This window comes from Arachis ipaensis, chromosome B8 (genome assembly GCF_059453495.1).
Source record: "Arachis ipaensis isolate K30076 ecotype BB chromosome B8, ASM5945349v1, whole genome shotgun sequence".
NCBI lineage: Eukaryota > Viridiplantae > Streptophyta > Magnoliopsida > Fabales > Fabaceae > Arachis > Arachis ipaensis.
This window is the reverse complement of record NC_142443.1, coordinates 80,273,801-80,345,889: the sequence shown is the minus strand read 5'-3', so window position 1 is coordinate 80,345,889 and position 72,089 is coordinate 80,273,801. Positions and strand designations below refer to the sequence as shown.

At 33.1% G+C, this 72,089-nt stretch overlaps 3 protein-coding genes and 1 pseudogene across 3 annotated transcripts; 3 read left to right on the top strand and 1 right to left on the bottom strand.

The window, feature by feature from the left end:
- Nucleotides 1-13,271: 13,271 nt before the first annotated feature.
- On the top strand, nt 13,272-21,556 carry LOC148548577 (uncharacterized). Its single transcript, XM_088496164.1, has 8 exons — nt 13,272-13,305; nt 13,394-13,478; nt 13,582-13,714; nt 13,825-13,982; nt 14,177-14,300; nt 14,404-14,586; nt 21,219-21,293; nt 21,407-21,556. The coding sequence occupies exons 1-8, from the start codon at nt 13,281-13,283 to the stop codon at nt 21,554-21,556; spliced, it is 933 nt and encodes a 310-aa protein (XP_088352290.1). The 5' UTR covers nt 13,272-13,280.
- A 6,272-nt stretch (nt 21,557-27,828) lies between these two features.
- Nucleotides 27,829-28,898, top strand: LOC107611096 (replication protein A 70 kDa DNA-binding subunit D-like). Its single transcript, XM_088496415.1, has 4 exons — nt 27,829-27,890; nt 27,980-28,094; nt 28,173-28,327; nt 28,718-28,898. Exons 1-4 carry the CDS (start codon nt 27,829-27,831, stop codon nt 28,896-28,898), a joined length of 513 nt encoding a protein of 170 aa, XP_088352541.1.
- A 5,444-nt stretch (nt 28,899-34,342) lies between these two features.
- On the bottom strand, nt 34,343-35,551 carry LOC107614201 (glucose-6-phosphate 1-dehydrogenase 2, chloroplastic-like; annotated as a pseudogene).
- A 7,139-nt stretch (nt 35,552-42,690) lies between these two features.
- LOC107611099 (ATP-dependent DNA helicase pfh1-like) lies at nt 42,691-56,159 on the top strand. Its single transcript, XM_016313061.1, has 3 exons — nt 42,691-42,964; nt 43,055-44,184; nt 55,962-56,159. The coding sequence occupies exons 1-3, from the start codon at nt 42,691-42,693 to the stop codon at nt 56,157-56,159; spliced, it is 1,602 nt and encodes a 533-aa protein (XP_016168547.1).
- Nucleotides 56,160-72,089: the final 15,930 nt, after the last annotated feature.

Here is a 72,089-nt window from a genome sequence, read left to right as displayed (position 1 = left end):
CTGAAACTTCGTGGTGAGACCGTGTGGTTTGATAGGAGTAGGATTATCGTCGGTAAAGAATTTCACAAAATATTCACGTTGTAAGTATAGTTCTAAACCAACAATGAATCCTACCAATCAAATTTAGAATTATGGTTGTCACAAAGTCAACCACAATATAAAGTAACCGAGAGTATTGGTCTCGGGTCATCCTCAAGAGAATGGGCAAACATATGCATAATTATTGGTTAGAATTTCAGGGTTGGGAGTCATGAACAAGAATTTAAACTACTAAGCTTAACGTGCAAGGAATCTTAAAGTGCAAGAAACTAAGTCAAGTAACTAAGGCAAGTATGAGCAATTTCAACCTAGCAAGGGAACATGTAAGCTACTTCTATTCTAAGACTAAGTAAACAGCTAAACTAGCTACAATAAGAACTAAACAATTGGGATTTTTAGGATTCAAGTATGAATGATAAAAAGCACTCTTGGCTAGGCAGAGGAATTGGCATCACCATCCTTGTCTAATAGCCATCTTTTGACAATTATGAGGAACCAAGCTCATTGAGTCTACCTCTATGCTTGAAGTATATATAATGTCTATTCCCAAGCTTGAAGTACATTAAATAGCTTGGTTAATTTCAACTCATAAATCCCAATCCAACTACTAATTGACTTAGTAGTAGATTGGTGTCAATGGGTATCAAGTTGACCACAAATAATTCTCAAATCACCAAATCAATTAGACCTAATGACTCAAATTTACCCAATTCCCTTAGCCTAGGCCAAGAGTAAAGAAAACTACTCCATAATCAAGGGAAACATTTCATCAAACACATGGTATGCATTAATAAAAGACATATTCAAATTGCAAATTAATTGAAAACTACAAGTACCTACTAACAATTATCAATAGAAAACAACTCAACAATACTACTAATCATAGAAAACATCAATGCACCAATAGAAGTTCTAGATCTACAAAGTTCATAGAATGAGAGGGAAATGGGAAAATAACAAGAAAATTCAAATTCAAACACAAGATCTAACAAAATGAAAACTAGAGAATTCAATTTCAATAATTGAAACTAAGATTAATAAAATCCAATTCAGAAAATCAACAATGGAAGATCAAATCAAACTAGATCTAGATAGGAGCAAGAGTTTCTCTCCCTAGAACATGAGAACCCAAAAACTAGTCAAAAAATGTGTCAAGTGTCAAATGAATCATCCCCTTTTTCTCCCTAGAGTTCCTCGGTCTTTTCCATGAATAATCCACTTGAATTTGGGCCTGGAGCTCTTTAGAAATTGCCAGCCACAATTTCATTAATGGGGTCACGTACTGGGCGTCACGCGTGCGCGTCGGCCACGCGTGTGCGTCGTCTGAATTTTGCGAGACACGCGTACACGTCATGCATGCGCACGCGTCGTTGGGAGTTTTGCCAATCCACGCGATTGCGTCAACTCTCACGCGCCATTCCTAACCTCGCACTCACGCGTGTGCGTCGCAGCCAGTTCTCCAAAGCTCAATTCTTCATGTTCCTTCCACTTGTGCATGCTTCCCTTCCATCTTCTAAGCCATCCTTGCCCTATAGATCCTGAATTCACTCAACAAACACATCACGGCATCGAATGGTAATAGAAGATGATTAAAATATAGTATTTTTAAGGTAAAAGAAGCATGTTTTCAACCATGAAGCGAAATGAGGAAGGAAACACAAAACCATGCAATTTATATGAATAAGTGTGGAAAATATTGACAAAACCCCCCAAATTCTACACAATATAAATCACAGAATTGGGGTTTATCATAGTTAGGTTCTCACCCCCTACAGCTTTACCTTTTCAGGAATCGAATGAAGGAGCATTATGAAGAGTTATACTGCGTTTTGGTTTATATGATATTGTATTAATTAGACAATTATTCTTCCCTCGTCTTTGTTATTACAATTTTTATAAGAGGGATAGGAATTGTATGTTTATATGTGTATTACATTATAAGCTATTGTGTAAGAAGTCTTGTATATGAATCTATGCTTGTTTGTTTTTTAAGGTAAAGTATTTATTTCCGGTTTTCAAAAAAAATCAGCGATACGGTGTCGAGTCATAGGCTCCTATTTTAATATTAAGTATATAAAGTAGTCGTAATACTTCTTGCTATCAGAGTGGCGCAGCCGAAAGCGTGACATTTTGGTAGTGAGGGTGTTACACCTCACGCATACGCGCAACTGAGCAAGTACGCGCGACACCAACTTTTCATCCCTAATTTGTGAAGCGTTACCAATGCCAGGAAATAGAAGCACCTTGTCAAAGTAATGCCCAAGCCACCCCTGGAGCTTCAATTTGGTCCAATTTTCTCACTCGAAGTACACTAAAAATTTATGCAAGCAAGCCCATAATTGCCAACCAATCAAGGCTACAAGAATCCTCTAGAAGTAGTTAATTTTCATTTGATTGTAATTTAAATTTCATTTAAATTTGTAATTTAGGTAGCTTATAAAGAGGCCTTTGTTTCATTAGTTACAGACACCATATTAGAGGGAGTCTTCAGACTCTCTCTTTACACACATAACACTATTCTAGGGGAGAGTCTTCGGACTCTCTCTTAGCTTTCACTCTCACTCTCTCTTCCTCTTTTCCACCTTCTTTCTTATACATTTTGTAATTTTCTTTTTAGTTATGAGCTTCTAATTCTATACATTGGGAAAGAGAACTCTGTTGCAATTAAATGGATTAATTTGTTTTCATTCTTCATCTTCAATTCTTCTTTTGTTGTTTCTTTAGAAAGATCTTCGATCTTCATGTTAATAATTCAAATTCTATCAGAAAAGGAATTTAATCTATTTGAATTCTATGTGAGCCTTTGAAAGGAATCATAGATCTCTGCTTGAAGTTCTTTCTCACAGTGGTTATGAAATTGGGTTTGAGATTGATACGTGAATATAATCATCCCAGAACTTGATTCATGAAATTGTGTGGCTCTAAATCAGAGACCACTCTTCATCTCTTCTCATGAACAATTAGATTAAGGAATTGGCAACTGCTCAAGTCAAGAGAGATTGAATTGCCAAGGAATTAGAATCCAATCACTTATGATTTGCCAAGAGACCAATAACTGCATGATTGAAGAGGAGATGAAAGCTATTGATCTTGAGAATACAACATCTATTGATCTCAATGATCTTTATTTACTTCCTGCACTTTATTTTCTTGCACTTTACTTTCTGGTACTTTACTTTTCTTACAATTTAAATTCCCAGTACTTTACATTCTTGTCATTTACTTTTTAGTTCTTTATTGCTTTCATTTAATTTCATGTCATTTACATGTCTTGCTCATCATCCAATTATGACCGTCTAACAAGAATAATCAATTAACTATTGTTTCCTTAATTCGTGAATCCTCGTGGGATCGACCTCACTCACCGTGAGTTTATTACTTGATAAGACCCAGTATACTTCTCGGTAGTTCTATGAAAAATTAATTTGTAAATTCCGTATCAGATGGACAGCCATGCAACTCCACGACGACATGGGCGTGCACGGTGGAGGGAAGAACAATGGACGTGCCCTTCCACTATCCTTTTGTGCGTAGGAGCTACACGGCAGAGGGAGTAGATCAATGACAGGGAGGACGTAGCAGCTGGAACTGATGGAGGGAAGCTACACGACGGCAAGGATTCTCAGAGCTCGTGATTCATGCCTTTGCTCTCCTAGGGTTTGCGCGAAAATGAGAAGAATGGGCTAGATTGTTTTTTATAAATATTTTAATAAACTGACCAAAATTCTATTTGCGGCGATTTAGACACCAAACTGCTGCTATTCTCATAAGTTTTTAACGAAGTATGAAAACATTACCAAAATCACTGTTATTCTGTCAATTTGCGGCAATTCCAGAAACCACCAACAATTTTCTACAGCGATTTATTGTTTATCTTGTTGTGCGGGACAAGTGCCCACTTCCTATCAAAGTAGGTTTCTTCCTAATTTGGTGGTAGATATATTACTTTCAACTAAATTTCATATAATAATAATAATAATAATAATAATAATAATAATAATAATAATAATAATAATAATAATATTTAAATCTAATTGTCATGTATCGTTAATATAAAAATATATGAATAATTCAATTATGTATAAGCATAAGAATTAAAAATATCTTTATTTATTTTATTAATTTATTTAATTTTTTCACAGGGAAAGGGGGTTGTTCTTTAAAATAATTAATAGTACTGAAACACAACCGACTGGTAAAAATTTGTGAATTATATTAGGATGAATTTTTGTGGACTATTATATAAGATTAAATTATTTTTATAAAATTTATTTATATAGTAAATTTTATATTTAGCAGTAAAAAAGTAATTTTCATTTAATAAAAAAGATGATTGCAGTTTTAAATAAAAAAAGAAGACATATTATATTATATAGTCTTATTAATATGTGTTTAAAGATATATTTTAAAAGTATTATAAAAAGTTATTTTATTAAATTATATTAAAAAAATAATTTTTTACATTATTATATATTAAATAAAAAAATCTAAAGGATTTTATTATTAAATTATTAAAATATAAATTTAAAATTCAAAATAACTCATTTTTATATTATATTCATTTATAAAACAAGAAAAAAATAATGGGTGTAAGAGTAATTAATAATAATATACATTCATTAATATTTGTTGACAATAATAGAAATAAATAATTTCGTAAATTGTGCTTAAATTTGTTATTAACACCGGTTGATTTTGGTTAATTAAGGTAGGGAATCGACATTTTATATTTGCACCAATAATCTCATACTACATAAAGATGGGTAGCGCGCATACCCCAAAAATAGTGTTGGGTAGCATAGAATCTACCTTTTATATTAGAATAAGGATTTTTATACATTTAATTTGATGTTCATCAGAGGTACTTTTATTTTAGAGATAAAGAAAGTAGACGAAAAAAAAAAAAAAAAAAACAACAACAACAACAATTTAAATAGTAGGTACCCGTATACTTTTTAAGTAGATATATGAATAAATTGTTATTTTTTATTACAAAAAAATTTAAATACTGACAATTTAACTATGCAAATATGTAATTATTAGCAATTAAAACCTATCATGATTGAAAATCATAATTTATTCTTGTGTGCAAAATAACATTCATTATAATATTTGAATAAATACTCAAATTATTTTTTAATGACCTTTAAATTAGATACTTTAGTTCAACAAATTTTTACTATTCTGGAAGTTTCTAAAAATTACTTCCGACAAATGGTCTCTTCATTGTTTTCAATAAATTTTTTAATGTACGTGATAATAAATAAATTCTTAATAAATTTTGTTATAAAATAATTACATTTTTAAAAAATTTCATTATAAGATAAATTAGTTTCTTTAAAATGATGAAAAAACCAATTTATTTGATGGAATAATTTAAGAATCAAAATATTTTAATCTATGAACCAATTTAGATTTAGGCGTTCAGTCATAAAAATTCTAGTTAAGCAACATATATATACTAACAAATTAAAGTATAGTAAGCTCCTCTAAAGATGCTCAATGATTAATATTACTCATCATGTCCGTTCAAGCCAATAAGGGAGGGATATATACATAGTGATAAGTGAGTGCCTCATGTTCCGAACAAATCATGAATTTGGTAAACGTTTTTCAAATTCATGTCTCCTTTGTGAATCTTAGAGAGAATTAAAGACACAAAATAAAATCAAAATCAAAATTATCAAGAAAGATATGTCGGTTATAGGTGGAGGAATGTCTTATCATCAAGCCATTGATTATGAATAAGAAATTCAGCGAAAACAATAGAAAAAGAGTGCCACACATTCTACTAAGATGCCTCCGTTGGATTATTTTAATTTATTAGAAATACACACTTTTTAATTGGTTGACTAATATTCTTTGAGTCTTATTTTTCAACAATTGTTGTAACCAAAATTAATATGAGGACAACATTCTTATTGCAAGCAATTTGGAAAGGTTTTTGGGTGACCCTATGTGTCTACACATTGGCACTGTACTTTATGGTTTCATAGTTATATTGTTCGATAGATCAGGTACCGGACGGTTCGGGTTGGTACTTCGATTGATGAGAGGGGGATTGCCTAGTTTTGGGTTGCCGGGTTTAAGGGAGTGCAGCCGACGTCACGAGCTCTTCGTATGAAGAAGGGGGGTGTTACCTGCAAAGACACTCTGATGCTCTAGTAAGCAAAGTGTGCAGGCGAAAAAGAGTGAGCGGTATGTGACGTATCTTGGGGGAAGGACAGGACCTTTCCCATATATACTATGTCAGAGGTGGGCCCATTAAGAACAGACCCACCTTCCTTGATGCTTCCTTTCCACAGCTGTAGCGTAGCTGTCAGAGACGCGTGTCCGGGTCGGCGACTGAGCGTCTTGCTCCTGACCGTCCGGATCGGATGGTGCTCGGATTGAGCCAGCTCGCTAGTGATTTGGGCCAGGCCGTAACATATATTATGGGGATCATGTAAGTAGGATATGGTGGCATATCAATGTTGCAATCATAGCAATTTTTTATTTTGTCAACAATTGTAGCAATTTATATGGGATCAAAAGTCTAGCACTAACTATTAGTCCAAGTAAGAAAGGATAATGCAACCCCAGTGGACATGGAAAGATTCTTCTATGTTTCCCTGATCGGAAAATTAAACAATTACCAAATTTTTGTCTTATTACCCAATGTTATTTCTTCCGTTGTTACTATATCGTCATTATTATTGTTATATATATATAAAAGATGTTAAAATTGTTTCAAGAGAATTTTTAATGTAGAAAATGGATAAATCTCAATTTTTTTTCTTTTAATTTTTGTACCTCCTAAAAAATGGATCAATTTCAAATTTTTTCTTTCAATTGTTTTAAAGTGTGATTTTTATTCACTGATATATTTTTTTTATCTCACTTAAACATTATATAATAAAAGATCATACTTTACAAAAAAAAAAAAATCCATTTCTGTACATTCGAAATTGACACTAATAAAAGGTACTAAAGAAAACAAAATGCATTCAAATTGGTTTATACATTAGATAGGAAAACAGTCGTTGGATTTCGATTATTTTTATATTCAAAACTGACATAAGCTTTTTGTGTTCATATTTAGATTATTGGTTGTTTAACTTCTTTTACTTTTCTAGAATATATTAAATAATAAAATTATAAACACGAGAAGGTTATATTCATATTCAACATGGAATGATTTTTTTTTCCCACTTATTGATAATGAAAGGCTTTCAAATGAAACGACGTGGACCAAATCTATTCTATTATATAAAAATCGGAAATCGGATGTCTGCACTTAATGATGGAGCCGACGTGGCATGCTTCGGAGAGTATTTTCCGATTTAATTGATTTGATTTGATTTGATTATATATTTAAATATTAATATAATTAATATAATTTATTATAATTAATATAATTCATATAATTTATTATAATTTATATTACTTAATTAATTATACTGCATTAATTATAATTTGTCATATTAGTGAATTAGTCGTTTTATTTATAAAGTCTAAAATAAAATAAATAAATTATTATTTATTCTAATTAAATTTGTTTATATATTACATATGAATTAACATTAATTTATAATACATTAACTTATAATCCAACTAATTGGATCAGACCGGTATCCAGCCCGTTTGCCTAAAGTGACGTCATTTCGAAGAGTGAAAGGAATAACGTGTTGCTGCTTCTTGGTCTCCCTCTTCTCTTTTGTTACTTTCATTCATTTCTTCATTCAAAGAAAAACAAAAAGGGAAAACCCTAGCTAGCCTCCACCGCCGCCGAACGGAGTAACTGGTTGCCGCCGTCCGTGGCTGTCCAAGGAGTCTCTCTTTGTACTGTCGGTGTTTTCCAAGTCAAATCTCCTGTTCGATGTCTTCTTCCTCACTCGACGCCCATCCTCGTCGGATTCTTCCTACTCGCGGTCGTCTTGTCGCCATCGTCTCGGCGTCATTGTCTTAAAGGTCAGTGGTTTTGGTGTGCACCTGTTCTTCGATTTTCATTTTATTCTCTGAATCTCTGTTCTTTAATCAACAAATTATTGAATGATTTTGGGTTCTGGATCTGTTGTACTGCTGCTGCTTTGTGTTTTTGTAAAATTTGTAGATGATTATTTGATTATTCAGGGTTGTGTATTTTGTGTTTTGTGTTTTAGATTACACAGAAAAAAATCAATTACTTGGAACACTTGCACACAAACATGCCCAGTCCTAACAGCAGCTTGCCAATGGATTCTTTATTGGGTCCTTCCCCTTTTCTTAGAACCTTGGTTGTAATCATGGTGATTCTTTAAACTAATTCATTAATATATGTAATTTAAAACCCTAATCCCAAATTGCTTGCGACCTATGTATAATTAATTTTATCATACAATTGATCCTATTTTTAATACCTCTTTTCAAGTAATTTTTTGAATTTTGTCTAAATCTTATATTTTTTTGTAATTTGTCTTATGTTGCAATATTTTTTTCTAGGAGTCAATGAAAATCAATGCCTCATATTTTAATTTATAGAAAATATGATACTATGCTCTCAACACAATCTTTGGTCATACTGAAGGTACTGTTAACAAACTTTTTGAAAATTATATCAGATTAAGAAACAAAAAATTGGTGCTATATATCAAATTTAATTCTCATACCTCCTTTATTCTCTACCTCTTGAAATGTCAATATCTATGATATAAAATTATTTGACAACATACAAAAATAAAATAATTTCATGCCTTTTTGAAACTTCTTCTAATTTACTGTACCTAATTAGTGTATGTAAATATGGTGATTTCCTCTTCAGCATATATTGCTTCTTATTTTGATTTTTCAGAATTAAACTCAATGAAACACAATAAATGTTGGCCGTTAATTTCTATCCTAATTTTGATAATTATTTTATTGATATTATTCAGATTCTTTAATCCTGAATAGTTCAAAAAATTTTTCTTTTTTTTAATTGGATTTTAATAGAAACGTAAAGATTCTTGCAATCCTTACCACTACTGGGGCTGAACAGTGCTGTGACTCTCTATAAGTATAGCATAGGTGATCACCACACTTACTCTTTCTTTATACAGAAATTCATAATATTTGAGTAATTTTGTAGTGACAGGTAGCAATGGCAGCTAGGTGAGTTCATGTGCCATGTGGATTGTTTCACAATAATTTTTTTTATCTTTCACTAAATATGAGGTCCTTAATTTTTAGGTATGATCTCATCAAGTGTATTAATGCTGGTCCAGCGCATAAGGTGTGGAAGCTCAAAGTACGTGTCATTAGGCTTTGGACCGTTTCTCAATTTGCAAAATCTGGGATGAAGGCACCTATTGAGATGGTTATCCTTGATGAAGAGGTAAAATTTTCTCTTTGCATTTCAGATTTATTTTGGTAATGACTGAGCAATAAACCTCATTTATCTATGACTCTATAAAATTAATGCATTCAGGGGGATGCAATTCAATAAGCTGTGAAAGACATATTTGTTCCTATCTTCGAGGGCTTACTCGCTGAAGGCAACGTGTATGTAGTCACTAATTTTGGAGTTGCTTTGAATACCATCAAGTTCAAGCCTACTAGACACGAATTTAGAATCCACTTCAAGAGGGACACGATTGTGCGTCCGGTACAAGATTCTTCGTTTCCATTGAACGGATTCAATTTTCTTCCGTTCAAAACAATTCAATTAGAGTCTAGAAAAGATGGTTATTTAGTTGATAAGTACTTTGTTAAATTAATCTATAATGCATGTGTTGTTTAATTTTTTTGGGTCTAATTTTTTATTTCTATATATTGTTTTGCACCATTTGCTGTCTTTTTTATTATGAGCATATAGTGGCCAGATATGGATTCTAAAGATGGTTGTTGCTATTCCTCTCAAGTCTCACGTATTATAGATTCATATAATTTTCGTGAAATTTATTTAAGTAAAATTTGCTTCTCTTTTTATCTTCTAACCAAATATACACCCCAAGAACTTATAGGGTCTAACCCATAAGAAATTAGTTATTACCCATGGAAAATAGTTAAGCTTTATTTTGGACTTTTGCCGTGAATGTTAGCTTTGTATCCTTTGAATTGATTGAAAATTTTTACATAATATAATATAATATATTATGACAGAGCATGTCTTATTTTTAAAATTTGTTTCATTAAGAAATTATATTAAGGAAGAATTTTTTTATTATTCCCTTCCTATAACAATTATTCCCTTGCTGTAATTTTATATTAAGAAATAATATAATTTCTAACTCAGTTAAATATTGTTTCATTTAAATTTTGTTTAATAAAAAAATTTATATAATTTTCTGTATTATCCTTATAATGTCCTATAACAATTAAATACTATTTTAAAAATTAATGTGTCTTATTTTTATTTAAATTCTGTATTCAAAAATTTCATTAAGAAAATATAATTTTTTTAAGGCAAAATAATTTATCAATCTGATTTTATTACATAATATGTCTATATTTTAATGTATGTTATTTGAATTGGCTGATGCGTCATTTTTTGTTATGGGTATAGGTATAGGACTAAAAAAAATTGTATTATTTATTGACTTTGTATTTATTGATCTGATTGTTTATATTTATCAATCTGATTATTTATATTTATTACATAATTGATATTGGCTTTGTTTTCTATTATTATGCGTTTTATTTTAACACATCTAAATACAGATTTCATATATATAGCAACTAAATAATTAGTACCTTTAAAGGTATCGTTGGTAAGGAGTACTAACCTATTTGTTAGATTAATCTATAATGCATGTGTTGTTTAATTTTTTGAGGTCTAATTTTTTAATCCTATATATTGTTTTGCACCATTTGCTGTCTTTTTTATTATGAGCATATAGTGGTCAGATATGGATTCAATTGATGGTTGTTGCTATTCCTCTTAAGTCTCAAGTATTATAGATTCATATAATTTTCGTGAAATTTATTTAAGTAAAATTTGCTTCTCTTTTTATCTTCTAACCAAATATACACTCCAAGAGCTTATAGGGTCTAACCCATGAGAAATTAGTTATTACCCATGAAAAAGAGTTAGACTTTATTTTGGACTTTTGCCGTGAATGTTAGCTTTGTATCCTTTGAATTGATTAAAAATTTTTACATAATATAATATAATATATTATGACGGAGCATGTCTTATTTTTAAAATTTGTTTCATTAAGAAATTATATTAAGGAAGAATTTTTTTATTATTCCCTTCCTGTAACAATTATTCCCTTGCTATAATTTTATATTAAGAAATAATATAATTTCTAACTCAATTAAATATTGTTTTATTTAAATTTTGTTTAATAAAAAAATTTATTTAATTTTCTGTATTATTCTTATAATGTCCTATAACAATTAAATAGTACTTTAAAAATTAATGTGTCTTATTTTTATTTAAATTCTGTATTAAAAAATTTCATTGAGAAAATATAATTTTTTTTTTAGGCAAAATAATTTATCAATATGATTTTATTACATAATATGTCTATATTCAATGTATGTCATTTGAATTGGTTGATGCATTATTTTTGTTATAGGTATAGGACTAAAAAAATTGTATTATTTATTGGCTTTGTATTTATTAGTCAGATTGTTTATATTTATCAATCTGATTGTTTATATTTATTACATAATTGTTATTGGCTTTGATTTCTATTATTATGCGTTTTATTTTAACACATCAAAATACAGATTTCATATACATAGCAACTAAAGAATTAGTACCCTTAATGGTATCGTTGGTAAGGAGTACTAACCTATTTGTTAGATTAATCTATAATGCATGTGTTGTTTAATTTTTTGAGGTCTAATTTTTTAATCCGATATATTATTTTGCACCATTTGCTGTCTTTTTTATTATGAGCATATAGTGGCCAGATATGGATTCAATTGATGGTTGTTGCTATTCCTCTCAAGTCTCAAGTATTATAGATTCATATAATTTTCGTGAAATTTATTTAAGTAAAATTTGCTTCTCTTTTTATCTTTTAACCAAATATACACTCCAAGAGCTTATAGGGTCTAACCCATGAGAAATTAGTTATTACCATGAAAAAGAGTTATACTTTATTTTGGGCTTTTGCCATGAATGTTAGCTTTATATCCTTTGAATTGATTGAAAATTTTTACATAATATAATATAATATATTATGACAGAACATGTCTTATTTTTAAAATTTGTTTCATTAAGGAAGAATTTTTTTATTATTCCCTTCCTGTAACAATTATTCCCTTGCTATAATTTTATATTAAGAAATAATATAATTTCTAACTCAATTAAATATTGTTTCATTTAAATTTTGTTTAATAAAAAATTTTATTTAATTTTCTGTATTGTCTTTATAATGTCCTATAACAATTAAACAGTACTTTAAAAATTAATGTGTCTTATTTTTATTTAAATTCTGTATTAAAAAATTTCATTGAGAAAATATAATTTTTTTAGGCAAAATAATTTATCAATTTGATTTTATTACATAATATATCTATATTCAATGTATGTCATTTGAATTGGCTGATGCGTTATTTTTGTTATAGGTATAGGACCAAAAAAATTGTATTATTTATTAACTTTGTGTTTATTAATCTGATTGTTTATATTTATCAATCTGATTGTTTATATTTATTACATAATTGTTATTGGCTTTGATTTCTATTATTATGCGTTTTATTTTAACACATCAAAATACAGATTTCATATATATAGCAACTAAAGAATTAGTACCCTTAATGGTATCGTTGGTAAGGAGTACTAACCTATTTATTTTTTGTTTTTTCATGAACTTCGATTTCTAGGCCCTAACTATTTATTAACAGTCTTTTATATTTTTATTTTTAAGAAAATTAAAAAAATCTGATTTCAACATGGATGAAACTTTGGAAAAAAATGTGTCATTTTTGGAGAAATATCTGAGCAGATAGAGTTTTGTTAATGGAAAGATTGGTGCCTTTATTTTGTAGATGTGATAGGTCAGCTTGCCTCAAAAGGTAACTTGGTCGAATTCACCCGGGACGGGAAGCCGTCAAGTTATATCACCATAGAACTTGATGATCTTGAGTAATGCTTAATATCTTTTTGATAGTGGCTTTTATTTTAAAATCATATTTTGAAATTTTGTGCCTGTCTTTACTCTACAATAATTGCTATTTCTTATAGGGGTGGACAGAAATTTAGGGTAACGTTGTGGTAGTCTTTTGCTTTTGATTTGCTCAAATATCTGGAGGAACACCCGTGTCTTACCTATGTGGTTATTCTCCAAATGGGCAAAATGAAATTTTATAGTGGTTTGTTTATTTTACTGCTATTTGAATGCATGTTTTGTGTCATCATATGCATCTAGTATTTTCTTTAATTTGTTATGTCTTTTTGTAGGGGTCATGGGTGTTTCCAACACAAACTACAATTCGAAACTGTTTATCAATGTTGAGTTTCCAGCTGTCAGGGATTTCTTTGCAAGGTACAGTGTATAGATCAGTAGTGTGGCCAGCAGAATATTTATACAAGGCTTTTGATTATTTAACTATTAGCAAATTTCATAAATTATTATTTAAAAATTCAAGGGTGAACAAATTGGATCCTGTTGACGGACAAGGCATAATGCCGCTAGTCTGTGATCAACCTGTTTCAGTTGAGGAAGATTTTTTGCGTCTGTCAGTCTACAAAACAATTGCCGAGATAAAGGAGCATAATCAGGTAAAATCCTTTCTTTATTACTCTTCCTTTTTTTTCATTATATTAGTTCTAATGTTTGTTGGATCATAATCTCAATTGTTGTGTTGTACCCTTGCATCCATCGATTTTAGGATGCTGTATTTGTTACAGCCGGGACGATTAAAGAAGTTGAGACCGAGTTTGGTTGGTGGTACAAAGGATGTAAGAAGTGTCATCGTGGCTTAAGGGAACTTGAGCAAAGATGTTTCTGTCCCAATTGCATTAGAGACTACGGGTTCTATGAGCCAAGGTATGACTCACGATACTTCTTTAACATAAGGATTATTTTAAACTATTCTACCGTGTGGGATGGAGACTCTTGGATAAGCCATTAAAAAACTATTTGCATCCAATTCAATAATAACATAGTATAGACACTCTGACTATTGGTATAATTTATGTAGTATATTGTTCTTGGATTGTATATTTTCTGGTGAATAATAGGTACAGCATCCACATAAGGGTGATAGACCACACCGATGCTGCCTCTTTTATTTTGTTCGATGGAAAAGCTGCAAAGTTTCTTGGAGTTTTTGCTAATGACCTTAGACAGTCTTGTGTGACTAAGGTTTGATGTCATATTCATTTTTTTGTGTTAATTGTTTTGCACTATACCTTAATTTTTATTATTTATGAGAGCATGAATGAACTTTTTTCCGCTAAATTTGAAGGGTGTTGAGAAAAATTCCTGTCCCGAAGAGATTAATAAGCTTAGGGATATTAAGTTCATCTTCAAAGTGCAACTCAAGATGAGGAATCTGAACTCTTATGAACCATATGTGATTCATGTGCTGAGAATGACTAATGAGAATTCTCTGGTCTCTGCTTTCCTGGATAAATACAATTCTGACCCTGTAACCCCCTTTGGCTAATAACTTTCTCTTTTGTTTCCGTATTGCAAAAACAGATCAACAAGATTTTGATGATGTCTTTTTATTGAATCAATTGTTTTGTAGGGCCTTTCACAACTAGAAAATAGATTAATACAGACAGATTTACAGATGGATTTAGTCTTTATTACAGACAAATTTTTGGTTACCGACGGATTTTGTCCCTCTGTAAAAGCCCCGTCGGAAATTATTTACTGACGGATTTTTTTCCGTCGGAAAATTACAGACGAATTTTTACCAGTTACCGACGAATTTTTTTCTGTAAATTTTGTATCCATTTCCCAAAGGCGACGAACTTTCTGACGGATTTTCCGTCTGTAATTACATATGGATTTTCTGACGGATTTTCAGAGAAATTTTCCGTCTGTAATTTGAACCTTAGAAAATTATCTCACACTATGATTACAGACAGAAAATCCGTCTGTAAATCCGTTGGTAAAGTAAAATAGAAAATTTTTAAAATTTTTTCATTGCAAAATGAATACTTTAGGTTTATTTTTTAAATTTCCTCCATCAAATACACTGTAAATTGAAAAAAGAAAGAGGCCAAAAATCATATAGATGAACATAATATTCATTACATGATACCTATAAAATTGGATGTTATTTTTCAATATCATTGGCCAATATCTCACTATCTCAATAAAAAGATACCCAAAAAAATAAACCATTGACAGAACTATAACTATTTACATTACTCATTGACACTACTAGTTCCTTCATTTTTAACAATTTAAACAAACAAGATTTTATATTGATCCTATTCCTTTTAGATTGCATGATGGTGACTTGCTCAGAGCCATTGACAAATACACCTCCTGGATCTCCTTGTGGTTGTGTGTGGCCACTTCAAGTTAAACTCCACATCAGCATTGCAAGTTAAACTCCATTTCAAATACACCTCCTGGACCTCTTTCAATTGAAGGGCGCAATATAGATTTACCTCAACAAGGACCTTTGCCTTCTTTGATTTAAGATCGACAGAATCCTTTTAAGATGGTATATGAACATCAATAACAAATATTGTTAGGCTATAAGAAAGAAATATTTATGTATAAACAACAGCAATTATAAACCATGACCATTTATTTCTACAGTTCCCTTTTGCAATTGATAACCTACACCTGAATCCACTTAAGACTATGTAACTTTATTGATAACCTCAAAACACCTATATATGAACACCTTTACACTTTTTTGCCATTGAGGAAGATGAAGACCATCATAATATGTTCCTTATTATCACAATGTGCATATATAATATACAAGTAACTTCCCTAGTATTAACGTGTAGGAAATAATGGTTAAATTCAAACATGACCATTGATGGCATATTTGTAGTTAATCAAGCATTAAATCACTACAATGACAATACCTATTGAGTTGCTCTTTCTTGCAGATATCAAAATCATGTTAAGGGCTGACTATGATGCTCAACACTCACCTGAAAATTGGAAACTAAAAGCCCTTTATCACAGGTTGAAGCTTATCAAATCCATTTATGTTTTCCTTCACAAAATTTCAAAAAAACGAACCAACAAAAAGTAGAACAAAAATTTGAACCTCTATCTGAGCACCTAGGTTAGTGTCAAAAATCTAGTATCGCTTTTTAACAAGCTGAGTAAGGGAACCATCCTTTGGTCCAGTATAATATAATGGAAATTAAAAAGAAAAAAATTAGTATGATGTTGCTGGCTTTTATACCTCTTTGAATTATCCTAGTTTTTTAATTTTCATGCAGGTAAACCAATCCAATAAGATGTTGCTGGCTTTTATACCACATATAATTATCTTGCTTTGATTCAAAGCTTAAGCGAGTTTCCACCAATTTAAATCAATCAGTCTCAGCATAACTAACTAAGTTCACATGTTGGACAAGAGAGGCATTACCTGTAGGTAGTTACAAAGTAATGAAGAGGCATTACCTTTGATTGGATGGAAGCAAAGGTGGCCGTCCTGCCATTCTGAGATAAATTGCTGCATCAATTGTTGTTATCTGCATTGAGAAAGGGAAAATGATAGATAAATTCCAAATAATAAGTATAGAATTACATGAATGCTACACAAGAATTTCGGAGGAAAAAATATACATATTCCAAATTCAGTTCTAAATTCAGGATCAATAAATTGCAGGTGATTCATTAGTAAGACATATGGAATAGAAGAATTGCAGCTAATAGAGCTCTAAGCAGATCACTAAGTTCAACCTTTGTAAAGCATAATCCATAATCATATTCTCTTAGAAGGATCACTATCACACTGCAGCAAGAAGCAGCAGCAAAAGAAAAAAGATAGTGCAGCGAAAAGAAACACCAAAAATTGAAAAACCTAATTACTAAAATCAAACTAATTACTAAAATCAGAAAAAAACAAATCTAACTAAACCTAATCTAATCAAAACCTAAAAATCCACTCATCAGAAAACAAAGCTAACGAAACTAATTACTAAATCAAACTAACTAAACAAAATTAATTGAACTCAACAAAAATTAAAAGAATTTTGAAACCAAAACCAAAACGGCTTGGACAAAATAGCTTGGAACCTTCCTTGAAAAGCTTCATTTACTTTAGCTTGGACAAAATAGCTTCATCTACTAAGAAATTACCTTCTCAATCATATCTGCTCCAATGAATTCTGTGATTCCAACAGTAGCAGCCATGTTTGATGTTTCTTCTCTGCTTTGCTTGCTTGGTTTCTTCAATTTCATCTTTCTTAGAAGTTAGAACCCTGGTTTCATTCAAAACAGTAGAATTCATCTAATGTTCACATGGCATTTGTTAATGAGACTATGTGATATTATAACTCAGAAGAAGAATGAGGGAACTAGCCCAGAAAACACTTGCTTCTTAGAGTAAAAAACTATATACTCACCAAATGCTTATGCCATGTCATTCCTAAGAGGCCATCTCTGTCAGTGAATACACGTTCAGCCATCATAAGTCTATCATTCACATCTCTCACTTTCATTTGGTACTCTTTCCATGTTCTCCAACCTTTACTTGCTTCTATTTCCTAAATAAAAAGAAAAACAAAAGAAAAGAAACATTTTGATATCATTAGAGTTAACTGAGATGGAGTTTAACGTGACATAAACTGAAAAAGGAAATTGAATGCCACCAACCTGCAACATGCCTATGAAACATAGGATCTCCAAATTTCTGCATCCAGATGAAATCATCATACAGTGAGTGGTATACTGGATAATCTGCAGAGAGAGTATTATTAACGCATCCGAATCTTAGTGATTAAATTAGTGTTATGTACCTCCTCCAAAGGCTATATCAATTGATGGAATTCCCACATGGTGCACAAAAGGTTTATAATCTGATCCTCCACCACCTAATCTTCCAATCTTTCCATGTAAAGAAATAGTTCATGATTATATATAGATGTTCAAGTTATGCTACTATTTTAAAGTTCAATCAATCACATACTGATCACTGGCCAATTTGTTGAAACTAAAAGAATAGTAAATTGCATGCTTCTACTTTAGTAATTAGGTATATAACTTTAGGAATAATTCATGTTTAGTAGCAGGTAGCAATAACTTTAGGAAATTCATGAAAAATCCAATTCTAATGGAATGCCTTTCAAATTTAGTAGACATGTACCTGACATACCTAAGTTTTAATTGTAACAAGTTTAAGATTAATATCATTTCACATGAGAAAGATACATAATTAGGAATATGGTTCTGTTTTTAAGGTTAGCTTTTCTAAAATTTAGCAAGTTTTACGGACACAAATTAAAGTAGCCTTATATTACTTTGGGCTGATCTAGCACAAACCTAAGTTGATCTTGTAATTTTAAACACTAATTATATATGTAACTATGATTATTAGCACTTGGGAATTTTCCTAAACTAATTTCATGATGTGAGGCTAAACAGGACGAGGACAGCACTATTCTCTTTCTTCAATGAATTAACTGTACCTGTAAACAAGAACTAAATTCATTCAAATCTCGAAATTCTTTAAAATTGATCACGATAGGATGGAAAAATTAAAAGAAACATTAAGTCTGTTTGGTAGAAAAAATGTAAACTCACTTTATCTTAATTTTTGCTTCAACATTTATGATTAAAAATAACTTCACATCATTTAATAGTAATATTATGGCAAAAAGATCAAGAAAGCGAATATATACAGTAAGAAAAGATAAAGAGGATAGTTTTATATGATTAATATAATTTATTTAAAATAAAGACCTTTCTTAATATGAAAATATGGCAGTTAAATATTATTAGTTATTAATTTCCGTTATTAGTTATTAGGTCGAACATGAACAATTGTTTGAAGAGAACGGATAATAGTGAACTAGAAAAAGCTGATATATGTTTGAATGAAAATGAATTCCAAATAGAAAGTAAAAGTTACCATGATTATGCATTTGACATTCTCCTTTGTTAGTGTGATGCAGTTCTGCAAATCATCATCAGATTTGTTATTTAACTTATTTCATTAAAAATTACCGTACATATTTTTCCCAAAATTTCATACAAGTTGGCGCCAATCTGCTGAATTTTCTGCAGCAAGCAATTTAACAACTTTATATGCCAAATTTTGCATCAAAGCTTTTAACATTCCTAAAACCACAAGAGCTCAAATTTAAACATTCACACAATTAATGAAATTTCAGGACCTCAACAAAATAAGAATTTTCAGCATCTTATCACTAGCAATCATATATCAATTTCATCAATATAACAATCAAATCACCAAACACAGCCAAAATCTCTTTGTTGATCAAATACACAAGACTTTTCCTATTTCTCCTTTCTCTAATTTTAAATCCTTATTTTATTGAGGGAACCAATGGTTGCAATAATACATTAGCCAAACAAGAGAGAAAACAAAGTCAGAGATTCATATAACTCATCTAAAAGAAAACGTGGCAATAAGCAAGAGCAGCAAGCAAAGACAAATTAGAGTAATATAATATTAAGCAGCAGCCAAGAAAAGAAGCACATGCTCCTAACTTGATCCACTCATTTTCAGATCCAATCATACACAATAATATTTTATTTCAATATAAACAAAGAATAAAATTAAAGAAAGAAATGAAAGGACACACATACATTTTTGAATCATGCATGTATATACACTGAAAAATCAAAACACATAACATAATTAAGGATAGAGAATTAAGGCCACAAACTAAAAAGAAAAGAAAAGCAGTAGTGTAGTAAAGTGATCTAAAAAATAATAAGGTAAATAGTGAAAGTAGTTAGAAGTAGATGGATAATAAATTAACAACAACAACAATAATAATATAATATAGTACTGTAACCGTGTAAGCTTATAACCATAGAGTATGCTATATAGAAGAAGAAGAAGAAGAAGAAGAAGAAGAAGAAGAAGAAGAAGAAGAAGAAGAAGAAGAAGAAGAAGAAGAAGAAGGGCTTTAATTAAGTAAGTAATTGTACTTGTACTTGTTCCTAACTTGGAGAAGAGCAAAGAGACAGTTGTTGAATCTGCCGAATCTGCTGCAAATGTTGCCAAAGAAGCTGTTCACAACACTGGAGAAAAAGACTTTGATGTAGAACTTTGAACAAATATGAACAAGTATTATCATTGTTTATGAACAAATATGAACAAAGAAGCTGTTCACAACACTGGAGAAAAAGAAGCTGTTCACAACACTGGAGAAAAAGAGCATTTAATATTATCATTGTTTATGAACAAATATGAACAAAATTATGAACAGCAAATAGACATTTTATGAACAAAATTCACAAAGTACATAGCATTCAATATTATCAGTGCTTATGAACAAGTATGAATAAAAAAATGAGCAAAATTATGAACAGCAAAGTGACTGTTTAACAAACTATGAGCAAAATTATGAGCAAAATAAGCATTCAATGTTCTCAATTTATCACAGTACTCACCGGCTGCGAGGAGGAAGGGCAGTGGCAGAAACACAACGGCGACACAGAGAGAGAAGGAGAGCGCTCGAACAGAGGAGATGGCCAACGAGCTTCCAAACGACGGCGAGGGAGCTTCCAATCAAGGCGACACAGCTTCCTACAATGGCGATGGATCTTTTACGGTGGCGGTGGAGGCTTTGTCTGTGTAGGGGCTACGGTGGCTGCGCCGCTGCGGGGATGCGAGGCTATGGGGGTTGCGGGGAGCTGCGAGGGCTAATGCAAGGGTTGCGTGGCTGCAGTGGCGGCAGAGACTGCGGTGGCTGCGGGTGGCGGGCTGCAGGGCGAAGAGTTCGAGGGATGAGGGCGAAGAGTTTGACAACACCTTCTCTTAGAGTTTGTTTCAAATGGAGTGTGAATGGGTGGTGATAAAATTAGGGTTTTCAATATTTCCGACGGATTTAATTTAAATTACAGACGGATTTTTTGTCTGTAATAATTTAATAAAATGCAGCATTTTGTTTATTTAATTATAGACGGATTTTCCGTCTGTAACCATTTTTCACGGAAAAAAATTAATTTTTCCGACAGAATTATCGACGGATTCTCTTTTCCATCTGTAATTTATGCTAATCTATTTTTTTGTTTTCTGACAAAAAATCCCTCTGAAATTCCCTCTGTATTTCCATGGGATAAAATTCGTTGAAAATATCCGTCTGTAATAACTAGTTTTCTAATAGTGTTTTGTCCCATGAAAATTCTGAACTATTGAGTTTGTCTACTGGTCCATACGACACTTCTAAGGTTTGTGTCAAATGATTTCCAATTTAAATTGTTACAATGATGTTCTTAGTTTTTACATTGTAAATAAAATATTATTATTCTTATATTTTTTGGTACATGATGGCGTATCCCAGGCTTGTGAGAGTGAGCTAACTCCATCACCTGCAGTTGATGAGAAACATAATTCTAAGATTCTCAGAGCTAAGAAACATATTGAAGAGGTTGGAGAGGAGTCAGTTTCATCCAAATCCAAGAAAGGGAAGTGGGTTGTGATGGAGGACTAAATCATCACGCCTTTACACAGTTTGATTTATAATATATGAGAATAATTTATTTAAACTATTACTTGAATGAAGTATGGTTGTTTGAGAGTGTAGGATCTACCATATATGAGTAGTTTATTTTTCAAAATTTGTGTTGACATTAATTTATCTCTTAGAACTTGATACAAAAGTTGTTTCATATATTTGTTTATTTAATCCAAGATTTAAGTGTGTTTTCTTTTAATAAATACTTATTATTATTATTAGTATTTGAGTACTTATATAAAAAAATGAAAGCCCGTTGAAGAAATAAATGTAATATTAGTGTTGGTGATAATATGTTGGCAATTGCAATGAGAGTTGAGTGAGATTCAACTATGCACAGCATACTCAGTCTCGGAATGTATTGAACCTTTCATTGGAAATCCCTCTCTCACTTGGATATGATTACCACTTTGAGAACTTGGGAATAAATCATGCATTATTGAAATCTTTTGCTCATTCAGCATCATTGTTATTATTATTATCGTATAATTCTTCAGTTTTAAGATAAGTACGGCTTTTATTCCCTTCATTTAAAATGAATATTTTAATTTTTTTAATAAATCTACAAGTTAAAATTAAAGCAACAATTATTTTAGAATAGAAGGAATATATTCAATGATCAGAAATAAGAAATTTTTTTAATCAATCTCTTCGTTTACCAAAATACATGTAGAAAATTTAATCAATCATCAAGTAGTCTCTTTATAAATTAGAATAAATAAAAAAAAACAAAGTAGAGCAAAGAGGGAGTAACACGTTACTGCTGGTCTCCCTCCTCTCTAATGTTACTTTTATAAATTAGAATAAATAAAGAAAACAAAAGAAAACAAAAAGAGTTAGACACGTTACTCCCTCCTCTCTTTTCTTACTTTTATAAATTAGAATAAATAAAGAAAACAAAAGAAAACAAAAAGAGTTAGACACGTTACTGCTTGATGGTCTCCCTCCTCTCTTTTGTTACTTTCATTCATTCCTTCATTCAAAGAAAAATAAAAAGGGAAACCCTAGCTAGCCTCAACCGCCGCTGAATGGAGTGACCGGTTGCCGCCGTCCGTGGCTATCCAAGGAGTCTCTCTTTGTACTGTCGGTGTTTTCCAAGTCAAATCCCCTGTTCGATGTCTTCTTCTTCACTCGACGCCCATCCTCAGTCGGATTCTTCCTGCTCGCGGTGGTCTTGTCACCGTCGTCTCGGCGTCATTGTCTCGAAGGTCAGTGGCTTTAGTGTGCACCTGTTCTTCGATTGTTGAAATCGTTGAACGATTATTTGATTTTTGGGTTCTGGCTATGTTGTCCTGCTGCTGCTTTGTGTTTTTGTAAAATTTGTAGATGATTATTTGATTATTCATCTCAAGTTGTGTGTTTTGTGTTTTGTGTTTTAGATTACACAGAAAAAAACCAATTACTTGAAACACTTGCACACAAACATGCCCAGTCCTAACAACAGCTTCCCAATGGATCCTTCATTGGGTCCTTCCCCTGTTCTCAGAACCTTGGTTGTAATCATGGTAAGTCTCTAAACTAATTCATTAATATATGTAATTTAAAACCCTAATCCCAAATTGCATGCGACCCATATATAATTAATTTTATCATACAGTTGATCCTATTTTTAATACGTCTTTTCACATAATTTTTTATTTTGTCTAAATCTTATATATATATATTTTTATTTGTCTTATGTTGCAATATTTTTTTGGAGTCAATAAAAATCAATGCCTCAAATTTTAAATTATAGAAAATATGATACTATGTTATAAAATTAATTTTTCTAATAATTTAAGCTCATAAAAAAGGCATATATTGGGATAAAACTCTCTTAAATTTGCTACGTATGATGCCTGGTTTAGAAAACAACAATAAAATTATGGATTTTTCTGATACATATATTAAGGGTATTATTATACACGTATATATATATTTTTTTAATCACAGGAAGACATGGATTCAGCTCTTATTTTCATATCTTTTTTTATTCGGTATATTTTGAATTGACAGTATTTATGATATAGAATAAGAGCTGTATTTTCAATTCAAATCTTTTTTCATTTTTAAATTATTAAGATAGATTTTTTCTTCTTTTGGATTATGGAAAAAATGTGATTTTGGATGCAGTCTAATTTTAAAATGATTTATCTAAAAAATATACCTCTTCTTAGTTGCTATAAAAGCCTAGGAAGTATGGTCTTATACTGTTACCATACATACTTGCTACAATTTACGTTTGCTCTTATTTTTTTCTCTAGAGAAAAACTGGATAGACAATATGATTTGTTAGAGATGATTGCACTGCCAAAAGAGAGCTGGAAGATTCATGTCAGAGTAATCAGACTCTGGTCTTTACCAAAATTTAAAGACTCCAAATCCAATAGCTCCATTGAAATGGTGTTGATGGATGAGCAGGTACTTCTAATTTATTCATCCACACAATTATTTCTCTGTTTACATACACATAGTCCCATATTTGTATGATCTTCACTCTCATAATTATTACAATTTCAATCTCAACAGTTTTATGCTTTTCTTGGGACCATCGGTTAATCTTTTTTGGAAATAGAAAAAGATTGTATGTAATTCAATGTAATGATAAATTGTTATATTTTTTTCTGATATGAGTTTTATTTTTTTAACTTTAAATAACAAATTAGACCATCAAATTTGAGTAATAATAAAATTTGTAGACAAATCTAATTAAAAATTACATTTCATAATGCACAAATCGAAAGGTTCAATTTGTGTTAAAATAACTTTTTTTATCTTAAAACAAATTAGATGATTCAAACTGCACATGTAAAATTTTTTTAATACCAAAATATAAATCTAAGAGTAAGATTTGTATTAAAAAAAATTTGACCCTGAAATTTGTATGTTTAAAAAAAAATTGAAAGTCATAAATTCGACCCTCAAATTAAATTTGTGGTCTCACGTACAAAGAAACACACCAAATTTTAACATTGTTGTTAAACATCACTGAAAGGGTAACACCAAAATTAAAATGTGTACTTTAGTCCTCTAAAAATTTCAAACACCAAATCAATTTACAAACTTTTATTTTACTATACAAGTCAACGTGAAGATTGTAATTATATAAAGAGATGAATATGAAAATTTTAAATTTTTTAAAAGCTGTTATGTTTTTTATTAAATAATGATAGACAGAGATTAAGTTGTCTAACTATTATCAAAATTTGACATTAAAATTGATATGTTTAATAACATAAAAATTTAAAACTAATTTAATAATTAAAATTTATTAAAAATTAAATTCTTGGATTAAAAATATTTTAGAGACATATTTAGGAATTAATCTATATTTATCACCCTCTTTTGAGTTTGACCATTCGAGATTTTAAAAGGTTTAAGAATACGTTGATGGAGAGGGGAAAAATATGTATATATACAATAATAACAAAAACAATATAAAAGTTAAGGCGAAAAAAAGATTATACACAAAAAAAAATTGGAAAAGAATATTAGTATAAGGTTTTTTCAATTTTTATTTTCTATGGAGTTAACTGTTTAATTAGTATGCAGTTATCATGTAAAACATTTTTAGTTTGTACGTTCAAATAGTTTGTACTATTATTTAGGTTAAATTATAAAATGTTTTAGTATTTTTTATTAGCTATTTTTTTAAATATTTTAACATAAACTTTACACTATAAGTCAAATATATATTAATATTCACACACATCATCTAAAAAAGAAAATATTTTAATTTATATGCAAATATATAATTAGTTCTAAGAATTTTTAATGTTCAATTATCTAATTTATCTTTATTCGTATTTTTCTTTTTATTGTCTTATAAAATCTAAAAGATTATATGTTACTCCCTAATTCTAAATAAGTAAATATTTTACAGTTTTATTTGACTGAGAATAAGTATTTACTTAAAAAATTTGGATAGTTTTAATTAACTTTTTATTAGAAATCCAACTAAATGAAAAAAAATTTGAAAGGGTAGTTATAAGTATAAAATAAATTAATAACAAATTAGCCAAAACACTTTTTAATAATCTTTTTTGATAAAAAAGAAATAGAGAAAAGTTTGCAGAAATGTTTAAAGAATTTAGTGGGTAGAATTTTAGCGGATCGATCATTTAGTATTAGTACTATTGAATAGGTTAGGAGATCAATCTAAAATCAGCCAAAAGATTTCAAAGTCTAAGAATTGGGGGAAAATTTTTTTCTTTTTTTTTAAAGGAAATAAATATGTTAAAAAATGAGAAAGAAGGGTCATGATTATTTACGAATTACATAATTAATTTACGGAAATGGATAAAGAATTAGTGGGTGAGTATGCCAAATTTGTGCTGGCACGCATATGTATAGAAAAGAACAAAATATATGTGAAAAATATAAAACTAACTCTTCCTTTAAAAAAAAATGTACACTAGAAAAACAAATTAAAACGTTTGACTGTCGGACATGGGGAATTATAAGGGAAAAGAGAAACAAGGGCTTCAAGGAGTGAGGGGTATTTGGCCAGTAAAGAGGGGGATTTGGGGGGATTTTTAACCAAATTCTCATAAATAGTTATATAAAATTATAAATTTTGTTATTCATGATTAAGAGAAAAATATATAAAGGCATTACTAACGCATATGCATGATTGTCATTAATCTTAACCCTCTTCTACATAACACTTAATGTTCATGCATGATTGTCATTGCGCATTTTTCCTTTCTAATATCTGTGGTTAAAAAAAAACAATAAAAAACAATTAAAGTATTGAATATTTGAATCCATTATATGTATATTCTTCCTTTTGGGTGAATATAAATCCATTATTAATGCTTGATACTTAATATTTTAGATTTAAATCATATTTTTAATTTATTCGGTTATAACTATTGAACGAAATATTTTATATAAATTTTATTTGTTTATTTAGTTGGACCTTATTCGTAGGTGTGTAGAAAGTGAATAATTAAATTTTTTGCTTTGTGAAAAAATAGGGAACAACTATGCATGCTTCTGTAGGTGAGGATCTGATATATGTGTTCCAATCATTGATATTAGATGGAACTGTGTATGTTTTTACATACTTTGGAGTTAGCAACGACTGTCGGTTGTATCGCACAACATCGCATCAATTTCGGTTGTTTTTTCAAGATAGAACTATTGTCTTACCCTCTTTCTGTGATGCAATACCGTTATATGGTATTAAGTTGGTCCCTTTTAGGAAAATTATGGGATACTCTTCTGATCATCTTTTTTTGGTTGGTAAGTGTATAATTTATGGCATGTACACAAGTTGATTTTTGTTTTGTAATTATGATAAAATATCACTAAAACGTGTGATTTGTGCACATTTTTCTATTTGATATTTATTTAAGACGTTGCTGGAGTTATGACCGGTGTAGAAGTTGAGGGGAAATATGTGAACGATGGCAAACTTATTAACATGATGGTCATTCATATTGAGAATGCCGGATGCGTTTTTTCCAACAACCCTTACTCACCACTTAATATGTTTATATAATTAATTTTTTTATTTTCTAAATAATTTGCATTTTCTCTACAGTTTAAAGCTTAATATTGTTGTTCTTGGAGAGATGGTAGACCAGATCAAGGGTTTTCTGGCATCGGGCGATCAACAACTGTCAATAGTTGTTTTTCAATTTGCAAGAGTAAAAAATGCTGGAGGTATGTGAGAATTTGATTACTATCAAATGATTATATCTTATTGTAACTATTTCTACTAATTATTGAGATGTGAAAGGAGTTAACACTCTCTTTCTGTGATAAGAAATTAATAGTTTGTGTGTAAATTGCTGAAATGAGATAAAAGACTAATAGTGATAAGAATTTTATGTTAACACTCTCTTTCAAGTAATAAGATTTTTTTAAATATCGTTGGAAATTCTCTTTTTTGTTTTTAATTTCTAAAATTTAATTGGTTGAAGTGATACAAACTATTAGTATATAAAATTGAATAAACGAGGTATCACCAGTTTTTTATTTCTTTTTTGATTGTAAATCAACATATAATTTTACACTATATTTTAGTTATTATATAATGCTTTTTCTTATTTTATAGTTGCATTAAATATTTTTTTATATGTCATTGCTGAAATAAAAACTTTTAATAATTAATTAGGTTCGCAGTAGATTATAGTTGTTTTTTTAAATCTAAAGGATACTTTTGGTTACTTTCCATTCGATAATTCTTCTGACATGTATAATTGTACAACTCATTTAAGCAATGATTGTTATATATAGGTACCAATATTGTGCAGAACATTATGTATGGTACTAGACTCTTGATAAATCCGGATATTCTCGAGGCTTTGATGCTTCAAAAAAGGTATTGTACCAATATTGTGAATTATTTATGATTCTGCATATTGATTGTATATTTGTGGCGTTGTGATTGATAAGTAGCGTGTACTATAGAGAGATCTCGCAGTACCTATCTGTGATTTCTGGCAAACCGACATATCTTGATGAAGATGAGGTTTTATATTCCACTGGGAGGAAGACAATAAAGGAGTTACGTGCGGTTGCGGATGTGAGTGCTTTATAGAAAACTACTTTTTTTTCGTTTGGTTCATTATTTTTTTTTAACTTTCACACTGTTCCTATGTAGGTTGGATTCTATGTTGTTCGGGCCACTGTTCTTGATGTTGAACCCGTTCCAAGTTGGTGGTATAAATCATGTCTTTGTAGCGTGAAGGCAGAAGCTAATGCGGATGAATACTTCTGCGACGGCTGTAATAGGGACGTGAATAATGTGGTTGACAGGTATGACTCTAATTAAACTTATTTGTGCAATCTTTTCATAAAAAAGCAATATAGTTAACTAATTGATTATGTTGATTTTTAATTGATTTAGTAATATCTGGCTTAATACCAATAATTATTAAAAACAAAAGCTGCTTTGGCTGATGGAAATATGGTCTAGCCACAAAAAAAATGGCAAACAAAGATTAATATGCACAGAAAAAATTCATATACCTACAACAATTTTATACCAAAGTCTCCTTTGCTAGGTTAAAATCTAGAAAACTGATAAATCTAAAAATAATTGTGTTTGAGCATCTAAATTATGTTGAATATAATTTTTATGATTTTGTTGTAACTAAAGGGTGATAGGCCATGTGTTAATTGATGTTTTTGAATAAAAAAAAACAGGTACAAGTTGAATTTGTTGGTTTTTGATGGTATTGCTACAACGAATTTTGTTGTGTTCGATAAGGAGGTCGCAGCTCTATTCGGACGAACCTGTACTGAGATGGTGAAAGAGTTGAATGTATGTGAAACCAAATTCGTTGATCACGTTATGATTGTCAATAAGAGATGTTTGTTTATTTAACACGATAAAAATGTAAAATTTTTGGTGTAGGAAAAAGGGGAAGCAAGCAAAGATCCTATTGGTTTTAATGAGTTTTTCCTTGATAAGGAGTTTATATTCAAGGTCGAAGTAGAAACTACTGGATGGTGCGATTCTTATGATGTATCGATGATACGTTCTGATCCTACGAGTTTACTGAGGTGGAGGGACAATCAAGGCCCGGTAAAATCTGATGTACCCCCTGCTGGTCCTGTTAACCCTGTTCAGGTATGATTTTTTTCTTTATGTTTTGTTGATTTTAGACTATGTATATTAAGGCTTACTTTGCCAAATATGAGGTGTTATTTATTTATTTTTTCATTGGTTTTCTATATAGCCTCGAGGTGAAGATGGATGTTCTGTTTGTGATGAGTCACCTGATCCAATCGTGAAAAATCTGTCTGTTACTAAAAAACCTGTTGTCAGGGTATTCATTTGGTCTTCACTTATATGGCCTCTTTCGTATTTCAGATTTTATTTTTTGGTTAAAATCTTAATTATACTTTTTGTTTTGTTTTGTTTGAAGCACCTGTTGGATGAGTTTAACATGTCTGGTGCTCCTTCCATTAAAAAATAGCTGCTGTGAAACATGAAGTTTTTCATGTAATGGAGATAAAGGAGCATGTTTTGAAGGTTTGGTGGAGTCTTAGCTATAGCTATTGTTTATTGAGAGAATAGATACTATTCAATTTTTAAAGTATTTTGAATTTTAAATTGAACAATTGTTGTTTTGTTTTATTTAATTATCTATGTTTTTTTGGACATGCTAATGACACTAGAAGTACTTTCTTCTTATTAGCGTATTAAACATATATATAAATATATTATTTTATACGTTATTTATTGTTTATTAAAATTGATGGAAGGCTTTAGAATAGAGCTTTTTTTACTAATGCAATATGAATGAGAGTAATTACTATTATTTTTTATTATTAAATGAAAGTAATTACTGAATGAGAGTGATGGTTAGGGTGTTGGTGTTGTATGGTGCTGTGACTCACTAAAGTAGGTTATATTATATTTATGACTCCGTAAATAGAAACTTTTAATTTCGTTCAAAAAAGAAAACTATTGATTTAAAATAAAATAATATCTTTGATTCTTTCCAACAAATTAAAACATATACATATTAAAATTTTAGTCCAGTCCAAAATACAATAGCTCTATATAAGAACTCTACAATTACACATAATCTATCATATTCAATATTTGATTATTAGATATTTTTTAAAGGTGTTACTGTTGCACATTGCATCACATCTTTATGTAAGTTTTATCTATTTTTTTTCATTTCAAATAAATTTTTTAAGTGTTGATTAGTCTTCTATTGACACTACAAAAAACTTGGTAATTACGGCGGTTTTTTAAGGTTATTACGGTGGTTTGAACCGCCATTATTACCTTAAATGGTGCTCAAGAAAAACCGCCATAATTTGTAGCGCCATTTGGTTATTACAGCGATTTTTAAAAAACCGCCATAATTACCTGGTTAAAACGGCGGTTCAAACCGCCGTTATTTTCAAATAAAATAGTTTTTTTGTTGGTTAAAACGGCGGTTCAAACCACCATTATTTCCAGGATAAAATGGCATTTTTGGTTTGTTAAAACGGCGGTTCAAACCGCCGTTATTTCCAGGATAAAATGGCGTTTTTGGTTGGTTAAAACGGCGTTTATGAACCGCCATTTTTACCTTGGCAGAATGGCATTTTCGGTTGGTTAAAATGGCATTTGAAACCGCCGTTTTTACCGGATTAAAACGGCATTTTTTGTTGGTTAAAACGGCATTTTGAACCGCCATTTTTACCCTGATAGTGGCATTTTTATTGGTTAAAACGGCGTTTAAAACCGCCATTTTTACCATGTTAAAATGGATTTTCATGTTGTTTAAAATTACAATTACAAACCGCCGTTTTTACCGGATAAAAGTGACATTTTTTATTGTTTAAAAAGGTAATTTTAACCATCGTTTTTACCGTATTAAACAAATAATTTTTTGTTTAAAATTTCACAATAACAAGAAATCATAGCCTATAAACAAAATATTACGTAATTCATAAATAAAGTATTAAATATAATATAGAATTTTTTAGTATTGAAAATCAAAAGTAATAATTTCAATACAAATAAAATATAAAATATAACATATAACATATAACATGATTTTTTTAATTCTAAATGTCTTGACTTAGATTGGCTCCAATTTCTAACAGTGTCACATACATCTCATACATAAAACAAGGTAACTAGCTTGGCTAATACCTTGAAAGTAAGAAAAATAACATAATATTATGATCTTGCTGGCTGCCCAATTTCAAAATATCTTCCGCCAAAATATCTTTAAACATCTACTTTTATATGCTCTTTTCCAGAAATAGAGCTTGATACATGTAACTCTTGAAGCAACTTTTTGAGTCTTGTCACAGCTTCTTCAACACTTTTCAATGCCTGAGAAATGGCAGAGATAAGGCATAAATTAATTTGGAAGCAGGGAAACATACCTCATCAAATGAATCTGAATCTTTTGCAATTGACTTAACTGCAGATCTCTGTCTATCAACTGTTTTCTTGATCTCTTTTTCTAATGCCTTCTTCTCCCTGCATTTTACATTTTCACAAAGATAAAAATGAAACAATTTTCGGATTAAGAAAATCTAGGTAAAAAATCAGCTTCACAACCCCTGCAACTATACAGTCTCTTTCAGTTGTTCTTACAAAGCTTTCAGCTAAAAATGATTCCAATATCCATAGTTTAGCCCAAACATTTAATTGAAATTTAAATGGCTGAATTTTTTTCCAATGAATATGCATATGCATCTACTGGAACACGATTGGAAAAGCAGACAGACAAACACAGGAAAAAAAACTGAAATATGTAGAATTTTCCTTGCAGCTTACGTTTTCTTAGAACTGATGATACAATGTTCGTAAATACTAACCAAAAATACCTATTAATAATAATTATCTTGGTCAAGTACTACAACAAAACTACTAGTAAGCTCAGCACAAAGCTACTAATAATAAGATTCTTAGAACTGTAAGAAACCTGACATTCTAAAGGAATAACATCAGTAGAAGTTAAACCTGATGAAATCTTCTAGTGGATCATCAAGGGTATCAAAACCATTTGCCAAAAGGAAGGACCGTGTACTTCTTCCTAAAGCAATAAAGAATCCAAATATAGCCAAATCCTTCTCCAAAACCTGCACCATGAAAAAGTTTTATTGAACCTCTCTGTTACGACAAAGTAAATACATGACAGGAAGATGATTTGGCTACTTTTCTATTTCAAAATCTAACCAAAATAAAAATTTCAAGAACAATGTCATGAATTGTGGATCTCAACATAATTAAACTAAGGTCAGAAACATTGGACCATAACAAATATATTAATGCCCACCATTCTGCTTTTCCTCACAGCAATATTTTGCCATGCCTATCACTAATAACTTCAAAACTTGGCTGCCAAATTGTCATTATCTTCCATGTTTCTAGGGTACTTGGCTGTGAGACACTACTTTGGATCCTTGTAGGCCTGTGAAGGCAATATTCATAGCACAAGTGAGGGTTTCAACAGAGCTAAGAAATTTGCAAACCTTGTTTCTATTACAAAGATTTGAACACATTAAAACTCCTTTGGAGTTTCTACAACCAATGATGATTTTATATGTAAAAAACAACTGAGTTTCTGGTTGTGAAATAAGAATCATTATTATATTGTGATTTTGTACAAAAATTCTATTTTATATCTAAAGATAACATATAAGTTTTTTGCTGATGAGTATACAGTGAAGTAGTTGTTCAATTTTAGTCTTCATTTTATATAATATGTATTATTAGAGCACTCTGTCTAGTTTGAAAGAAAATAATTTCCTAATATCTTTTGGAGCTTAAATAAATGCAACTTTTCTTCTTGTTTGGAACCAGCAAACCAGATAAATTGGAGCACTCAAACTGCATATATGATAAATAATGATAAACAAATAACTCCCATTATTCAAAAAGGATAGAATATATGATAAGCCAATTATTGAGCTAGTTGGGAGGACATTAATTGATTAGTACTGGTTTTGTTATCTATGATAGATAGACTAGCAAGTGGAACATCACCCTCGCTCTTATCCTATTCTTCGTGCATGATGATAAAAAACATATATATATATATATATATCATGGAAATTGATATAAATCTGTAAATGCATGCGCATATATAAGATATCATTTTAGAAATGCAACTTGTGAAAGAAGTATATGCTACAGGTATGCTCTTTGTGGCATGTTTCAAAGTTTGAAGAATGATTTTTCATAGATCTTATGACATCCTTTAGAATGGATGGAAAGAAAAAAGACATAAACATAATAATTAGATAACTAAATTAAAGAAATTATTAAGTGCTTTCAATGACATAATCTAATATACAAATTATAGCCCTCATAAACGACAAGTTACATATATATAAGTTGAAGAGTACAGGAAGGAGTCCATGAGGATAAAATAATATGTTTGGATTATCAGGGTCACACCTGAAATGGGATTAAATGAAGAAAGGGGTCTCCAGACTTGCCTCTAGAAGCACACCATTCCCTAGCTTTCTTCTCAGTCACCTGCAACAAGTTGAATGAGATTTCAACTTCAAAACTATGCATATTAATCTCAAAGGCCCAAACTCTTTTTAATACCTTTCTACTGTTTCCACCATCTACATCAACCTTGTTCCCAAGTAACACAAAGGGAAATGCTTCATGATCATTCAAATCTGCCTGAGGCCAAACACCAAAACATATAAGATATAATCTTCATGTATTGCTCATTTAGAAAGGTGCTAAATAGTACACACCTGTTTAATGAACTCATCATGCCAATTGTTTAGTGTGTCAAATGTGTTGTGTGCATTTACATCATACACCAAAACACAACAATCTGCACCTCCATAAAATGCAGCACCTAAACTATTGAACCTTTCTTGTCCTACTGTATCCCAAATATGCCAAAAGAGTCTCATTTATTGTTTTGACCAAAATAAGAATGTGTTAGTTAAAAGTAAAGTTATCAGATAACTTAAAATTACTGACCTGTAAAGTGACGAGTCATCTACTTGTAGCTCCTTTGTGACGAAATCAGCACCAATTGTGGCTTTATAATGCTGGCTGAATTTTCTATAAACGTACCTAAATTCAAGTGAACAATACTAAAAATTAATAATAATAATAATAATACCTAAACTTCCGCTCTTTAAAAAAATTAATAATAATAATGATTATGAACAATACTGAAAATTCAAGTGCCAAATGGATACTGGTTCATCAAAGAAGTCTTCCTAACCCCTGAAATAAGATAGATGAAGAAAAATGAATTATCTGGAAGAGGCAAGGCAGAAAATTCAAGGAATGCATTTATTTCATCGATTGTAGAACTTATTCAGAATAGGTTATAACAATGAGACCTTTTCATTTCTAATATCCTCTGCATCCAAACTAACAGGGGTTTCCATTGCAAAGAGGGCTAGTATTTGAAGTAAGTGATTCTGCATAATATCTCTTATTATACCATAATTGTCGAAGTACCTGCACAAATAAGTAAACAAATGAGAATCCCTTCTATATATTAGAAAGTGTGAATGAAGCTAAGGAAGAAACGTTACCCTCCACGCCCTTCAGTGCCAAAATCTTCTGAGAATATCAACTGTACATTTCTTATGTACTGCCTTCACCATAATGGTTCAAAAATGAGATTTGAAAATCTGAGAACAGAGAGATTTTCCACAAGCTCTTTCCCCAGATAGTGGTCAATCATGTATATGATTCTCCATGATTTTAAGTAGTGAAACTTACAGTCTGTAAAGTAGTAGATTACATAATCGGTTTAGGTAGAAAACCTGAAAATTTGATCCTCACGAAGATACTGCTTGAGCGATTTTGTTAAAGCAGCCGAAGATTCTGAATCTCGACCAAAAGGCTTCTCAACAATGACTCTTGTCCAACCATTACCAGAAGATGCTGATAAACTGGCACATTTTACAGCATCTATGAATATGTTTGGAGGAATTGATAGATAGAACAGGCGATTAGAAGCTTTCCCATTCTACAAGCAAAAACCAGATGGCTAAATTAAGATAAAAAAGAAAAGCTTAGAAGAGCATACATAGAATGAAAAGCAAAGGATAAGTTCATGCATCCTTCATATGTTGATCTTGAGTTCTTGACACAAATTAAAATGATGCGCCATAATTAAAATTACCTCATGTTCCTTAAGCTTCTTGTCCAGTGCTGCAAAGTTTTCCTGAGAGTCATACTGACCAGAATGGTAGAAGCATCTCTTAAGAAATTCATCTATCTTTTCACCGCAGTTCTCTCTGAAAATCAATAGAATAAGTTTTCATACATTAAACATGTTTCTTAAGCATGAAAAATAAGGAAATCCCAATGGAAAATTTATTCTCCATTATGAACTAGTTGACAACTGAAGATGATCATAATCACACTGCAACGGAAAAAACATTAGTTGATAACATAAAGTAAACTTTTAAATAACCAAAACAACCTCTTAAGAAGATCATAGTTATCACCTGGATAACCGGAGAATCAGGTTCCAGTTCTGTCATAAAAGCATTGATAAGGGCAGAATTTAGTTGAAGCATTTCATCGAGCAGGTTGTGTGCTAGTAAAATAAAAATGAATTTTAAAGCAAACAAAATTTAAAGCTTTCAACAAAACAATCCACCACATAGTAAGATATAAAGCATGAGCTTTCATATTAAGAATCAATGAAAAATTGAAAATTACAAGCAACATTAGAAGTACCAAATTATATCATATCAAATGAAATAAAAGAAAAAGAACATAATCATTATCAGAAGTCAACGGTTGAATAGCAAAATTGAACATTTATAATGTAAGAATGGAAACAAATCAATAATCATGGATTCACTTTTTCTTTTCTTTTTTTGGAAGAATTAAAGCAAATTTGATATGGATAGACAAGAATACTCACAGTTAGTGTTGCCATAAATGAACCAAAGAATAACAAATTAAGAAGAAAATTGATGCTTCACTCACCAGGGCTTTCTCCCATAAATTTTCTGCCAACTTCATGAACAAATAAAACAAATTATCAAGAATTTAAAGAATGTACTTTGCAATTTACATCTGAAAAGAATTCGATTGTTAACCACCAATTTAGAAGCACAATAGAAGCTGATATACAAAAGTACCAATTTAGATACATTAACCATCACACACACATAAAAACAAACACATGGTGCTCAAAACACAATAAGCTACAATTCCTGTCTCTCAAAACCCTAACAATCATACAATTAAGATGTCATGCTTAACCTTAATTATTAATGAAATTGAACCAGCAACACAAGAACAAATAGTAATTAATTATATTGTTATACTGCAAAAATAAACTAAAAAATTAAGGAAGGTACAAGAGAAAGGATGAGAGAGATCTATAGTACTTACAGAAGAACAGAGGAAGCAGGGGAGAGTTGTGCTTATTCTGTTTGTGATGGCTTAGATTTACAGATCTTCAATAGAGAGATGTCATCGAAAAAGACGCTGAGGGAGGCGCTGAGGATTTTGGCAAAGAAGGCGCAGAGCTAGGATGGAAAGGAGAGGAAGCTGGAGGTGACATCACCGGAGGAGATTACCATGGGAAGAGATGTGGCCAAAGGAGGTCGTCGCCGGAGGATATGTCACCGGAGAAGATTCGAGATCTGAAAGGAGATCCGCTATCGTCATACAATGGGGAAACAAGGTGGTGGCTTGGAACCTTTGATTCTGTTGAAGAGGAAGCGATGGTGGAGGGTGAAAGTGGCGGTAGCGATGGATTGAGCACGAGGACGAGGGAGAGATAGAAGGGAGATTGAGCGAGCCATCGTGTGTATATGCACAGTGTTTCAGTTAAGGATTGCACTTTTTCCTTTTATATATGTGGGATAATGGCGGTTCAAAACCGCCATAATCACCAGAACTGCCATTAAATACACAGTTAATTATGGCAACAACCAAAAACGCCATAACGTCTGGATATTACGGCGGTTCTTTAAAACCGCCGTAATATAAGTGCCATTTTAAACCTTTTTTTTGTAGTGTGATTAGTGTTTTCATTTTATTTTATTGAACTTCTTTACAGTTTTATTTTTTTTACTGTTCACATGTTATAAACTTATTAGCTTAGTAATTGAAGATAAATAATATTTGTATAATTGTTAAAGATTTGAGAAAAATAAGACTATTATACACTCTCTAAAAGTGCTGTTACTATACAATACACTATGTTTTATGTAAGTTTCATATGTTTTACGTAAGTTTCATTTTTTTATCAAATATGTTAAAGTTTGTTAATTTGGATACTAATTTTTATTATTCACTTAATGTAATTATCCAAAAAAATTACTTTATTATTTATAAAATAAATTTAAAAATTACATGTCACAGAGAACATGAAGTACTACCTTTTAAAATTATTATTATTATTATTATTATTATTATTATTATTATTATTATTATTATTATTGAAACATACCACGAAGTTGTATCTAATTTTTAATATTTAAATTTTAAATGACTAAAACTATTTTGTGTTGAATATTTTGTCTTTAACTAATTTTTTTTGTTATACGTTGATTAAAAAAATGTGATTTATTAATCACTTCTAAATTCAAATTAAAAAATTGTCGTGCAGAGTGTATATTTTCAATTAATTATTTAATAGTATATAATATAAAAATTAGTCTGCTTAAGATAGCTATATTTAAATTCGTTTGGCTTATATATATATACCCCTTTTAATTAGATTATTAATTTATGAATTAAAAGTCACTGTTGATATATTTTTACATATTTAAAAATTAAGTTTTTTACTTTTTATGTAAAAATTGATACCTCATAAATTAATCAATAGATAATCAGTATTGTAAGTTAATGGATATTTAAAATTTAACTTTAAGATAAGTATTAAAATTTGAAAATTTGTATTCGTAGCTTATTGTTGCGGGAGAATTACATTGTAGATAAGTGAGTTAACAACGATAATGTATCCCACTCCAATCACATAATCCAAGGTTGCAAGGTTAAGATGAAATATAATTTTGGCAAGAAAACGAAAAACACTTGATGATAATGAGTCTGCTTTCTTTTGTGCTTCTGGTAAGTGTTCTTCTAAAACTTTTTTAATTTCTATTTTTTATGGGAAATATAGTTTAAACTATCATCATGGAAGAGAATATTAGCGAATTAGTTTGTACTATACATAATTTTTTAAATCTTTTAGTTTAGTGATTTAAAAACTATAAATAACTATTCATCTTTATAATTTTTCTTTTAAATTCATATTTAATAAGCTATAAATTACATAAAAACTATGCAATCTTCAAATCTTCATGTACTATTTAGGTTAATTAATTATTTAATATTATTTAAGATATACTCTATCATAATTTAAAATAATATACTATTTAATCTAAATTAACATAAAACTATATACTAATTGGGAAAATATAACATTTGATGCTTTTGTGTAGATCTATTTAACTCAATTTAAATAAATTGAAATTTTAAAATTATATATATTTAAATTTAGAGTTTTATTTATTATTTAAATTGAATTGTATTTATTTTTAAGTCATGACTGGGTATATTTTAAATAATTTGATATAGATACTCATTGATTTAGTTTAATAATTTAAAAAATAATTCAATAAAACTAAACCAATACAAAAAAATTTGAATCTACGAAAGTATACTACTACAATTATATAAAATCAAATATGAGATTAGTTAATTGAATAATTATTATTTGTGTTTCATTTATTTTTCTTGACTTAACAGTGTCGAAGAACAACAATAATACAAATTTTGACATACATAAAAATGTACATAATATTACTACAAGTCAAAGAACATTGTTTCGAGAAACTGGTACCTCATCTAATATTCTCAGTTTACAATCCAATGAGGATAAAGGTGACATTTTTCTCACCGTAATTGACTCATATTTATCTAAATTTAATTTATATTGGTTTAATGACGAAAATTTTATATATATTTCTCATTACTCATTCATAGGGAAGCAACTATCTATGTATGGTGTACACTGTGCCTCACATGAAATTTTTGGACAGAAAAATACTCCTCATAATTATGTAAGACCTTCTACATCAGAGATAAGATCTAAATCTTTAACTCTACAGACGGATCCCTCATTGACAAGAACTCCACTGTCCGTGTTAACAAATAGTACGTATAATTAATAAAAGCCAAATGATTCATACACCAATATTTAGCAAAAAGTATACTTCATCGGAGATCATTTATATAACATAGATTTATTACAATTCTAGCATACTCCAGTGTACAAGGACCTGCCAATAATCTAACTGAAGTCGTTCTGCAAAATCAGCTTCCATCAAACTCCGGTTCCCACAGATCGTGCCTAACAGAAAGGTAATTTAGAAAAGATGATCATCATTATTATATTTTTTTTCCTATAGTTTCTATGGTTTAATTGAATAAAATTGAACTTTCTTGTAAAGAAGTTCTACTATAATTGGGGTGCAAAAAGGACAATCTTCCTCTGTTGTTGCTTCGGTGGCTATTAATTTGGCACAACTTTATGAAGATATAAATTTATCGACTGTTAAGACGCACCCACCAAGTGCTGACACACACAGTGGCCAACATGTTGACCCTTTTGTTGATGATGAAGGTGATTTCTCATTATATCAAGAATTTAAGTTTGTAGTTTGCATGAGATATGAATTATTAGTAATACATCAAAATGATTATGTTTGCATTTTTTATAATTTTTTTACTGTAGTTTTGAATGGTTATGATGATTCAATGTTGAATGTGGATATGGAAGATAATTTTATACCATCATCTGAAACCTTAGACGGTATGTAAAATTTTTATCTGTATGTTTATTTGCATCTTTGTGTACATCATGGACTAAATTGTATCGGTATGACAACTGAGTAGCTAAAGAGAGTTCATTCGGCAGGTGTCTGGGATATAGGAAATCCTATTTATCAATGTCAACACTGTAAAGCATGGATGTGGTCTGGAGAAAGGCTTGCTAAATCCAAACAGTCGCCCCAACCAAAGTTTTTATTTTGTTGTATGGAAGAAAAGATCGAGCTTCCTCTACTTTCTGTGCCTCCTGATGAGCTCATTCAGCTTCATATTGGAGGAGATCAAAGAAGTATTCATTTCCTAAAAAATATAAGGACATTTAATTCAATGTTTTGTTTTACATCAATGGCTGGAAAAATTGACCGTGGGGTGAACAATGGGACTGCTCCTCCAATTTTTAAGCTTGGGGGTCAAAACTACCATAGCATTGGTAGCTTACTTCCTCCTGATAGTTTGCGACCAATATTTGCCCAGCTATATATCTATGACACAGAAAATGAGATTGATAATCGAATAGGCACACTTTGGTAATTTTCATGCAACCAGTCAAATTTTTTAGTTATTTCTTATCTGTGAGAGAAAATAACATAAATTTTATTGTTTTTTTTTCGCAGTTCCAATGAAGCTATAAATGAGCGGGATAGGGAAATTGTGGCAATATTAAGAAACATGCTAGACAAATATAATAGTTTGGCAAAGAGTTTTCGCTATGCAAGAGATAGGTACCAACAGGAAAATTGCACAAACATAAAGCTTAAGTTGATTAGTAAAAGGACTACAGATAGCAGGACATACAACTTGCCATCTGCATCTGAAGTGGCTGCATTGATTGTTGGCGATATCAAACAACTTAGCAAAGATAGGGATATTATTATAGAGAGTCAATCTAGAAAGCTCCAGCGGATTGATGTTTTTCATCCATCTTATTTAGCCTTGCAATATCCATTGTTGTTTCTGTATGGGGAGGATGGATTTCGTTTGGGTATTGCAACATCAAATTCTATCTCCGCTAGACCTACAAAGATAAACAAAACAATCACTTTGCGACAATTTTTCGCTTTTCGACTATAGAAAAGGACGGGTGAATCTCCGTTAATTCTGAGATCAAAGAGATTATTCCAACAGTTTCTGGTAGATGCCTACACAATGGTGGAATCAGAGAGGTTAAAATTCTTTAGGTGTAAACAACCACAGTTGAGGGTTGATAAATACAAATGTCTGCATGAAAGTCTTATAAACGGGGATGTAGATGCTGCAAGGCTTGGCAAAAGAATCATTCTTCCCAGTACTTTTACCGATGGACCTAGGTATATGATGAATAATTGTAAAGATGCATTTGAAATTTGCAGATATGCAGGATATCCTAGCTATTTTATCACCATGACCTGTAACCCTGAATGGGATGAGATAAAAAGAGAAGTGACTTCCATTGGATTGAAGGCAGAAGACCGTCCTGATATATTGTGTTGAGTTTTCAAGATCAAGCTTGATGGTTTGATCAATGATCTCAAAGAGGGAAAAATCTTTGGCAAAATTTTGGGATGTAATTCTATGTTTATGCAACGCTTTATTAAAATCTTATGTTGTTTGTAATGCTTTGCTCATTTGTCTTTTTCAATTTTCAGACGTTTGCACTGTAGAGTTTCAAAAGAGAGGGGTTCCGCATGCACATATCCTTTTATTCATGAGTAGCGAGTTCAAACCACAAACACCAGATGACATAGACAAACATATAACAGCTGAGATTCCTGATGAAAATGAAAGGCCAAATCTATATGGAGCTGTTCAAAATTACATGGTACATGGTCTATGTGGTTCGTACAACAAGAATTCACCTTGCATGAAGAATGGATCCTGTTCAAAGTTCTATCCTAAAGAGTTTAGACAGCGAACATTCATTGATGAGGCCGAATTTCCCAAATATAGGCGTACTGATAACGGTCGAACAGTGAAGAAAAGGGAATGTGTACTAGACAATAAGTTCATTGTTCCGTATAATCCAGAATTGTTGCTCAAGTTTGGGTGCCACATAAATGTGGAATACACATGCCAAACAAGTTCTATTAAGTATCTGTTTAAGTATGTACAAAAGGGTAATGACCACGTAACTGTTACTCTATACAATACTGGTGATCCGTCAGAAGCCACACAAGTTGTTGAGGAAATTAGGAATTACTACGATTGTAGGTACATTTCGGCATGTGAGGCAGTCTGGCGTCTATTTGGATACGAAATCCAAGAGAAAGAACCATTTGTGATTAGACTTCCATTCCATTTGGAGGATGAGCAACCTGTGGTCTATGATGAAACTTCTAATGTGAATGATATCATCGAAAGAGAAATATCTCATAAGTCCATGTTTTTGGGATGGATGGCGGCGAACATGTCATATCCCTATGCTCGAAGTCTGACTTATGCTGAGTTTCCAACCAAGTTTGTTTAGAAGGATGATTCTTCAAAGTGGTTTCCTCGAAAGAAAGGATTCGCAATTGGAAGGTTAACTCATGTACCTGCAGGTAATGATGAGTTTATATTCAATTTTGATCTTACTTATTTAATGATGTAAATTTAAAATCTTAACAGCCTATACCCCACGTCCATTTTATTCGATTTATCTACGCTAGAAAATAAATGTTCAACTAACTTTCAACAGTTATAATCTATAGATTATACAATTTTTTATTTTTTTTATATTTTTTAGAAAAATTATTCTTATGCGGATGTGAAGCTACATAATAATTAAAATAGAGTAGCTTAATCCATTTACCAACTTAAAAGTGGGATTTTAACCAAGTTTTTTACAGCAAATATCGAAGAATATTACCAACGACTTCTCTTGAATACTCAAAGAGGATGTATGAGTTTTCAAGATATAAGAACAGTAGGAGGAACAATTTATGCTACGTATAGAGATGCATGCTTCGCCCTTGGATTCTTGCAAGATGACAAAGAATTCATTGATGCAATTAAGGAAGCAAGCTCATGGGCCTCAGGATCATATGTTAGGAGGTTATTTGTCATTCTATTAACATCCAACAATATCTCAAGACCAGAACATGTCTGGGATAGATGTTGGCATGAACTCTCAGATGATATTTTGTATCGACAGAGAACTGTGATGAACATGAGCGGTGAGTTTCTATTAATTACAATGATAAAAGTTCTTCCTTATTGATCATTTTTAGTTTGATTGAATTTTTACAGTATCGTATAATATGCAGAGTTAACAATGTCAGATGATGAGATTAAGCAGTTGTGCTTAATGGATATAGACAAGATCTTACATTCCTATGGTAAAACCTTGAAAGACTATCCTCCTATGCCTTTAGCAACTGAAGTTGATAATTCTTTGTTAACCGAAAGGGTTATAAGGGAAGAGCTAAACTTTAACAGGGATGATTTAAAGAAAAATGCCTCAGACATGTTAGCCATCACAACAATTGAGCAGAGATATGCATTCGATAAAATTGTTACATCTGTGTATTGTGATGAAGGGGGTTTTTTCTTTGTGTATGGTCATGGAGGTACTGGAAAAATATTTCTCTGGAACCTTATGTCTGCTGAGATTCGCTCAAGGGGTGATATAGTGTTAAACGTTGCTTCGAGTGGTATTACGTCTTTACTTCTTCCCAATGGAAGAACGACACACTCAAGGTTCAAAATACCGCTGAATATAACTGAGGATTCTGTATGTAACATCAAACCTGGTTCTCCTCAAGCAATGTTGCTGTTGAAAGCCAGACTTATAATTTGGGATGAGGCTCCAATGGTTAGTAGGTACTGCTATGAAGCACTTGATAAATGCTTGGGTGATATCATGAGGTGTTCTCCAACATATAGAAAAGATTTGCCCTTTGGAGGAAAAGTGGTTGTACTAGGTGGAGACTTTAGACAAATTTCTGTCATTCCACGAGGATCGAGACAAGATATCATTCATTCAACCGTGAATTTGTCTTACCTTTGGAAGTTTTGTCAGGTGCTCAAACTAACAAAAAACATGAGACTCTCTGTAGGGACGACTGCTTCAGATCAAGATGAGACAGAGCAATTTGATGAGTGGTTATTGAAAGTTGGTGATGGTCTAATAGGTGACAATATGGATGTTGAATCTGAGATATGTCTTCCAGGAGATATTGTTATTCCTTCTTTGGACCATGTATTTGATGAGTTAGTTCATTTTTCTTATCCAAATATTTTGGAAAACATGTCCTCAAAGGATTTTTTCAAAGCAAGAACTATACTGGCTCCCACACTAGACATCGTTGAAGAGGTCAACAACCATCTGATGGCTATCGTTCCTGGAGGGAAAAAAGTATATCTTAGTTCGGATTCTGTAACGACCCAACTTCCAGTATGCCATGGTCATACAAGAAGCTAAGTGTTACTAACTTATCCTTTCTAATTATTATTATTTATTTAATATATGAGCCTGTTCCTTGTTAGAGCGATGCCAATTTTACGAGTAATTTTTTTTTAATTTTTGCGGATGGTCTGGTAAAATAAACAAGCATACATTGGGAGTAATAGAAAAGCGGCATAAAGAAACATAGAAATAAAACTGATAATATACATCATGTACACTATAACAAAACATGTAGCGTTTACACAAGATCAAGTCAGTTTACATCCTCGTCATCCTACGTAGCTAATATTTACACGACACTCCCAGGGCCTGGCCCATACAAAAAGCCACTAAGCTGGTGTCCAGGCTAGCCTAACCACTATATAGCTCCTAGCTCTCGGGTGTACTAACACAAGTGAGAGACTAACTATCTGATAATGTTAGACTAGAGTGTCATCAAAAGAATGCCCCTTTCCGCAGTCAAACTATATTTACACGTGGCCGTTCGGAGAATCATCATGAGGCTCACCCATCTCCTCATCCTGCTCTATCTCTATCTCAGGATCCTCCTCCTCCTCATCGTCCACAGCTACAACAATGTCCTCAGATCCACCAGAAACACTGCTGTCACTATGTACAAAACCATTCGCGAGCACAGGTCCGTTCGCGTATATAGGAGCTACCTCACCGTCTGGTAGTGCCGGCTCATCAGGCTGTGGAAAGTCGGGGATCGGCTCAGGGGGAAAATCCCACTCTAGTGGTATCACAGGTACGTAGTCATCAGCTAACTCAGGCTCATCAGGAATGATAGGCTCAGGTACCGCCTCATTCAAAGGTTGAGCTGGTATAGGGTGCTCAGGATCATCAGGAAAAGGATGTCCAGGTGCGTCAGGGTGTAACCAGGATAAGGGAAAGTTGTAAGGAGAATCAGGGTCAAAATGCGGGCTAGACAGAGGATGTTGAAAAGCTCGATTAGGTAACGCATATCGTCTAATACGAGGCTCCAAACCCATAATGAAGTAACTGTGATGTACCGGATCCTCGTAGACGTAAGGGTCCTCGAACTCATAGAAGATCACGCCCGTCTCCATCTGAGGGGAGAGGAAGGGAGAGAAGGGGGTAAGAACTGGGGAGTTCTTAGTAGGGTCGGGGTTATTAGTTACGTTCATTTATTTGATTCCGATTAGCAGATAGATATTAGAATACAGTAAAGTAGTAAACAGTAGTTAAAATAGATAGGGAAAACAGAAAACAGAACACAAACAGAAGAGTGCAAGAAAATAAAGCATAGACATAGCACTCAAGCAAACAAACATAAAGAAATTGATCAAACACAAGTAGGAAAGCAACAGAGAATAATGCACAGACAAGAATGATGCATGTCTAGTCCTAGTGTAGGTAATGAGCTCATTTGTCGGTTTCTACCCGCTCCCGACGTAACCCAGCATTACTAGCCGGATATGGCTTTCCTGTTGGCTATACCCCTGTGTACAGGAAATAACCCCTCTGCCACCACAGGGTCCACTGCACGCAGGAAATAACACATCTGCCAATGCAGGGTTGTATGCCGACATACCTTCTGTATACAGGAAATAACCCCTCTGCCACTACAGAAATGGAACAGGTGGTCACGGTACTTCTGTAGCAGGAAATAACCCCTCTGCCTTACAGAAATAAAATATGGATCTGTACCGCAGGAAAGCGTTTCTCAGTGGTTGCACCATTATCTATCTGACTGCTACAATGCAGTAGATGAACATATAGATATCTCTGAGGTTGCCTTAATGCAACAGATGACCTCTCAATAGGTCCTCTACTCTTTATCATATTATTCTCTTCGCTTTGTCTCTTTATTCTGCTCTGTTTGTTCCTTTCTCTGTGCTTCCTCACTTTATTTTGCTTTCTCTATTTAACGTATGTATTTAAAGCTTATGTAAATTTCGGTATGATTAGTTAGCCTGCCCCAAGTATAGGTTCATTAAGTCTATACTGAAACAGTTTTACTTTTCATATAATACCTAACCCTATTCGCAAATCAAGAACTAACTATGTTGCCCTAGTTCGTTCACTAGTCTCTGTCTGTTTCTCTGTTATTAAAATTTTACAGACTTTTTGTTCGATTTTTATCTTTTCTTCAACTTTTTATCTTTTATTTATCTTTGCCTCACTAATATGTTTTTACCACACCCTAAGTGTTTTATGAAGGTAATTATGAGATTCTGCGCTTAAAGTTGTCTTTCTAAAGCTTTTACAGAAAACTACCTTTTTCGCATTATTTTATTATTTTTATTAAAATATTATTTTTAATTAAATATTATTATTTAATATTTTATTATTATTTATTATTTTATCATTAAATTTTCGAAAATTACCCCTTTTTAACTTTTAACCTTTAAAAATTCACTTTTTACCACCCGTAACTTTTAATATTTCTACTTTTACCACCCTAACTTCCAGAAATTACAAAATAACCCCTCAAACACCAAAATATTTACTTCCTTGCCCTTTTCAAGATCTAAAAGGTGTTCTTCATTGTTCTTCACCACACTCAAAGTGTTCTTCGTGTTCTTCGTAAATTCTTCAGATTCTTTCTCTGTTTTTACCCGTTTTTCAGTCTTTTCAGCAACCGATTTTTACCAAAATTCAAAATAAATTAGCAGCCACTAAAACCCCATCTTTTCTACATGATTTCAACACAAATTGAACCTCAATTTAAGCTTAGGGTTTCGTTTTTCCAGCTGCCCAAGAACATGAACTTTAAAGCTTGAATTTCATCAAATTTCATCAAAATTTCACCAAATTTTCACCAAGAATCAATCATATATGCAACCAATTTTTAGCACAGCCAAATTATACAACATTCACACATCTCAAACACAAATAATCAAGATTAATTTCGTGGCACCCTACCTGGTCTTGCTGCTCCTAATTCAATCAAACTTTCAGGTGGTCCTTAAACACGTTTTCCTCCTAAATCACATCAAGAAAACACATATTTAAGCATGTTTCCTTGAAACTGAATCAAAAGAGAGATGGTGCAGCCAACTCACCTTGATCCCAGCCTTGATAAGTCATACAATCATGTAGAGAAAGAAGAGAGGATCATTTTGGTCGGATTGGAATTTTGATTTGAGTTTTAGTTCAGCAGAAATCAAGCTTTGAAGATTTGGAACTAAGAACTTTTCTCTCTTTTTCTCTCTACCTATTTTCGGCCACAAAGTGAAAATGAGCCAGCCTTGGGGGTTTTGGGGGTGTAGGGTGAGTTGTGATTGGTTGGCTTGGAGGTGGATTAAAATAATATTAAAATATCTCAGGTGTATAACTACTAAAACTAGATGTATCGGAACACTTGCAAAAACATCTCTAAAAATTATTTTCTGAGCTACTAGCATAAATGACACTAGTAACATATTTATTATGAGAATAAAACATGTATAATGAGGCCTTAGCATTGCTAAAGTCATCAGAGAGTGCTGGTGCTAAGCTGCACCAGTAAATTGTGTACCCGGTTAAACTGGTTTTCTATTTTTAACTAAAACTGACCAGGTAACCTTATAATATTATTCAAGAAGCTTCTAATACTAATATAATGATAACATCATCCTATTATCTCTCTTCTCTCATAAATTGAGTCCGGTTTGTCAAACTGAGACTATTTACGAAAAACCGAATTAAAACTCCTAACCGATACGGTTCAAAAACTAGGTTCTTCGCGACTGCATCATCGAGCTTGCCTCGGGAAAGGTTCTAACTTAAAGATAACATAATGACAATGAGGATTAAGATACTTGACGATATATCAAAGGTTTTCCCCTTACTGATCTTCTGGAGAAATTCGTACTTTCAGAAAAGATCTCGCGTACTCGAAAATCGGGGTTGTTACATTCTACCCTCCTAACAGAAAATTTTGCCCTCAAAATTTCAGTTACCTGAGAATAAATGCGGGTAATCAGCTTTCATCTTATCTTCCAATTCCCAAGTGTGCTCTTCTTCTCCTCTTTGTCCCCAAGCTACTTTGACTAAGCGAACAGTCTTGCCTCTCAGCTGCTTATCATTTCTTTCTACGATCTGAACTGGTGATGCTTGATATGTCAAATTGTTTCGTAACTGTACTGTCTCTGGTTGTAAAATGTGACTCTCGTCGGGAATATATTTCTTAAGTTGCGAGACATGAAAAACATCATGAAGGTTTGACAAATATGGAGGAAGGGCTACTTGATAAGCTACTAGACCGACTCTTTTAAGTATTTGGAAAGGTCCTATGTATCGAGGGTTAAGCTTTTTAGTCTTAAGGGCTCTACCTATTCCAGTAGTCGGGGTTACTTTAAGAAAGACATGGTCTCCCTCACTAAACTCTAAGGGTCTACGTCTATTATCGGCATAGCTCTTTTGACGGCTCTGTGCTGTCTGGATCTTCTGGCGAATCCCCTTTATCTTCTCAGTAGTTTCTTGCACTAAGTCTGGACCTAAGACACTGACTTCTCCGTCATCATTCCAACACAATGGTGTCTGACATCTTCTTCCATAGAGAGCTTCATATGGTGCCATCCCGATACTTTGTTGGTAACTGTTGTTGTAGACGAACTCGACCAATGGCAAATACCTATCCCAACTGCCCTGGTTATCCATCACACAAGATCTTAACATGTCTTCCAATGTCTGGATTGTCCGCTCTGATTGTCCGTCTGTCTGAGGATGGTATGCTGTACTCATATGCAATTCTGTTCCCAATGCTTTCTGGAAAGCTCCCCAGAATCTGGAAGTAAACCTCGGATCTCGATCTGAAACAATTGATGAAGGTATTCCGTGCAATCGTACGATTTCTTGAATATATATCCGTGCCAGCCTTTCTAATGTATAGTCAACTCGAATCGGAAGGAAGTGCGCTGATTTTGTCAACCTGTCTACAATTTCCCAAATGGCATTGTGTCCAGTTGAGGTCCTTGGCAATCCCGTGACAAAATCCATAGTGATCTGCTCCCATTTCCATTGTGGTATTTCTAAGTGTTGCAGGGTTCCTGACGGTTTCTGGTGTTCTACCTTCACCTTCTGGCAGGTTAAACATTTTGAGACATAATCAGCTACCTCTTTCTTCAAGCCCGGCCACCAGAACATTTGTTTCAAATCCTGATACATCTTTGTTACTCCAGGATGCATAGAAAATCTACTTTGATGAGCTTCTGCAAGAATCCTTTGCCGCAAATCTCCAGAGCTAGGCACACAAATTCTGTTCTTGTATCTCCAGAGGCTGCTACGATCTAGTCTTACAGCTTTTGGTTCCTCTACTTTCATCCGTCTCAGCATCGTCATCATTTCTGAATCCTGTGCTTGTGCTTGCTGAATCCTAATCTTAAAATCTGGTGTTATATGCAATTGGGCCAAACGGACTCCACTTGATGTCTCAGTCATAGCCAACTTAAGGTCCTCAAATTCTGCGAGTAACTTTTCTTCCTTTATCATCATCCAAGAGATATTCAAATTCTTCCTGCTCAAAGCGTCTGCCACCACGTTCGCTTTTCCTGGGTGATAGCTTAACTTAAAATCATAGTCCTTCAGGAACTCCATCCACCTTCGCTATCGCATATTAAGATCCTTCTGGTCAAAGATATACTTTAAACTTTTGTGGTCAGAGAAAACTTCTAGCTGAGCGCCATACAAATAGTGTCTCCAGATCTTCAGAGCAAACACTACTGCAGCCAACTCCAAGTCATGCATCGGATAATTTCGTTCATGAGGTCTCAGCTACCGGGAAGCATAAGCCACCACATTTTTGTCTTGCATCAGCACACATCCAAGTCCTTTATGAGAAGCGTCACAGTATACTTCAAAAGGTTTCTGTGGGTCGGGTAGTACTAATACAGGTGCAGTTGTTAACTTTTCCTTAAGCATCTTGAAACTTCTATCACACTCAGCTGTCCAAACGAACGGAACTTCCTTTCGTGTAAGGTAAGTCAGAGGTAAGGCTATCTGTGAAAACCCTTTAATAAACCTCCGGTAATATCCAGCAAGTTCGAGAAAACTCTGAACTTCTGTAATGGTCGTAGGTGGTTCCCATTGCACTACTGCTTCAATTTTTGAAGGATCCACTGCAATTCCTCCCTGTGATATAATATGTCCCAAAAATGCCACCTTCTCTGTCCAGAACTCGCACTTTGATAATTTAGCATATAACTTCCGAGTCCTTAGTATCTGCAATACAGTCCTTAGATGCTCTTCATGCTCTCTTTCTGTCTTCGAATAGATGAGAATATCGTCTATGAAGACTACTACGAACTGATCAAGGTACGGACGAAAAATACGATTCATGTAATCCATAAAAATCGCAGGAGCATTAGTTAGTCCAAACGACATAACCGTATACTCATAGTGACCATATCGAGTTCTAAATGCAGTCTTCGGTATATCTGACTCTTTCACTCGAATCTGGTGATAGCCCGATCGCAAATCAATCTTCGAAAACACAGTTGCACCTTTTAACTGATCCATTAGATCATCTATTCGTGGAAGTGGATACTTGTTCTTGTTAGTGACTTTATTTAACTGTCGGTAATCTACGCAAAGTCTCATTCCACCATCCTTCTTCTTTACTAGCAATACCGGAGCTCCCCAAGGTGATGCGCTGGGACGAATAAATTTCTTTCCAAGTAGCTTATCCAACTGCTTCTTCAACTCTGCAAGTTCCAATGGTGACATCCGGTACGGTGCTATGGAAATTGGTCCGGTTCCAGGTACAAGTTCAATTCAGAATTCTATCTCTCGCTGAGGAGGAAACTCAAGTATGTCGTCCAGGAAAACATCAGGAAATTCCTTCACCACTCGGATTCGTTCTAAGCTTAGTTCACTATCATTTGAGCTAGCCGCTAACAGAACGTACCCCTCACAATCACTCCCGTCTAATGTAACTCTTACAGAATTCAGATATAAAGTATGAGATAGAAATGGTTTAATATCTAAACTATTAGACAGAATAACAGCAGTTCTTTCATAGCAATCAAGGAAAACATGATACTTAGATAACCAATCTAACCCTAGAATAACTTCTAAACCACATAGAGGCAAACAGATTAGATCATGTATAAAAGTTCTGTTCCTAATAGTGAATGGTACTTGCAGGCACACTAAACTAGTCAAAGCATTTTGGGACGCAGGTGTATGGACAATCAGATCAAAGTTCAACTCAGAGAAATCTAGTCCCAACTCACGAGCAACAGTTAAAGAAATAATGGAATGCGATGCACCCGAATCATACAGTACAGTTAGAAATCGATTCTTGACGTAACACTGACCTTGGATCAGGGCGTCTGATTGCATAGCATCATTAGCAGTCATGGCAAACACTCGACCTTGTTGCTGGGTTCACACTGGATTCCGAACAAACTTTCTTGGGTAGATCCTAGCTGTGTGTCTATATTCCTCACAAGTAAAACAAGCGTTTGTTCCTTACAGCATCCAAATCTAACATAGCCATAGTCATGGAGATCATAACAGCTATGAGGATAGCTATGCCTCGCATCGATTCGTCGTTCAAAGCTCGATTAAACTATGTCTATTCGCAGTCATTAAGGTCCTATCCGCACCAAACAATCAACATTAAGGTGATCAGTCTTAATATCTCAAGTTAGGCACGAACATTCTCAAAATGAGCACTCATAGACATTCATGCCAAATGTATCTTGAAGATACCCTAACAGCATGAGACACACAAGCAGAGTATGCAATGAAGCATAGTCAGTCCACTCTCCAGGCTCTATTGGGAACGAACTGCTCTGATACCAACTTGTAACGACCCAACTTCCAGTATGCCATGGTCATACAAGAAGCTAAGTGTTACTAACTTATCCTTTTAAATTATTATTATTTATTTAATATATGAGCATGTTCCTTGTTAGAGCGATGCCAATTTTACGAGTAATTTTTTTTTAATTTTTGCGGATGGTCTGGTAAAATAAGCAAGCATACATTGGGAGTAATAGAAAAGCGGCATAAAGAAACATAGAAATACAACTGATAATATACATCATGTACACTATAACAAAACATGTAGCGTTTACACAAGATCAAGTCAGTTTACATCCTCGTCATCCTACGTAGCTAATATTTACACGACACTCCCAGGGCCTGGCCCATACAAAAAGCTACTAAGCTGGTGCCCAGGCTAGCCTAACCACTATATAGCTCCTAGCTCTCGAGTGTACTAACACAAGTGAGAGACTAACTATCTGATAATGTTAGACTAGAGTGTCATCAAAAGAATGCCCCTTTCCGCAGTCAAACTATATTTACACGTGGCCGTTCGGAGAATCATCATGAGGCTCACCCATCTCCTCATCCTGCTCTACCTCTATCTCTGGATCCTCCTCCTCCTCATCGTCCACAGCTACAACTATGTCCTCAGATCCACCAGAAACACTGCTGTCACTATGTACAAAACCATTCGCGAGCACAGGTCCGTTCGCGTATATAGGAGCTACCTCACCGTCTGGTAGTGCCGGCTCATCAGGCTGTGGAAAGTCGGGGATCGGCTCAGAGGGAAAATCCCACTCTGGTGGTATCACAGGTACGTAGTCATCAGCTAACTCAGGCTCATCAGGAATGATAGGCTCAGGTACCGCCTCATTCAAAGGTTGAGCTGGTATAGGGTGCTCAGGATCATCAGGAAAAGGATGTCCAGGTGCGTCAGGGTGTAACCAGGATAAGGGAAAGTCGTAAGGAGCATCAGGGTCAAAATGCGGGCTAGACAGAGGATGTTGAAAAGCTCGATTAGGTAACGCATATCGTCTAATACGAGGCTCCAAACCCATAATGAAGTAACTGTGATGTACCAGATCCTCGTAGACGTAAGGGTCCTCGAACTCATAGAAGATCACGCCTGTCTCCATCTGAGGGGGAGGAAGGGAGAGAAGGGGGTAAGAACTGGGGAGTTCTTAGTAGGGTCGGGGTTATTAGTTACGTTCATTTATTTGATTCCGATTAGCAGATAGATATTAGAATACAGTAAAGTAGTAAACAGTAGTTAAAATAGATAGGGAAAACAGAAAACAGAACATAAACAGAAGAGTGCAAGAAAATAAAGCATAGACATAGCACTCAAGCAAACAAACATAAAGAAATTGATCAAACACAAGTAGGAATGCAACAGAGAATAATGCACAGACAAGAATGATGCATGTCTAGTCCTAGTGCAGGTAATGAGCTCATTTGTCGGTTTCTACCCGCTCCCGACGTAACCCAGCATTACTAGCTGGATATGGCTTTCCTGTTGGCTATACCCCTGTGTACAGGAAATAACCCCTCTGCCACCACAGGGTCCACTGCACGCAGGAAATAACACATCTGCCACTGCAGGGTTGTATGCCGACACACCTTCTGTATACAGGAAATAACCCCTCTGCCACTACAGAAATGGAACAGGTGGTCACGGTACTTCTGTAGCAGGAAATAATCCCTCTGCCTTACAGAAATAAAATATGGATTTGTACCGCAGGAAAGCGTTTCTCAGTGGTTGCACCATTATCTATCTGACTGCTACAATGCAGTAGATGAACATATAGATATCTCTGAGGTTGCCTTAATGCAACAGATGACCTCTCAATAGGTCCTCTACTCTTTATCATATTACTCTCTTCGCTTTGTCTCTTTATTCTGCTCTGTTTGTTCCGTTCTTTGTGCTTCCTCACTTTATTCTGCTTTCTCTATTTAACGTATGTATTTAAAGCTTATGTAAATTTCGGTATGATTAGTTAGCCTGCCCCAAGTATAGGTTCATTAAGTCTATACTGAAACAGTTTAACTTTTCATATAATACCTAACCCTATTCGCAAATCAAGAACTAACTATGTTGCCCTAGTTCGTTCACTAGTCTCTGTCTGTTTCTCTGTTGTTAAAATTTTACAGACTTTTTGTTCGATTTTTATCTTTTCTTCAACTTTTTATCTTTTATTTATCTTTGCCTCACTAATATGTTTTTACCACACCCTAAGTGTTTTATGAAGGTAATTATGAGATTCTGCGCTTAAAGTTGTCTTTCTAAAGCTTTTACAGAAAACTGCCTTTTTCGCATTATTTTATTATTTTTATTAAAATATTATTTTTAATTAAATATTATTATTTAATATTTTATTATTATTTATTATTTTATCATTAAATTTTCGAAAATTACCCCTTTTTAACTTTTAACCTTTAAAAATTCACTTTTTACCACCCGTAACTTTTAATATTTCTACTTTTACCACCCTAACTTCCAGAAATTACAAAATAACCCCTCAAACACCAAAATATTTACTTCCTTGCCCTTTTCAAGATCTAAAAGGTGTTCTTCATTGTTCTTCACCACACTCAAAGTGTTCTTCGTATTCTTCGTAAATTCTTCAGATTCTTTGTCTGTTTTTACCCGTTTTTCACTCTTTTCAACAACCGATTTTTACCAAAATTCAAAATAAATTAGCAGCCACTAAAACCCCATCTTTTCTACATGATTTCAACACAAATTGAACCTCAATTTAAGCTTAGGGTTTCGTTTTTCCAGCTGCCCAAGAACATGAACTTTAAAGCTTGAATTTCATCAAATTTCATCAAAATTTCACCAAATTTTCACCAAGAATCAATCATATATGCAACCAATTTTTAGCACAGCCAAATTATACAACATTCACACATCTCAAACACAAATAATCAAGATTAATTTCGTGGCACCCTACCTGGTCTTGCTGCTCCTAATTCAATCAAACTTTCAGGTGGTCCTTAAACACTTTTTCCTCCTAAATCACATCAAGAAAACACATATTTAAGCATGTTTCCTTGAAACTGAATCAAAAGAGAGATGGTGCAGCCAACTCACCTTGATCCCAGCCTTGATAAGTCATACAATCATGTAGAGAAAGAAGAGAGGATCATTTTGGTCGGATTGGAATTTTGATTTGAGTTTTAGTTCAGCAGAAATCAAGCTTTGAAGATTTGGAACTAAGAACTTTTCTCTCTTTTTCTCTCTCCCTATTTTCGGCCACAAAGTGAAAATGAGCCAGCCTTGGGGGTTTTGGGGGTGTAGGGTGAGTTGTGATTGGTTGGCTTGGAGGTGGATTAAAATAATATTAAAATATCTCAGGTGTATAACTACTAAAACTAGATGTATCGGAACACTTGCAAAAACATCTCTAAAAATTATTTTCTGAGCTACTAGCATAAATGACACTAGTAACATATTTATTATGAGAATAAAACATGTATAATGAGGCCTTAGCATTGCTAAAGTCATCAGAGAGTGCTGGTGCTAAGCTGCACCAGTAAATTGTGTACCCGGTTAAACCGGTTTTCTATTTTTTAACTAAAACTGACCAGGTAACCTTATAATATTATTCAAGAAGCTTCTAATACTAATATAATGATAACATCATCCTATTATCTCTCTTCTCTCATAAATCGAGTCCGGTTTGTCAAACTGAGACTATTTACGAAAAACCGAATTAAAACTCCTAACCGATACGGTTCAAAAACTAGGTTCTTCGCGACTGCATCATCGAGCTTGCCTCGGGAAAGGTTCTAACTTAAAGATAACATAATGACAATGAGGATTAAGATACTTGACGATATATCAAAGGTTTTCCCCTTACTGATCTTCTAGAGAAATTCGTACTTTCAGAAAAGATCTCGCGTACTCGAAAATCGGGGTTGTTACAGATTCCATTTGTATGGATGAAGGGAATATAGAGAGTCAACTAGATCTCTATGGTCCTGAATTACTGAATAGCATAAATTGCTCTGGTTTGCCTCCACATAAATTAATACTCAAGGTTAGTGTTCTGGTGATGTTACTGAGGAATATTGACCAATCCAGTGGTCTTTGTAATGGTACAAGGCTACAAGTTAGGAAGCTTGAAAATCATGTCATAGAATGTGAAGTCTTAACGAGTAACAATGTTGGTCATATTGCTTTGATTCCAAGAATGAATATGGTACCAACAAATGAAACCGTCCCAGTTAGATTCTAACGAAGACAGTTTCCCATAATAGTATCGTTTGCCATGACAATTAATAAGTCTCAGGGACAAACTTTATCTCATGTTGGATTGTACTTGCCCAGACCAGTTTTTACACATGGCCAATTATATGTGGCACTTTCAAGAGTTAAGAGTAAGAGAGGTTTAAAAGTTTTACTTATGAATCACGTAGGAATGTCTGCAAATTCAACCATCAATGTTGTTTATAGAGAAGTCTTTGAAAAAATAGTATTCTAATGTAAATATTTTAATTTTATTTTAAATTCTGTATCAGTGTATAATTATTTTACTTTAAAAAATATAAAATAATTATTACTCCCTTTTTTATGTTAAAGTTTGATTTTGATAATAAATTTATAAATTTCTTAAAATAATAATTATTTTGTATTTTTGTTTTAAATATCGAAGCATTTTTTTTTATAAATTTTTCGTGCTAAGCACGGGTTTATACACTAGTTGGTGTAATAATAAAAAGAAAAAGAAAAGTTTGTTCTCATTTTAATAATATATTCAAGATACAAAACAAAAAATTCCAAAAATCATACGGAATATTGAACCACTTAAATTATTAATTTAGTAATTAAGAGATTTAAATTATTTAATTAAGGTTGAACCATACTAATCGGGTTATACAAAATAATATATTTAATATTTTATATATTTATAAAACTTATTATCTTTTATGTTATAAAATAAAAAAGTAACCACCATTTAATAATAATAATAATAATAATAATAATAATAATAATAATAATAATAATAATAATAGGACAAGTTATTTAAATAAAATAATTAGAACCTAAAATTACTATATTGCAACTTTTCCAAACTAAAGGCGCAATTGCAACTTTTTCAGCATAAACCGCTACTATCAACCGTGGTTTATGTGAAGAGAAGCTGAAGCAGAAACTGCTATATGCAGCAGCGGTTTCTGAAGGAATAATAGAACAAAGCATAAACCACTATAGGCAATAGCGATTTATGTGTCATATTCATCATTCTCACCAGTCTTTGGAATCAGAACTTATCTCATCATCATCACCATTGATACTCATCACATCATTTTCCTGGTAATTGTCAAAGTCACTGCCTACAGAGTAATCGGAATCACCACTCTCATTATCAGAATCATTGTGTACAATATCAACAACTCAGCACTGGGAACATCAGTTGTAGCACTAACTTCTCTATATGCTTTTGGTCTTACCTTACTTATGGACATGCACAAAAAGAAAGAAGCAAAGAGGATAATCACCTCCCTAAATAATCCAATCAGATATCGAGCTGCTACAGAAACTACCTTCTCACCTGATTTCTTATACAAAGCAAGATCTCGTAGTAACTGTGTGTTTGGTTTAGCAAAAATTAAACAAAAATAATAAAATAAAATAAAATGAACATAAAAGATGAAGAAAGATAGTTGAGAAATAAAATAAAAATGACCTTGCATGTGGAAAAGATGAGGAAGGTAATAAAGAAAGATAGTTGATAAATAAAATGAAGATGACCGTGTATGTATAAAAGTAAGAAGGTGAAAAATGGTAGTTGAGAGAATAAATTTTACAATCAATTATCAACGATAAGAGTTGAAAGCAAAAGTTACAAAATGTTGCTTCAAGTAAAGGTATGTTTGACGATAAAAATCGTTAAAAAAATTATCCAAACAAATTTGATCCAACGTTCAAGACTTTTGAACGTGCGTTCATGCTTCTGAATGCTCAACCAAACTTACACAAAGTTTTCATTCATTAACTACATTCCAAAATCCATAATAATGGAGAAACTTAACAATACACAAGACATTGGTAATAGAAGTTCAAGAATAAAGGGGGCATTCTCCAATTCCATGGTCAAAGTATGCAACAACATATAAACCGCTAATGCCTCCAGCGGTTTACAATAGCCCTCGTTTTCACATAAATCGCTACTACCTATAGCAGTTTATGCTTTGTTCTATTATTCTTTCAGAAACCACTGCTACATATAGCGGTTTCTGCTTCAGCCACTTTTCACATAAACCGCGGCTGGTAATAGTGGTTTATGTTGATTTTGAATCCACTTAGTAGCGAGTTTGTATAGATATGAAAAAGTTGCAATCGCATCTTCAATTTAGAAACGTTGCAATCTGGTAATTTTGGATTCTAATTATTTTCTTTGAGTAACTTGCCCATAATAATATGTCACCAAAAAATAATTATAACAATAGAATTTCCTCTTTGTTCAAAGAGTACATGATTAAAGATTAATCATATAGCTTTCAAATGATCAATACAGTTTTGGACCCGGCTTCTAGCCAAGCTAGGGGCACGAATAGCATCTAGGCCCAAACACGAAGTGAGCAGTGTCCGAGTCCAGTGTGAAACCTGTGACCATGGGATCTTAAGAGTTAATAACCTTCTATACCAGGAATGGAAAGGGAGAGAAATGACCAAGAATCCCATCAAATTCAGAATTTCATGACGCTGCTCATGGAATAAATAGGGGACCCCAAAAGCTCCCCTTCAGCGACCTTAGTTCAGTCTCTATTGCTAGAACTCTCGGTCCCAATTTACTAAAAGTCTCGTCTAGGTAACCACTAAACATTGGCGTTGTTTATGAGGACCAAAGGCCAAGCACAGAATGGAAGTAGAGCCCCCTCACACCATGAATGAGGCTGAAGGGGGAGGATACCATGCTCCGCAACACCAGCACCGGACACCAATGGGCTACGCATTCCCGGCATCGTCCACACTAGTGTAACCCTAGCCACAACTGTAACTCCAGCCAACGACCTTTTGGGGGAGCAGGCTCTAACAGTTCCCGCATCATCCAAGAACTTAGACACAGGTTGCGAAACCTGGAGAGGGAGGTATTTGCCCGTGACTGTTACCAGGCTTTGTTTCATTCGGGACACCTATTTTGAGTTGGAAGGAAGAAAGGACAGGAGATCTTGGTCCCGAACAACCCAGACAGACCGTAGGAAGGGGCATGAGGAATATTGACGATGCCAGGAAGACGAGCTCAGATACTTCCACAGTGGAAGTCATCGTAATTGATATCCCGAACCCGAAGATAACACCTCTGTTGATTGAAAAAGGCGTCGGTATGAGCCCGTGGTAATAGGGACAACCTCTTTCAATGCAAGAATCCTCAAGATCTGCTTGCAAAAAACTTTCGATAAGCTCACAAACATGAGGTATGATGGCATGAAGGATCCCCAAAAACATATCACCACCTTCGAGGCTAGGATGAACCTAAAGGGTGCCTGCCGATGCAGTGCATTGCCAAGCCTTCCTGATGACGCTGGTCAGACCCACCATCATGATTCCAGAACATTGTTTAGTTCACAAATCATAGAGAGGTTAACAATTCGATTATGGTGATATTAACCAAGAACCCACTTTGGTTGGCCAAGCCAAGGATATACCCCTTTTACTCTTAAAAGAGCCCAGAGCAGACAAGCATAAAGCTTATAATATAAGAAGTGTTTATTTCTCAAGTTATACAACAAAGGGAATAAATGGACTTATTTATAGTAGTAAGGGGGGGAGGAGTTTTGAGTGTTAGGTGATGTAGGACAGTTTTATATGCATACTATAATAACATAACTATGCTTTACTATTTCAACTAATATTTCTAATGACCAAATAGATGCTCCTGCATCATTCTCCCTGGGTTGGAAGAGGCTTGGTGTTATCTTTTTCATAGTAAGGTAACAGATCAACAACGTTAAAGGTGGCAGATACTTCATAGTCTCATGGAAGCTCAATCTTGAATGCCCTCAAAGACTCTGAACAGTCCATCCACCCGAGGAGATAATTTCCTGTGTGACTGAGGAAATCGATCCTTTTTCAGATGAATCCAAACCATTTCTCGATCAATGAAAATAGTTGATCTCCTATGTTTTTTGGCTTGAGCCTTATAATGAGCAGTTTAACGCAGTATCTTCTGTCGTACCTCCTCATAGAGCTTCTTGATTTGTTCAGTACATTCATTAGCATTTGCACCGTCCTCACGAGGAGTCGGTAACTGATGAATCCACATTTCATGGTATTTATTTGCTCTAATTGGGTAGATTTCATTGACTTTTCTTGCATTTATCCATTGAAATAACATAGTTTTATGATTTCTTCCTAAATTGCGTTTGAAAGTTAAAACATGCTTTTTAGGCCTTATAATTGCTAAATTTTATTCACTTAAATTACATTTGATACTTTGATATATTTGTTGATTGATTTCAGGTTTCCAAGGCAAAGGATTGGATCAAAGAAGTGAAGAAAAAGCATGCAAGATGAAGAATTCATGAAGAAATTAAGAGTTGGTGGAACTCATGGCCACACGTACGCGTGACCCTTGTCACGTGAGCTCATTAATTGCGCTACGCTGGGGGCAATTTTAGGGCTTTCCAAGCCTAGTCCATAGGTTTAGGTTTTAACATGTTTTAGCTTAGTTTTTCTAGAGAGAGAACCTCCCTCTTCTCTCTAGAATTTATGGTTCTTAGCTTAATTTCTCTTTAGTTTTAGTCTTTAATTCTTGTTTTTGTAAAGTTTCATTTATGTTTTCATGCTCTCTTGCCTTGATCTTCTTAGTTTCATTTGTTATTTTCTCAATTTTTCCACTTTTAGTTTATGAACATTTGTCAATTTTGATTTTCTTTAATGCAATTTTGATGTTTTTTCTTTCTTTAATGCTTATTTGAGTTTTTATTATTATTCTCATGCAATTGGTAGAGTATATTTTATTTCTATTGTAATTTATCATAATTTTCCTTTTATCAATGCTAGGTGTTTGATAAAATGTCTCTTATAGTTTTTGTATAGTTTTTCACACTTTTGGCTTGGAATTGGATAATTAGATGACCTTGAGTCATACATGTCCATTCGATATTGTGTTAGGATTGTTAGTTGGTTTGGTTTCCACTAACGCTAGTCTTTCACTAAGTTAATTAGTGAGTTGATTAGGACTTGTGGATTGAGATCAGTTATGCCCTTTTGACTTATCCTCGATGTTAGGATTGACTAATTGGAATTGATTCTTCGTAATTACCATATTTGTGATGTATGATTAGGATAGGAATCCTTAATTCCTAATCCTTGTCAAGAGTTCCTTTTTGCCACTTTAATTCCCATTTTTTATTTACTTGCTTTGAGTTTTAATTCCCTTGCATGCTTAATAACTTTCTTGCCTTTATTTTCTTGCCAATTGCCATCATCAACCCCCAATTCCCTCATAGCTAATAATTACACATTTTATTGCAATTCCTAGGGAGAACGACCTGATGTTCAATGCTCTCGATTTTTTATATTGGTTTTCTTTGTGATAACCTTTATTTAAACTTTGATGTTGGGGATTCGATTGCCGCTTTGGACTATGCCATCAACGAAATTGTTTTGTCTAAATTACCGAACCAGCGCAAATCCTAAACATCAAGTTTTTTGCGCCGTTGCTGGGGAGTTGCAATGGTGTTACATTGTTGGCTATTATTAATATGTGAATATGTGAATAATTTATTTTTGATTGATTCCTTATTTTTTATAGTTTTAGGTATTTATTTTATTTGTTCTTATTACCTTTGGTTTTTATTTTCCTTTTCTCCTATGAATTCTCACCCACTGGACTATGAGTTTGGTTGCTATTGAGTTATAGGAATTGAGAATTCCGCATGTTTGTCACCTAGATGGCATAAAGAGAACCCACAAGAAGATTGGGTGCACAAGCTTCAGAATATCAAAAGCCATGGAAGATGTAAACATGGGTGAAAATTCAAGGAAGAATGGAAACACAAGCCTCCTTGATGAGAGCTTCTCAAAAAGTCCAACTTAAGGACTCTAAATAGAAGTGCTAGGTGGGAGACACCCCACCATGGTAAAACATTCCAACTTCCCTCCTTTATTTCATTCTTGTAAATATGTCTCTTTGTTGATTAGCTTGTCTTAATAGATTTTTGTTTTAAAATGCATATTTGAATAATTAGTAATCTTGTTTTAAATTGCCTTTTTTACTTGAATTGCTTGTTTAAAATTTTCAATTAATTTTTGGATGGTTGAAATGATTCTTGTTTGAGCATATTTCAAGTACTTTGAATAGTCCAATAGTTTTGATTTGGAAAACAAAATTTTGGTTAGTTTTAAAGTTTAATGTGAATAGTTGCAAATTTTTTATTATTTCTTGTTTATATGCATTTTGAATAGTAGCAAAGGGCACTCAGTAGCCTAGCATCCTCACGCCTAAGTGCGTACGCAAAAATTTTTTTCCAGCATGCCCGTCGCACGTATGCGTCATATTCTGTTTTTCACCCTATCACACGTACGCCTGCTAGACGCGTACGCGTCGCTCCCCACTTTCATAAGTCCCGCGTATGCGTGACATCCCCTGTAACACCTCTGCGAGCACAGAACCATCCCATCACCACCATTCCTAACCGTCGGCGACCGCCGCTGCCGCCACGTCCCTTTCCCCATTTCTTCTTCCTCTTCTATCATCTTTTCTCCCTCCCCTTGCCCATTACTCTTTGCTCCTCCACATTACCGCAGCCGCGGCACCGCCACCTTTGCCAGCGCCAACAGCCAAGACCACCACCCCTCCACTCACAAGCTCCACACACCCCTTGCTCCATTACCCCTTCCACTGCCTTCGAAGGCCAGAACAGGGAAAAGCCCTATTTCCATTTCACTTCCCCTCTGCTGCTGCCACTACGCCAGCGCACCACCAGGCCGGCTGTGTTCGCTTTGGCCTGTCACTCATCATCATCAACCTTCCCCTTCCCTTCCTTTGTGCCAATTCTACTTCCCAGGTTCTCCCATTTTCATTTTCTTTCGTTAAGTTCTGTTTCATTCATTATATCGCTGCTAGTTAATTTTGTTTAGCATAGTTTATTTAGTTTATGCATGTTTAGTTGATTAGGTGGTTAGATAATCTGAATTAGTTTGTGGATTTAGGTTTGTCTTGATTAATAATGTTGTTTAGGAGTGTTGCTGTTTCTTTGATTTTTGTTGGTTTGTTTGTTGCTGGATGATTTACCCCTGTGCTAATTTGGTTTGATGATGTTGCTGCATAATTGTTATTGCTGCTCTATCCTTGCTGATTGATGCTGAGTTCCTATTTCAATTTGAACTTCATTGTTGGATTTAGTTATGAATAATTGTTTGAATTCATACTTCTTGCTTCTAGAATGGTTATTGAATTCAATGAAAGGAATGCTGACTGAATCAACTACTGTTGTTCCTTATTGCTGTTTGGTGCTGTATGCTAGCCTATTGAGTGCCCTTTGCTACTCATTGCTTATTTTTTATGGCTTAATTGCTTATGGCTGTTTTATTACTGTATGTTGGCATAGTGTTTAATTCATATGAATTCATATATGGTTTTTGTGTTTTTAATTGTTAATGCATTCATATGAAATTTGATTTGATTGGTTGAATTTGGAAAACAAGGCAACATTAGTGCTAAAATGTTGCAGGATTTTTTCCTAACCTTATTTCATTAATTAACATTGTCTTATTCTGTGCAACAAGATTCTATTTGACGGAATTTTGTGTCAATAGAATCTTGTTTGCTAAACTGTTTTGGAAATTTCCTCAAGAACTTCCTTACAAGTTTTGGTCAATTCTTTAACTTCTTTGCTTGTTTTGAATTGTGTGTTATTCATAGGCATTGAATATCCTTAATTGACTTTCAATTGACCGGAATTTGAATTCTTTTGAAAATTAGTGCCTTTTTTGCGTAAACTCACGAGATTGAAGGTTTTTTAATCTATGTGGCTAATTTGATTTATTTTATTCATACCTAACTTACATTAAGTCACATAGATCATGAGGTTTTCAATTCTTGTTTCAAATTGTGACTTTCATGCTTCATTATAATTTGGTGTTTGAATTTTCATTGTTTACCATGTTTATCAAGGTTTTAACTTTGTCAACGCCAAATTATTTTAACTTATGCCAATTGCTTGTGATTAATACTTATTTGATTATGTGCTCTGCACATACATTTGCATTACTTGTTTTGGCATCTTGAATTGTTGAGAATTGAGCATAAACTTGCTTATTTTGGAATTGTTGAAATTTTCAGAATTAAAGGAACGTTTTTACTATGCACATAATTTTAACTTTTCTTTTCTTTTTCAACTAATTTTTTCTTTTTCCTGACATAACTTTTAACCTTTCTTTTTTTTCACATAAATTTTAACCACCCTTTTCCTTTTCAACTAACATTAATTTTTAACTGTTTTCTTTTTCTTCATATAACTTCTGACTTTTCTTTTCTCTTTCAACTAACAATTTTTTTTTCTTCACCTGACTTCTAACTTTTCTTTTTTTTTTTCAACTAGCTATTATTTTTTCTTCGTGCATAGCAACAACACTCCTTTCTTCTGTTTATCTTTGATAAACAAGCAAGTTAGCAACGACTGGTGCGCGGAATTACACTTCACACAACTGAACCAGCAAGTACACTGGGTCGTCCAAGTAATACCTGAGTGAGTCAGGGTCGATCCCACGAGGATTATGATTTGAAGCAAGCTATGGTTAATTTGAAGATCTTAGTCAGCTGGATAGAAAAGTTGATTTGTTGTTTAAAGCGCATAAAAGGAAAATAAAGAAAACGTTACTCAATTTATGGTGAAAGCAATGATAAGAAGATGGTTAAGTCTTGGAGATGCTTTATTCTTCTGGATCAATTCAGTTTTACTGTCTCCTCCAACTCTGAATGATTTCTTCTATGACAGGCTGTGTGTGATCAACGCCTTTCTTGAGAGGTTGCCGATTCTCCTCCAGTGCTGAACAATAGGGTTAGTGTGGATCCAGTCTACACTACAAGAAAAAGCAGTATTTGTAACAAGAAAAATTGTTACAAAAAATCAAAATTTTGAAACAAAAGGATTTTGTAACAAAAAAGGGGCCGTTGCAGTGTCTCCCATTACAAAAAATTTTTGTAACAAAAAATGAAACTGTTACAATTCAAAGTAATATTTTGTAAAAAATTTTTCTGATACAAAAAACCAAAAGTCATTACAAAAGTGATAACAAATTTTGATCTCCAAAATATTTTTGGTGACAATATATTTTTTCCTATCATAAAATTTTGTTACAAAATATAACTTGATTTTGTAACTTTTTTTCTTTAGTTACAAAAGCAAAATATTTTTTTGTAACAATATTTTTTAATACAAATTAAATGCATAATTTACCAAATTATTTTTTTAATTAACTGATATATTAACTACTTTACTAAGCAAGTCAACATTTATATAATATATAAAAGCATACATAATTCAATCATACTTTATTTAACTAAAATTGTTTTAAAACAAAATCACATTAGTGAGTACATTGATTAGTTCTACAAGTTATATTTCTTGTACAAGTTCAACCAAAAGTTAAAAGTCTAACATAGATTAGTGTCTCTATGAATCAAAATATTCTTGAACACTTATGGTAGCTTGTTGTCACCATTTTAGCACTCCTGTAAATAAGAAAAACCGAAAGAAAAAATTAGAAACAAGATATAACACCAATTATAATTTTTTCCATTAACTTTTATCCAAAATGTTTAGAAAAATTTTGGCAAAATCTCCCCTAAAACTTGGATATTTCCACCGTCTACGGTATCATAAAAAACAACTAATTCACTACTTATTTCTCAGCCAATACACAACCAAATTTATCAAACCTAATAATAGGACATTTGTCATTTCTCAACCATGACACAAGTAAAATGTAATAAATAGATCCATATACAAATTAAACTATACTAATAATATATGAATCATCTAGGAATATGTATTAAAACCATAAGCAATTTTAGGAGTACCTTTCATTGTCTAGTTTCTTTCATTGTCAAAGCGCGCTATGAAAAAGTTCACAACGGCTTGTTGAGCTTCCAATTGAGCTTTCACTTGAGCTAATTCTTCCTCTTGGCGTGTTTGTTGCTTTTCAAGTTTTTCTTTGAGCACATCTATTTCCTTTGTTAGCTCCTCACGGTCTTGCATTTCCTATTGAAATTGTACTTGAATTCTTAACTTAGATTTCGAAGCCTTTATGCTATAACCTAGCATCACAGCGACTATCACTTTCAAAGGGCTCTAAACTAAATTCCAAGACGGTTATCGATAACTCCACAATACAAACTATCCTAATTCAATGCATTGTAAAAAACACAAAATCAATAACAAAATTAAATTAATATTTCTATGTTAATAATGATGATGTAGTTACCTAAGACACTCAATTCATAAACACAAAAATTTAAGAAAACAAAAATATCCAAATCACCAAAAAAATACAAAAAATAGAATCAAAATAATAAGGCACTAGAGTAAAATAGTAAGGCACCATAGAATTGTCAACTTTCTGATAAAACATAATTGAAACAACAGAAATTGAAAGCGTCAAATAAAATGCTTGGACATACTCAAGAACATGATAAAAGAAGAGTTTTCTAGCAAGCTTTCGTCCAAACTCAACAGCCTACACCACTAGACAACAATCACAAAGATAGTAATGACAATATGATGCTAAGAATTGTACCAAGATAATCAATTAAAATATTCGGCAGATTTGTCTGATCATATGATTAACAAATATAAAATGATTAAAGAATATGAAACAATGACTACATATGAGGATTTCTGCATGGGTTTTAGTTGTATATAGGGTAATTAAATCCATACCTCTGGGCTTTCTAGATACTGACCTTCAGACAAGAAATCTACAACTTCTGACTCAAGAAAACAGTTAGTGAATCTGCGCATTTTGTGAAATCTGTCCTTCACAGGAATAAACTCTTTCATTTAGAGGACAATTACTGTAAGTTCATCAATCTTTATCCAGATTTGGCTATAGTCTTTCAGGCTCACAATCTCCATTGGCACCCTCTTTATCACCAGAGTACTCTTGTGCATTAGTATTGACTTTAATTTCAGCTTCAAATCCCTTGCAATTACTTCCTTGTACTTCTTGAATAGAACTAGTTTCAGATTACAAATCCTTGCTCTCATCAACATTAATCAACTCAGATTTCATGTAAAACTCCGGATTTTAAAAAGTTATTAATAAATTATTTATGAGCTATTGTATTTATTTTAAAATTTTATTTTTAGAGATTTTTATATATAAGTTGAGTAAATTATTATTTATTATATAGAGTTCTTATAATTGAAAAAAAATAGTGAATATTTTATATGCCTTAATTTTAATATTTAGATTTTTGACCTTATTTTATAAATAAAGGAGAATTAATTTACTTATCTCTAATTTTTATTAAATTAGTATTCGAATGGAAAATAATTTACAACTTGTAATTGGAAAGTATGTTAAAGATAGAAATTTTATACTTAATTTGGTTTTTTGATTATTATTTTATCTTCCTAATTATTTTATGAAATTATACTACTAACCCTATTTTTAATGAAAATACCTAAACTACCCCCAAACCCTAACACTACACTCATCTCTCTCACCTAATCCCACACCCACGGCTCACACACTCAGCACATACCTCACTCTTCATCACCAACACACAGAGACACGGTTTTGTAAGTGGAAACAAGAAAGAAAAGAAGAAAGAAAGGGAAGAGGGGGAAATAGAATCGGGGAAAGGGGGAAAAGAGAGGAAGCGTCGAGGGGGTGAGGGAGAAGAAAGGGAGCTGCCGCCTCCCACCGATCCGCCGAATCTGCCACGCCTTGCTGCCCAGCTTGCCGTCGCGCCAGCCACCCACGCCAGAGGAGAGAGAGATCAAGAGAGAGAGAGACGCAAAGAGGGAGAAGGATTTGCGTCGCTGCAGCCATCCATGCCGTCGTCACCGACGGAAGCCAGCGCCACCACCACGTCACCGTCGCCACCATCTGTCGTGCCACAACCACGCTGCGTCGCCATCGAGAACAAAGACGCGAAGGAGAGGAGGCCGCGGGTCACTGTCCTCGAAGCTTTCGTCGTCACCGTGCAGAGCCGCCGCCATCGCCATCATCGCGGGCTGCTGCTGCTGCACGTGTGATCGTCGCCGCCTCTGGGTCTGTCACCGTCGAGCAGAGCTGCCGGGGAGAACCGTAGCTGTCGCCATAGCTCCAGTCGCCGTCAGAAGCTGCTGCCGACACCGATCTGCATGTGCAGTCACCGTTAGGATCCTCTGCAACCGTTCGGGTAACTGGGAACGTGGCTGTGATCACCGAAACCACCATCAGAGTTACCACTGTTTCAGTTCAGCCGTCCTTCCTTGTTTGGGTAAGCGTTTCGTTCCGGAACCTTTGAAATAGTACTTCCGTTTTAAGTTGTTTATGGATATGAGATTTTGGTGTCATAGGATCGAGTTACGGGTCTTGCATGCTAGGTTCTAAGACGGTTGCATGTGACATCAAGCTGCTGCATCGTCATCGGAGTTGCCACTGCTATGTTCTCTGGCTTATTCGTAAGTATAGTAAGTTATTTCTCATCCCGAACCTCTATGGCTTCTATTCTATTATATGTTTCTAAGTTTCTTTCAACGTTAATGCTTTAGGTTTGAGTTTGGTTCTTACGTGCCGGGATTAAAGTTGCTGTGGTTGAGGTTGTGTTGTTGCGGGCTGTGAGAAAAAGAGTTTCTGTCGCATAGTTAAGTCGTATTCGAGGTAGGGGCCTTTTCAAAGAACTTAATTTTATGATTTGGAGTTGTTATAAATGGATATTAATGTGATAAATGTACTTTTGGTGGTTGTATAAGCCTTATGTATTGCTGGGCCATTTTGTGATGAACGTATTTATGGTTGGATTGGATTGTTGTTTGATTTGGTTATATGGTTGGTTGCTGAAATATTTCATTACAATTTTGGAAAACGAGTTTGGTTCATTGAAAATGGATTGAGTTTGGATTTGATTTCTTGAATTATGAGAAGGATATGAATTTTTGAAATTAGTCTGATTTTAAACTGATTTGCCGAAATTTTATGAAATTCAAGATTTTGTTTTAAAATATGATTTAGAAAAGAATTGGATTCGAGAGGTTCTATTGTTGGGTTTTTGATTTATTATGAAACAGGTGATTCAAGTTTAATCTTTTAAGGAAAGCTTATGTTTTAATTTTGATTTAAACATAAGGGGACCTATGTTTTGCGGTTTGATCAAAGAAGTACCTTTGGAGGAGTTTTTGTGGGTTTTAAAGGAAATTGAACTTTGATTACTTAATTTCGCATTGCTTTTGAAGTATTCTTTAAATCTTAACTAAACAAATCTGAGCCTTTGGGAAAGTTTCCGATTTAAAAATGAAAAGAAATTGGGTCTTTGGGCTTAAATAATGTTGGTTTTGAAACTGATTCGGAACTTTTGGCCTATATGCCGTGGTTTTGGTTTCAAGTCTCCATTTTAAATGATTTCAGTTTGAGTAATTATGATTCCGAGGATTTCTAAAGAGTTTAAGAAGTGAGGCAGGTTATTCTTCCCTAGAGTCTTGTGTCTTCTCAAGAAAGTTCCGTTTTAAGGTGATGATTGAAAGTCTCTTTGAAGTTTTGTAAAATGTTATATTAAGTGACTAAGATTTGAAAGAGAATTGATTTTGAGGAAAAGTTGATTTATGAGTTTGAAGAGATTTGAGAAATAGAAAGTGACTTATGGCTTTGATGAATGATTAAATAATGATTACGATTATGAAATGGCTTATGAATAATGATATCTGAGATACGAGTTTCCCTGGGTAAGAACTGTGGCTTGCCAACACGTGTTCCAGGTTAAATCTCGATACTCTGTTGACCCTACGTCGTAAGGGTGACCGGGCATGTATAAATTCCCGGGTATGGATAGCCCCCAGTGAGTGATTTGAATGATATATGAATGTAAAATCTATGCATAGACTCATGGAGATGCGCGACGGGGGACAGTCTAAGGTTTTTGGACTTGTCGGGTTGGCTGGTTAACCGACAGATGAGCTCATTAGCCATAGGACAGGCATGCATCATATACATTTATATGACATTGTTTGGGTGTGCATATTGTATTTGGTTTGCCTATGTGAATAGTTATGTTTAATTGCTAATTGCTCTACTTGATATAACTGCTTGATTGTGTTTGAACCTTCTTACTTGTGTTTGTGACTGAAAATTGGTTGGATTGTGATGAATTGGTTGTTGATTGAGTTGCTTGGGCCTAGGGCCGTGGTTGATTATGAGATGAGCTGAAAACTGTGTTGGGTTTGTGCTTTTGATTTTGAAAAGTATGAAAAACTAAACTGGTTCAGCATAGACTTAATGAACCTATGCGCGGAACAGTTTGGTCATTCATGCTGTCTAGGAAAAACTTTTAAAAAGGCTTTTAGATTTATGATAAATTAACAGCTTTCCCTTTTAGAAAGGATTTCGTATTTTGAAGATTAAATCTTTGGTTTTGAAAAGAAGCATAAGGCGGTTATTAATAAATGTACTTTAAAAACGGTTTTATTTTCGTATCTTATTATAGCAATTCTGTAACCTTATAGTGAGAACCCTTTTGAGGACGATGTTCTCACTCCCCTACAGGTTTTTCCCTTTTTAGGATATGGACGACGAAGCTTCAGAAGGGTTATATTCGTTTTCTGTTTATTCGACATTACTTTGTATTATCTTAGTTTTTATTTTTTCCTCGCCTTTATCTCTAGCAATTTTTGCAAGAGGGATAGGAGTTTCGATGTGTGAAGTTTATATTAGTATGATGTATATATATATATGTATATGTATCTTTTGTAAGTATTGTGGTTTGTTTTGTAAATATGGTTGTATGTTGTCAGATAAGAAGTCTCCTGAGCGGTTATACGGTTTAAAATTTTAAACAGGCTCATATTTTAGTATTAAATATTTTAAAAGTCATCAATCATAATACCTGAGCTATCAGAGTGGCGTAGCCGGAAGCGTGACATTTTGATAGTCAGGATGTTACATTATGGTATCATAGCGGTCCTTCCTGTAGAGCCTGAGGAATGGACCGACTATGCTTCAATTGCATACTCTGAGAATCTGTCATGTAGTAGGTCTTGTTTGGATAACAAGAATTAGAGCTTTATGCACATGACGGTCTATTGATTAATGCCATTAGTCTTGCATTGCATAATTTCTGGTATTAAGTTTGGCCAGCTTAACACTAGTGAGTTATGTATATGGAAGCACTAATGGGTTATCATAGACAATATACGAGTTATAGACAACACGAATTGCGGGTTTTGGGAACGTTAGAAATTAATTCACAAGGTTACTCGGCTATGTGTCTAGTTTTCTGCTGGAGTCATGTGACGTGTTCTTTCATGGCTTATCTTGAATTTCTTGTTTGCTATTTTCTTTTGGAAAGTAGTTTGATTGTTCCAAACCTCCTACTCTGTTCATATGCTTTCTCCTTTGATTCCAACCGCATAAGTCTGCCTAATGTCCTTGGTGTGTTTGCCTTCCTTTGTTTAAACCCTTTTCTTGATCCATATATTCTTTGATACAACTTTGGTCTTATGGATGCAGTGTATTTCTTTAAGCTCCTATTCCAAGCTCTTTCTAAAGAAATTGTGATTTAACTTTTCTCTTACTTGACTATATCCCCAACCATAATTCTTAAAGCCTTTATAAAATCGTTTTTGATTCGGTATAACCTCCTCTAAATAGAACTTTGAAAATTCTTTATGCAATTTAGAAACTATTTACTCCTAATACCTCGCTAATTCTTTTACTGATTTATGAAAATATACTTATTTTAAAAAATATATATACAGCTTGATTTTCTAACAACTATATTACAATTTTTATGAATATTTTTGCTTGATTATGTATTTAGATACTCTTCAAAGGAAGATTTTTGTCTCCTTCTAGTTGATTTTCGTTTAATAAATTTCGCCTGATCTATTTTTTTAATTTGAATTTGGTTTAGCATAACACGTTAATTAAGCATTCTTTGCTCTTTCGAAAATGTTGGATTCATATCTTCCCTTTCAAGAACGGACCAATTCCTTTTTGAGTTTTTCACTTC

Excerpts from the sequence above, each read along its gene's own strand:
- LOC148548577 (XM_088496164.1), top strand. The coding sequence starts at position 13,281 with ATGGGCAAAATGAAATTTTATAGTG. Across the intron at positions 13,306-13,393 it reads CAAAATGAAATTTTATAGTG|GGGTCATGGGTGTTTCCAAC; the intron begins GTTTGTTTATTT and ends GTCTTTTTGTAG. Across the intron at positions 13,715-13,824 it reads AGATAAAGGAGCATAATCAG|GATGCTGTATTTGTTACAGC; the intron begins GTAAAATCCTTT and ends CATCGATTTTAG.
- LOC107611096 (XM_088496415.1), top strand. The coding sequence starts at position 27,829 with ATGTATGGTACTAGACTCTTGATAAATCCGGATATTCTCGAGGCTTTG. Across the intron at positions 28,095-28,172 it reads AGTTACGTGCGGTTGCGGAT|GTTGGATTCTATGTTGTTCG; the intron begins GTGAGTGCTTTA and ends GTTCCTATGTAG. Across the intron at positions 28,328-28,717 it reads GTGAATAATGTGGTTGACAG|GTACAAGTTGAATTTGTTGG; the intron begins GTATGACTCTAA and ends AAAAAAAAACAG.
- LOC107611099 (XM_016313061.1), top strand. The coding sequence starts at position 42,691 with ATGAGTTTTCAAGATATAAGAACAGTAGGAGGAACAATTTATGCTACG. Across the intron at positions 42,965-43,054 it reads AACTGTGATGAACATGAGCG|AGTTAACAATGTCAGATGAT; the intron begins GTGAGTTTCTAT and ends TATAATATGCAG. Across the intron at positions 44,185-55,961 it reads CTGTAACGACCCAACTTCCA|GTTAGTGTTCTGGTGATGTT; the intron begins GTATGCCATGGT and ends TTAATACTCAAG.